The 72,089-nt window shown below is 43.0% G+C and overlaps 1 protein-coding gene across 1 annotated transcript; it reads right to left on the reverse strand.

The window, feature by feature from the left end:
* Positions 1-7,715: 7,715 nt before the first annotated feature.
* On the reverse strand, positions 7,716-44,150 carry APOB (apolipoprotein B). The gene is made up of 29 exons (XM_040427395.1): positions 44,003-44,150; positions 41,783-41,821; positions 39,541-39,656; positions 39,305-39,450; positions 38,148-38,292; positions 37,588-37,734; positions 37,360-37,484; positions 35,914-35,996; positions 35,228-35,447; positions 34,362-34,589; positions 33,408-33,525; positions 32,869-33,015; positions 32,486-32,697; positions 31,463-31,703; positions 29,975-30,154; positions 29,677-29,868; positions 28,722-28,889; positions 28,173-28,384; positions 27,556-27,738; positions 26,876-26,997; positions 26,420-26,630; positions 24,138-24,313; positions 23,799-23,998; positions 22,894-23,033; positions 22,321-22,691; positions 12,630-20,054; positions 12,399-12,513; positions 11,817-12,000; positions 7,716-9,758 (listed from the first exon to the last, which is right to left on the reverse strand). The coding sequence occupies exons 1-29, from the start codon at positions 44,058-44,060 to the stop codon at positions 7,953-7,955; spliced, it is 13,710 nt and encodes a 4,569-aa protein (XP_040283329.1). The 5' UTR covers positions 44,061-44,150; the 3' UTR covers positions 7,716-7,952.
* Between the last annotated feature and the right edge of the window lie 27,939 nt (positions 44,151-72,089).

Below are 72,089 nucleotides of genomic sequence, written 5' to 3' on the forward strand. Positions count from 1 at the left end.
ATAGCATCTTGCAGTTGATGGAGATTTGAGGGATGCACATCCAGGGCACGAAGCTCCCGTTCCACCACATCCCAAAGATGCTCTATTGGGTTGAGATCTGGTGACTGTGGGGGCCATTTTAGTACAGTGAACTCATTGTCATGTTCAAGAAACCAATTTTAAATGATTCGAGCTTTGTGACATGGTGCATTATCCTGCTGGAAGTAGCCATCAGAGGCTGGATACATGTTCTCATTCTGTTTACGCCAAATTCGGACTCTACCATTTGAATGTCTCAACAGAAATCTAGACTCATCAGACCAGGCAACATTTTTCCAGTCTTCAACAGTCCAATTTTGGTGAGCTTGTGCAAATTGTAGCCTCTTTTTTCTATTTGTAGTGGAGATGAGTGGTACCCGGTGGGGTCTTCTGCTGTTGTAGCCCATCCGCCTCAAGGTTGTGCGTGTTGTGGCTTCACAAATGCTTTGCTGCATACCTTGGTTGTAACGAGTGGTTATTTCAGTCAACGTTGCTCTTCTATCAGCTTGAATCAGTCGGCCCATTCTCCTCTGACCTCTAGCCTCCATAAGGCATTTTTGCCCAAAGGACTGCCGCATACTGGATGTTTTTCCCTTTTCACACCATTCTTTGTAAACCCTAGAAATGGTTGTGCGTGAAAATCCCAGTAACTGAGCAGATTGTGAAATACTCAGAATGGCCCGTCTGGCACCAACAACCATGCCACGCTCAAAATTGCTTAAATCACCTTTCTTTCCCATTCTGACATTCAGTTTGGAGTTCAGGAGATTGTCTTGACCAGGACCACACCCCTAAACGCATTGAAGCAACTGCCATGTGATTGGTTGACTAGATAATTGCATTAATGAGAAATAGAACAGGTGTTCCTAATAATTCTTTAGGTGAGTGTATATGTTTATGTTCTTATTATTAAGATGTTTTATTATTTATTTTATTAATAAATCGGCTGCTACAGCTTTACACCAAGAAGTAAGTCTCTGTTGGAGGGTGATTGGGGGAAAGTCGGGGGGCTGCCAGAAGAATCTTCCATCCTAATAAGGGTACTTTTACACTTGCGTTTTTCTTTTCCGGCATAGAATTCCGACCTAGGGGCTCTATACCGGAAAAGAACTGATCAGTTTTATCCCCATGCATTCTGAATGGAGAGCAATCCGTTAAGGATGCATCAGGATGTCTTCAGGTCAGTCTTTTTGACTTATCAGGACAAAGATAAAACCGCAGCATGCTACGACTTGCCTGAATGCCTTTTTCCATAGGAATGTATTAGTGCCGGATCCGGCATTCAAAATACCGGAATGCTGGATCCGTCCTTCCGTTCTGCGCATGTGCATACCGGTAAAACCGTGAAAAAAAAATCGAAACTGATCCGTTCTTGCAATGCATTTGTAAGACGGATCAGGATCCTGATCAGTCTTAAAATGCATTCAGTTGGCATACGTTTTGCCGGATCCGGCAGGCAGTTCCGGTGACAGAACTGCCTGCCAGATTCCTCTGCCGCAAGTGTGAAAGTAGCCTAAGTCAGAGTCATCAGAAGAAAATGTCTCCTGTGTCCTCAATACTAAATTCAGCGTCAGAAGTTTGCCAAAGGACATCTAAACAAGCCTGATGCCTTTTGGAAACAAGTCTTGTGGACACAGCAGATCACCTTTAACTTGCTTCACAGTAACAGTAATTTTGACCAGGGGTACCCAAATTTTTGCATGCCACTGTAACTGCCTACAACCTAGCTATAGCCTCCTCTACATGTGGTGGGAACAATATATGCCACAGACTTCCCATCATAGCTAAAAGACAGAAAGGCCCCTCCGTTCAGAGACTGTATTCCACTAAAGATACTGTGGATATACATAAATATATATACAGTATATATCCGGACACAGAGAAAGTGCATCCTTGTAGGTCTGGAAAGGAAAGAGTGTACAGCCTGGAAGGAGAGGAACTAGTCTCCCATATACAACCTTGGGAATTGCATATGTAAAGACTGCATCTAATGTACACAGTATACACAAACTGCTGCAGTAAAGGACAGCAAAGTTGCTGCAACTCACCTGACCTAATCTTTTCTCTCTGCACTACTATTGCACTGAAAAATGTTGGTGCCAGGACCACCAGAACCCAGCCTTGCACCTCAAAACTACCGCTATCAAGGGCACCTCAACTATCAGGAAGGAGGACTCCAAAACCAGAGTGTCCCCCAAAGGGAAGAAAAGGTGCACCCTTTCACTGTTCGCCAGCCCAGGTAGCTTCAGAACCATGAGCACAACTGCTACTATACCCATCTGGCCACCAATGCCCCTGCAGCCAGGTTGCTGCATGTTTTCCCTGCTGCTCTATCAAGACAGGGAAACGGGATCCCCATTGTTGGGATCGGTGAGAGTTCCAGTAGTTGAACCTCCACTGATCAATTAGAACTTGGCACAACCCCTTTAAGAACGAGTTACACAACCACTTTTAGAACTAATTATGAAATCCGGATGTTTGAGGATGTATAAAAAAACTGTCCCAAAGGTTAATACATTTCAGTGTAAGACAGTGGTGCGAAAATATCTAATCAGTGGAGGAATGCATCATGAATAACAGTAAAGGGGTTATCCGGAACATTAATACTGACAGCCTTTATCTCTGTTCCCTGCTCTACTTTAGGCATAACACGCTTGCGTATTCATGTATTCATTGTAACTGAAGCGTGATGGAGCAATGTTTTTTTACTTGGTACTACTATATACAGAATACCACTGTCAAGGGAATGGTTCTGATAATGGGTACATACCAGGGAACAATTATTTAGGCAGTTCCCAAATATATTTGCTTACAATCACCAAAGGCTGACCATTACTGTAAGGTGTGCCCGTACAGAGTCAGTCACGAGCAATTTGTGTGAGGAAAAAAATAAATAAAAAAGACAATTTTCACCTTAGAATTTAATAGTAAATCCAGACTCCACTGAGCCAAATAAAACGAAATAATAAGTTTTACAGCCCATTAAAAATTAATTTTTGAATGTCTGCAAAACCCATTTTGTAATATCCCATGGTTGTGAATCTACGCCTTGAGTCAGCTAATAAAAAATCTTCACATTTATAGTTTGTATACAGCTGTTTTTGCATTGCTTAGTAACCCCCAAAACATGTTTTATTTGTCTAGAAACATTACGGCAGGATGGAGTGCTGCCACATGTGCCACGGGTTCGAATAAATAAAGGGACTTGTTCCTCGGGGTTAAAAAAATCCTTCAGCTTTCTGAAGAATTCTATATTTCTTGACATCTGAAGACTGAGTGACCTTTGCTGTTATTACTGACATGCAAGTGAGTAATATACTGAAATTACAGTTAAAATTTTTCTTCAAATTGACTTTCCAAGCACAGAATTATCTTTGAGTTAATCATATTTTCTCACTCTTCCAAAAACACACACAAGGTCGATCATAAAAATGAAGAACACAATATCGTTATTGTTGAGATAACCTTCCTTCATTGAGGTGGTCTCATGTATCGTAAAAAGCTTGGGATTAATCACAGGCCAGACTAAACTGCTGTTTTTTTTTTTTGTTTTTTTTTATTAATAGGATTCATTGGTTTGCAAAATACTTTGATCTGAGGAATAACTGTATCTATAAAATACATTTGATTCGGGCAGTTTAAGGATCTAGTCAGTGGATGTTGACAAGATGAGAGAGTTTGAAGCTTCACTTCGTGATACTGGTACGTTCTAACATGATTCCGATTTTGGGACAGAAAGGTGTAACATGACCAATGGGCCTTCCTTGTTAAAGGGGTTCTCTGGGAATTAAGAAAATGAAAATATTACTTTATTATAAATATAATCCCAAATACCTTTCATTAGTTATAATGGATTGTTTTGTCTGGGGAGCAATCATTAGGAGAAATAAAATGTCTGCCATCCTGCACACAAAACCTGTCCTAATCACACAGGAGGACAAATTACTTCACAACTAGTGTTGAGCGCGAATATTCGAATAGCAAATTTTAATGGCGAATATCGGCACTTCGAGAATCCGTGAATATTTAGAATATAGCGCTATATATTCGTAAAATCAAATATTCGTGTTTTTTTTTTATTAACACAGTACACATCAGGTGATCATCCCTCCCTTCTTCTAGCTTGTGGGCCAATGAGAAGGCTTTGTCATAGCTTAGCAACATCCCTAGAAACCAATAGAAAAGTTGCCTACCCCTTACTATTGCCGAAAATTCGCAAGCACAAATATATTGGAGCACTCTATCTGCATATAAAGCTATTCTAATGTTATGCCGTGCCAACCATGTTCTCCAGTCTCGGGAAACTTATACCAGCTTGAAAAATGTAGCATAAGTGACCCACGCCTGTATTACGCGTGCATTACGCGAATATTACATTGCCGATTTTCGCAATCAAGAATATAATCTCGAATTCTCGAATTTGCGAATATATGATGAATATTCTACAAAATATTCACTAAATATCGCGAATTTGAATATTGCCCCTGCCGCTCATCACTATTCACAACACTGAGGTAAAGAGCTGCCTCATCCTCCTCTCTGGTTGTCAGAGATTATGATTCTGAATATAGTTTAATATAATCTACAGCTGAATCTCTGTAGGAATGGAGTTCATGAGGAGACATGAAGTACAGAGAGAATGGACAGGACAGACTGTGGTAATGTAAGGCTGTGGTAATGGAGACTGCATACAAGAGCTGCTGCTCATGAGCCACATCCTTACCCTCTTCTCTGTACTTCATGTCTCCTCATGAACTCTATTCATACATAGATTCAACTGAAAATCTTACTAGCTGTATTCAGGATCATAATCCCTGACAAGCAGAGCAAAGAGGAGGACGAGGCAGCTCTTTACCTCAGTCTTGTGAAGTAACTTGTCGTGCTGTGTGATTAGGACAGGTTTGTGTGTACTAATAGGACGGCGGCCATTTTATTTCTCCTAATGATTGCTCCCCAGACAAAAGAAGCCATTATAACCAATGAAAGGTATTTGGGAATATATTTATAGTAAAGTAATATTTAAGTATTTCAATTTTCTTAATTTCTGGAGAGCCCCTTTAATGTAGGGGGTGGCTGAGCAAAGTTGGGAACAGGTTGAAAAGCCTTTGATAGTGGACCACTCTGTTCAAGAGCCCCCTTAAAGCTTATTTTTCTCATGGCTGGTTTCATTGCTTGTAGTTTATCATTATTTGACCTGAACTTAAGATTTGACATACACAAGAATAAGAGCAGTCCATCTGAACAACATAAGCCATAGTATAAAGCATAGGGAAGGGATAGATCAGCAGCCAGAACATCTAATATGGCAAGAAGTGGATTTAATGCTACACAAGATGTAAGATGGCTCGATACATATAGAGAGTAGCGTGCTGTAGATGGAATTCTGCACTATTTGTGTTGCGCACCGTTCTAATACAATAGTGGGCCCTGGCGTGATACTTAAATAGAGAAGCAAGCTGTCCATACAGATGGTGCTGCTACATCCGTACCTTGGACTTCCACTAGGCAACCTTGGTGAGGTTGAGACTTAGGGGGTCATTTACTAACTGATATAGGACAGTTTTCTGGCGTATACATGTCGCAGATTGCGGCGTAAAAGTTATTTTTTTGCCGCAATCTGTGACTTTTCCCTGCCCACGTTCTAAAAAAGGGGCGTGGCATGGGTGGGGAAGGGGGAGGACCCGCAAGCAAGGAAGCTGGCGTAGGTTTAGACTCGCTGTGGATGCACAGAACTTATGTAGAGGCCAGCGCCTCTACATAACTTCGGTGGATCCACTGCCAGCGTAGAAGTCATTAAGATCAGAATTTTTAATGTTGGTCTTAATAAATGAACCCATTAGTGTAGAAAGATCTACCATGGTAAAAAATGCCCTGCTTTCACATAGAACAGAAGTAAACTAAGAGAATATTCACACTTTTGTTGGAGAAATTTCTGCAAATCAGTTCTATACATTTGCAATGGTTTGCAGTAGATGCATGGATTTCTTCAAGCCTTAATAAGATGATTGGAACTGCTGTATGCATTTGTACAACAAATGTGCCACGTGTTTTAAAACTCACTAATGATATAAGCCTCTTTTCCAGTGCATGGAACTGGCTTGACTGCACTCAACTCTAAGACGGGCAAGCTGGTGACATGAAGGTCACACGTTCACACTGCTGGTTAGGGTGCGGTGTGAGAAGGGGGGGTACATTGAGGGGGTACCATATCCACAAGAGAAAACGCACTACCTGGTACCAAAACTGGGTAGAGGCAAGTAGAGTAGAAGGGTTAGAGCTGGTACCATGCAGTGGAAAAGTGGCTTCAGAGAAGGAGTCCAACTAAATCTCTAGTGTAGCTTAAGACATTGTGATCTTCTCAAGACCTGTCAGAGATCTACCAGTAGATTCAGAGCTGTTGGTTGCCTACCAAAGTGTATGACAATATAGCTAAGATAAAGTTGCCAATCTTCCTGGTAATTTATGGCATATAGCGTAGCAATTGCTGTTGCTCCCCAGAGACTATAATAGAAAACACAGAACACATGCATGGCCAACATTCCCCATCATCTAAGAAAAACAGGACTTGCTCTCCCAATTAATGGGGGTCCCATATCCCACAGAGATAGATATGCAAAAAAAAAAACACAACGGCTATATGGACCTATAATTTGTATTCAATATCGTTTGGAGATGCTGGTCTAACCTTTTGCATTGTATTTTTAAAGGAGTGATTATTTATCCAAGGCTTTACATTAGAGCACATCATAACAGGATCCTACCTGCCCTAAGATCATTTTGTAGGCCCAAGCCCAGGTTGTCTGGTGGGTTCTTATCTGAAGAGTTCACCTTATCATCAGCAAATGAGCTCACTGAATTTGATGAAAATGTGTGCTAACAATGTTTTTGTTCAAGTACAAGTATAGTATAGCAGTAATGTAATTTAAAATAATTCATATGTTCAATGTTTGCATATGTCTTAGCATGTAACTATCAAAGTGATAGTGGTGTAACTATCACATTTCTAAATCACTTCATTTAAAAAATATGCCCGCATCCACCTGAAAAAAGCTGTAAAGGCATGTCAGAGCTAGGTGAGATCTGGAGTCTGACAAAACAATTGCTTCTACACTGCTTCTAAACTGCACTGGAGCATCTTGCTTTTATGTGTGATTTATCCATCCTTATCAGTTTCCTGAGCTTCCTAGAAGAAAACATAGACAGAAGTAAGGGAAGTCAGGTCCTGCAAACAGTACTGGCACATTCAAGAGAAGGGAGACACCCAAGGCTTGTGAGAGAAATGCATCTAGCTGTGCAGCTGAAACAGGGAATAATGTCACTGAAAGAGATTATAGGTAAGCAAACTTTTTTGAAAACTCAGGTACGCTTTAGGTCCAAACTATAGGTGCTGAAGCACCATAGAAACACTGTGGAGGTACTGCTGCCAGCAATGCTATGGGATACTGGTTTACTATTGACCAGGGTATCATAAGCATGAAGTTTATATGTTTTCTTGTGTCACATTTCCCATGGTTCAGTTGAGCAGTGGTAGCTCCAGTCATAAGAAAGCAGCCTTAGTGTGTGTCATTGCCTTCTACCACTAGTGAGGCCCAGGGTTCACACAGAGTAGCTGAGGCCTCTGTTGGAAACGTTTGAGAACCTAGGCATTATCCTATTGCTAAAATATTGTTTTATGGTTAAAGAAAAGTCATTGAAGGCAAATATGATGATTTAATTTAATGTTGTATTTAGCAAGGAAGATAAATTACGTAAAATAATGCCAGCTTATAACAAACAATCTTTATTAAACAGAACTTTTTAGAAATAAGGACAATTTCATGTTTCTTCATTTACTAAAAACAACAATAGCTTTAAAACATAATGAACACTGATTGTTGTTACTTTTCACCTGAGTAAAATCCTATATTTTGGGTGCTACAGTACATAATGTCCGTTCAATTTTTTCTCCAGTTTTTGATGTTTTCAATAATTTGCTGTGCAGTTAGTTTTCCATCTTCAACTTGTTTCTCAATGAGTTGCTGTACTTCTTCCCAGTGTTTAGAGCCTTTTTCTATACCTTCAAGAACCATGGAACGTGCAATTTCTATCCGCTTAGCTATGATATCCTTTCGTACTTGGGGAATTTCATCGAAAGATTTCCAATCAAAGGGATGTGGGATTTCTACTTTAAGCTCACCTTTACGTGTTGACATGTATGTTTTTACCTGTTCACTAGCAGAATTCTGTACATTTTGTAACATTTGAGTGAGGAATTCTATGAAGGCATTATATTTTTGGATGACCAGATCAATTAAACTGTTTGCATCAGCTAGAAACTTCTCATAGGAGCTCTGGAGTTGAGCATAAGCTTCATTGAGTTTTACATTTAGATTTTGAGAATGTTTAATTGCAGCTTGTTTGGCACTTCTTGACCAATCACTGACTTGTTCTTCGAATTTCATGGAAAGTTCTTTCACCTGCTTCCGTCCCTGGTCTTCGGCATTGGTCAGTAGAACCACAGTTTGCTCATAATATTCTCTCAACAGTTCTTTGATTTGGTTAGTAATCTCTGAGATATTGATGCCATATTGTGAAGGCAGTTCTTTCAATGAATCAATGATGACTTTAAAGAGCTGAAGAATTTTCTCTTCAATTTCATAATATTTCACAGACCATCCCACGATATTTGGGTCTAGGTATTCTTCTCTCAAGGCCTTGGCATAAACAAGTAACTGCTTTAATTTATCTATAAGCTCTTCATAGATCTTCTGGTAAACTTTAAGCAGCTGGTCCATGCTCTTTTTGATTTCTTTGACAAGATTATTAAGGTATTGCACATACTGTGAATTCATGGCATCATTATACATTTGTTGGGTTTGACGTTGTATGTCTTGATAATTTTTGGATTTCAAGGCTTCAATAAGTTTTTCAGATTTTTGTGAAATCTCCTGAACCAATCCTTTAAGTTGCTGTAAGTTTCTTTCAATGTTTAAGGACTGGAGATCATTAAATATCTTCTTTGCAATCTCTTGTAGCTCTTTCACAAAGTCTTTAACAGCAAGGATGACTTGTCTGGTCTCAATTTTAAAGTTTGTACCAGGGATATTAAAACTGACATCACTAATTGACTGGATGATGCTGTCAAGAATTTTTTGGATCTTCAGAATACATTGTTCCATAGTTTGTACTGCCCACTTCATACCCATGGCGAATTGTTCTTCACCGGTATATTTCTTGTTCTGGCCTGGTAGCTGAAATTTTGTACTCTTTAAAAATGTAATAGCTGCATCAATTACCTCTTTCATTGTACTTTGATAACTTCTGATTGCAGTTACAGATTGTTCATACAACTGTTCCCCATCATTTAGAAGGAAAGACATATCTGATGGGTCTTGGTACCATTGTTGAGCTTTGGAGACAACATTTGCATAATTTCCACTGGCACCCCTTGCAGCTGATTTAAGACGATATTCTAGGTAATCAACATGATAGGACGCACGTTTGTAAGCTGAAGACACTTCTGTCTGTAGACGTTCTTTCATCTGTAGGCCTGCATCTTTCATGTCCATGCCTAAGTGTTCCTTGTGGTATTTGTTGACACTGTTGTAGATGGCATCGGACATCTTGGGCAATCTTTCCTTGAAGCCATTAAGTAAATCCTGAACAGCCTCCTCACGCCAGTTCAGTTTGTTTTGAATCTTGTCTGAGTTTTTTAGTGATATCTCATTTTTCAGTAAAAGTACTTCTTTTTCAGGTGATGCCTATGGAAAGGGGAGAAAATTTGACAATCAGTATAGAATGTAACATCTGACTACATCTCCTAACTTCAGCTACTTTTTGCTTAATGGTCCACCTTTTGCTAAGGGTAAAGGGTTAGCTTCTTAAACAGGCTTACCAAGATCTTTATATCAATCATCTATCCTCAGGATAGGTCATCAATATCAGATAGGTGGGGGTCCGATTCCTGACACCCCCATGATCAGCTGTTTGAAGAGGCAAGTGGCGCTTATGTGAGTGCTGTGGCCTCTTCCTAGGCCAGTGACGTCACACTCATCAGTGGCATGGCCTAGGCGCAGCTCATTCCCTTTCAAGTGAAGGTGCTGTGTTTGTTAATCTGCAAGGAGGCAGCTCCAGTGAGCGCCACAGCCTCCTCGAACAGCTTATCGGGAGAGAGGGAACGTATTCTGAGGATAGGTCATCAAAATCTTGAAAAACCCCTTTAAGACAACTTTTTGTTTTGTGTCCTATTAGGGAATGTTAAAGTAATAGAGGATCTCAGTTCAGCATCCAATAAAGCCAAAAAACGGCTGCTGAATGTAAGGGTACTTTCACACTAGCGTTATTCTTTTCCGGCATTGAGTTCCGTCCTAGGGGCTCAATACCGGAAAAGAACTGATCAGTTTTATCCTAATGCATTCTGAATAGAGAGAAATCCGTTCAAGATGCATCAGGATGTCTTCAGTTCAGTCTTTTTGACTTTTCAGGACGGAGATAATACTGCAGCATGCTGTGGTTTTATCTCAGTCCAAAATTCCAGAACACTTGCCGAAATGCCGGATCCAGCATTTTTTCCCATTGAAATGCATTAATGCCGGATCCAGCTCAAAGTGTTTTGGCAAAACAGATCCGGCATTGCGGTCTGCGCATGCTCAGACTGCAAAAAATGTGAAAAAGAAAAATGCCGGATCCGTTTTTCCTGATGACACTGGAGAGACGCTTCCGGCATTTCAATGCATCTCTCATACGGATCAGGATCCTGATCCGTCTGACAAATGCTATCAGTTTGCATGCGTTTTGACGGATCCGTCGCCGGAACTGCCTGCCGGAATCCTCTGCCGCAAGTGTGAAAGTACCCTAATTGTGTAACATAAAATGTTACATTCCCTGTGTTGTCACACAGAAATTAAGCAGTAAGACATAGGCTCCACTAAACAGCACTGTCTTCAATAGTTATAATATTAATAAATATTATTAACAAATAGGCTAGCACTAGACCACCAGAGTACCAGAGGATACTTTGGTGGGCTCACGGTTGAACACAATAGCTGGCCCCAAAAATCCAGTAGAAGACTATTGTATTTTGAGCTAACTTTAAAGAGGACCTTTCACCGATTCTTACCCTATGAACTAACTATACAGACATGTAGAGCGGCGCCCGGGGATCTCACTGCACTTACTATTATCCCCGGGCGCCGCTCCGTTCTCCTGCTATGTCCTCCGGTATCTCCGCTCACTAAGTTATAGTAGGCGGAGATACCAGTCCCTAAGTTATGGTAGGCGGAGTCTGCCCTAGCGCTGGCCAATCGCAGCGCAGAGCTCACAGCCTGGGAGGTTATTTTCTCCCAGGCTGTGAGCTCTGCAATGCGATTGGCCAGCGCTAGGGCAGACTCCGCCTACCATAACTTAGGGAACGGAGATACCGGAGGACATAGCAGGAGAACGGAGCGGCGCCCGGGGATAATAGTAAGTGCAGAGAGATCCCTGGGCGCCGCTCCACATGTATGTATACTTAGTTCATAGGGTAAGAATCGGTGAAAGGTCCTCTTTAAGCTCATCACTTGCCACTATTTATTATGAAATAATTTACAAATTACCAATTAGATCTTATTAATGATATGTCATGTGTGTAAAATGATAACAGCAAGGTTCTCTGTTCAATTCAAATTGTATGTGTACATGCTCTTTATAGATAGATGGGGCTCCTGGGATCATCTCCTCTAGATGGGCCTCAGGAATTGCTATCTGACAGTGAATGTAAACAGAATATTCTACTAGAAATCTTACTTATACATTATAGTTTACTAAGATAAGATACTCACTGCAGGGCGACTGTACACTTTCAGTCTGATCGTCCTGGAATCTTTATCAAGGAGAAGACCCAAAGTACCAGTGGATGGAGTTGAGACAGATGAGGAGATACCATTTTCATCATGCTGCCAACGTATCTGGGCATTTGAGAATGTAGGGCTGGTAATGTCCACTTGGAAGTTGTGATATGGCAACCTGACAATGAAATGTTACATAGTGAAGGCTTATATATGAAATTGGTGTGTTATTATGTTTTTTAAACATCATCTATTACATACTGATATAGTATCTTCTTTCAACATTTGTAACAAGTCTATCAAGTTCAACCTTTGTCAATCATACAGCATTCATTGTTAGATTAATTATAACCCACAATGACCATTTGCTATTAGATAAGCATCTAGACCTGTTTTAAATACTGATAGAACCTCCCATTACTACATCTTGTGATAGGGCATTCCACAGTGTGACTACTCAAACTGTAAAGAACCCTTTCCTATAGTCATGTCTAAACATTCATTCCTCTACATGTTATGACTGTCCCCTGGTCCGTTGTAAACTCCTTGAAAAGAACAAATCACAAATATTTTTACCTTAGACCATTAAATGAAACTTCCTGCTTCCAGATTGCACTTAAATCCACATGTGCCAGACTTCCTTGTTCAATAAGATTCAGGCTTCTACCATTTAGTGAACCTGCTAGTGAAACTGAAAAGAAAAAAAGAACAATCATAATTCAATTTCTGAACAAAGTATACAATATTACCAAAACATAATATAATGTCAGAGAACAAGAAAATGCATAATAAAAATAGAAAACTCACCATCAAGATCAAACTCCAGAAACTGTAGTGTTGAACTGCTGGTGGCGTCAATGGTGCTAACTAAAGAATCTGGTTTGTTTTCCAGCTTGTTTGTCCATGTGAGATTGTAAACAGGGGAAGCAAACTGAATGGAGCCAGATATGGAACCAAAGGCTGGGATGTAAATTCCTGCAGGCATTCTCAATTTAATTGGTGGGATCAAAATGTTCTGTTCTGGGATCTCAATAGTTGGTAGGTCAATGTCTGCTAACTTGTTGAAGAGACTGTTGAAGTCCAAGTTGTAGAACTTTTTAGGAAGAGTGTATTTTGATAGCGTTACTTGATATTGTGGTGCAGAGAGTTCAACAAGGGGAATATTAGAGCCTTCTGCTGATGTGTACAAAATGTTGATGTCAGCTGCAGGGAACTGAATTTGTCGGAAAGATGAAGAAAATGGGTAAATGTCTTTGGGCAATGTCAGTCCAGGGAAGGTTATGGTGGAACTATCTCCAATTCTTTCAGATGGAATAGGGTAGAAGAATCCATTGTTACTTTTTGTGTAAATCAGAGCTGTCGATGCATTCAGGTATTGTTTTCTGTCAACATTAGTTGTAACATCAAGTTTCAAGACATCCCACAGGCTTCTGTCATACACTGGTAGTATAATTGACTTTAGAAAAGCCACATGGCCTTGTAATGATCCTCCAGCTTCAAGTCTTGCATCTGTCTGATCATTGGATAGCTTTACGTTGTGAGCCAGAATGAGAGACTCCAGAGTACCTTGTCCGTTTACGGTAAATTCTTGCTTATCAGTGTTAACATTTAATGTAATGCCTTGGTTTAATGATGCTGCTTCAATAAATGAATTGGGTTGGCTGATCTTTATTTGAAGGTCTGCTAGAAGACTCCAAAGGGCCAGTTCTAACGTGGCTTTGCTACTCTGCTGCCCCTTTGATGTAAAGAGTGGAGTGATTCTTAAATAATTTTCTTCTTTATGTTCCCAAATTGCATAGATTCTTGTGGTTGAGGCTTCAACAGCAAGATTTTCTGTAAAGTCCAGGTTTCCTATGCCATCAGCTCTGGAGCTGCCTATAAGCCTCATGGTAGATCTAAGGTTGTTTGCATTCATGTAGGTGTTTGCATCATTGGTCAATGTCCCATAAAACGTTTGGTGAGTTAGAATGGTTCCGGTTATATCTCCAATTATTCTTGACTCCATTGAAAAGTAAGTGGTAAGTCCTTCAAGATTTAATGTATGATCAACTTTACCCTTTGCTGTGTTTCCAAACAATACATCATTATAATCATAAGTGAGTGTGATCTTGGATGACACAGTAGACTTTGTCTTTGTGTTACCTGTCAGTTCTTGTTTTAATGTACTCTTTAACAGTGGGGTATCCAATTTTGCATTTGTTATCACAGATGCTTCCACGTTTCGTTTTCCAAATGATATAGAGCTTTCATGTTTTCCTTCAGCAAATACAGATTTCAATGCTAATGCTGTGGCCAATTTTAGACCTCTCTTCCTTGTAAGCCCTGTTGTTGCATCTATGTTGAACTGAAGAGCTTCGATAACTGATGTGGAGGCTACACTTACTCTTGCGGAGACATCAGCCTGATTGTATATTCCAGCACTGGTGGTAAGTGAAATCACATTTGACTTAAAGAAGAACTCATAAGTGATATTTCCCAGTGCTTGAATTACTATACCATTCTGTCCACTTGGAAGTTTAACCCTAGGAAGAGAAAGTCTACGTAAAGAGTTGGGCACATGCAGAACAGGCATTTCCAATGAAGGTATAACTAAGTTGTAAGATGGGATAGAGAACCCAACCATTGGCACAACAAAGCTTGGTGTGCTTATTTCTTTCGGAGCAAAGTAACCAAAGGCAGGGAGTTCAGCCGAGAAGGGAGAAATTTCAATGTTCACCAGCGGTATGGTATAACCAGGGATTCTAAATGTTCTTGGTGCTTTATTAACTTGATTGTCCACTTTGTACTTCTCAAACTTCACTTTGGCTTGATTGTAGGAGTCTACCAGGAGGTTCAATGCTTTATCTCTTCCATACTCAAAGTTTTTGTTAAGGGTCTTCATATTTGTATTGATTGTATCAAAAACTTCATCTAGCGGGAATGGTATCACATATGTATCTTTACTTTTATGATAGTGAAGTTTTACATCTAGATCAAAATTCTGACGAGTGGTTGTCAGCAAATTCTTCAGGCCACTTTTTTCCCACACAGAAAATTCGAGAACGTCAGGTGTCTTTAATGATGTGTATGGGACTTGAATTCCAGGGATAGAGACTGGGATTGTCAAGAAATCAAGGTTAGCTTCTCCGCTCATTGTGAATGCAGCCTCAATTTTCTCTTCATTATTACCCAGCAAAACTATATGAGCCACTTTGTACTGGTTGAATCTTCCATTTGCTTGCCATGACAATTGTTGAATGGTTGGGCTGAGGGTAAAGTCATAGTTGTTTAGGAAATCGATCCTACCTGTCAGTTTTAGAGGGAAGCTTACTTTTAGATTTCCATTGTTTGCAGTGGATAGTTTTATTTCAAAGGCTCTAGTCAAAAAGGCAAACTTGTTGCTTATTGTTCCAGTTGCCCGGCCCGATAGTTCTGCATTGTGAGTTGCTTCTAGTTCTACCTTCATCTCACTAATCTGAGCCTTTCCTTTCAGTGTAGCAATGCTGTTTCCAACATTAGGAGCATCAGCCTTAGACATGACATCAATATTTACGTAGTTCAGGAACATGGAATCATACTTGAGGCTTTGATCCAGTTTCAGATATTTGTCATTTATTTTGTTAGTGCCCAAAAGTTCAATGTTGCCACCTTTCAGATTGAACTTGACATCAGCCTGGTGGTTACCTTCATCAGTGAAGAGAGGGCAGGCCCATCTCCAGTTTCCTTTACCAGATGATATTAAGGAAATGCGTCCAATGTCCACTGTTGTGTCGACATCATTTTGCAGGTCAAGCTGACTTGAAAAGTCAAACTGTGGAATATTCAATCTATGAGAGTATTTTGTTGACACATCTGCTGTAATTTTCTTCTGCAATCGGACTATAACAGAGTTTTGAAGCTCAGCTGTATTCTTCTCAGTCCTCAAGTGAGCCTTTGTTTGGATCTGTGTCTGAATTTGACTTGCTGCAAAGATAACTTCACTTAAATGATCAAGTTTTACATGTCTGTTGGATAGTGACACAGTTTCTTTAAGAACAAGCTGTTCCATCAAAGGAGCTGAAATGCGTGCATCAGCTCCAAAGGTGAAAGCCAAAGCGTCAATCATTGAAGTTGCCTCGGTGGTTAGAGAAGCGACCATTTCTGGTGAATTCTCAGAGACTGTGGAATTTTTGACCTCAGCTAAAGTAGACATAGTGAAAAAAGGAGAAGCTACTTTGAATGAACCTGACAGCTTGCCAAATGTTGGAACAGAAACAGAGTGAGGAATCTTTGGAAGCTGGTATTCAGGAATCTTTATATCAGGGAACTGAAAATTTTCCAAGTTTAGTTTAGGGATTTTATACTCAGGTAGCTGCATGTCGGGGATGTAAATTTTAGAAATGGAAAATTCAGGTAGTCCCATGTCACTCATCGTTATATCTCTAAATAGAATGTCTGGGGATGGCAAGGTATAGTCACTTGAAATAATTTGATCAATTATCCTTACAACCTTGAGCCTTATTTCATTCAGATCAATTACGTAGGATCGCACTTTATAGCTGTTGAAAATTGTAAACTCCGGTGTAACAAATCTTGTTGGAATTTCAACGCCTCTTAGATTTCTGAAATTGATTTCCACAGACTGGATCTGTAAATCTGTGAATGGTACAATGAAGTATGGTGTCCTGAATGTTGCTTCTCTTAGTGCCCGCAGGCTAACTTCAAAGGCAGGAAACCTGATGAATCCTAAGTTGACTTCTGGAACAACAAACCCCTCTTCTACAAAAACTTTCAACCTATCAGCCCAATCCTGGATATCGTTCTCTTGAGCAAAGTCATTAATCTTTGCAGCCACGGTGTTCCACTGCTCTGTTATGAAAATAACTAAACGTCGGTAAGCCTGGCTCACCTGTTGTAGATATCGCTGGCATTCTTCTTTTATGTTCATAGCATATATTCTGTCTCTGGTGTCCTCAAGGTGTTCAATTACTCTGGTCTTCCATTCATTTAATACTGTTGAGGTCATGATGTCTTCGTACCACTTAGCAACAGCAGCAAACCTGGTCTCTCTTACTTGTTGAAGATATTCTGTGACCATTGCCCTCACATCATTCAAATATTGTCTTAAAGCTTCAGCTTTTTGTGGCAGCTCCAGAGCCCTCAATTTATTGTTTATTGCCTCTGTCAGTTCTTTGATCTTATTATTGAAGTCATCCACAAACTTGTCGTAATTAAAGGACCTCATCTTCTGAACTAAGATGTCTAAGTAATAGTTGATATCATCAATTAGCTTCTTAAAGTCGTAGTCTTTGACTTGCTTGACTGCTTCATCGATAAATGAAATCACCTTCTTACAGTGTTGTCTGACATCAATGCTATTTAGCATGTCTGTTGCCTTCTTGATGGTTTCTTTAACTCTTTGTTGGTTAAGGAACTCGATAAACTTTTCTATGAGCACTTCCAACTTCTTGTCAATGTCATACTTGGCCACAAAGTCTTGAAATTTGTCAACGACTGCATTGATTTTTTCACTGATTTGAAATTCCTCTAATTGAGTGACAACAAGGTTTTTAATTTGCTCTATAACAAATCTCATATTTTCAATCAGCACAGAGGTTTTGATCTGCTCAACATACTCAGAAATGTCAATGGACTGCAGGAGATGCTTCATGTTTTGAGCCATCTTATCAACATCAATTTCCTGTATGTAATACTGGATTTGGTATAAAAATCTCTGGATGCTAGCTTTGATTTGGTATTGTTTATCAAGATTTTGAATCCAAGCAGCTAAGCTTTGGTCCAAGTCATTAAACTGAACTACAAATTTCTCAATCATCTCAATGGTCTTTTCCCGTACTTTGTATTCATTGTCAAAGGCTTTCAGTTTCTCTACACATCTTTGAATCAGCAACTCAATGGATTTTTTTAGCTTCTCAAGGTCATAATTTTCTTTGATATATCTTTCCAGTTCAGTCAAAGATTTCTGTAAACGGAATTGTACTCGACGTAAGTAATCTTCAACTGCAGATTGAAGTTCCTCAGCTGTGATCTTAAAGCCCTTGGCCAATGATATAATTTTTTCTTTTGCAAGACTAGCTTTGCTTTCTATATCTAAACCGTTAACATATTCACTCATTCTTTGGCCAGCTGTATCCAATGCCCTTCTATATCTCTGGACATATTGGTCAATGTCAATGTCTTTCAGTGAATTCTGCAGGGCTTGTAGAGTCGTCAGTAGTGCACCTCTTACTCTCTCGAAATATAAAGACATGTTCTCAATGAACGGCAAGTGGATGATATGCATGTCTTTATTCTTGTCATATGTTATATGGCCAGAAATGCTAAATTCTTGAGGTGTACTGATGCTGTCTCTTAAGTTTAGAGAGTCGATTGGATTAAACTTGACAAAGGCCAGATGAACTTCTTTATCTAGTACAGAGAGGTCTGCTAGAGTTTGCCCACTAAGTTGAACTCCAATACTGTCAGCATTATTGAATGCACTGATATCTTGGTTGTACGTATTCTGGTCCAGGCGACTCTTAAGTTTCCATGAGCTCAACTGTTCAGAAGGAGTGAACAACAGGTTTATGCTGTAATCTAGGAGAGTTTCATGGGTGTTGCCTGTTCCTAGCATATGTGTTGTTGATCCCCTGTAATCATGAACTAAATTAAAGGAAAGGGGTTCTGCTTTTAATATGAATTTGCTGTAAAGCTGTCCTGTCTGTTGCCCAAAAATCATCAGTCTTCCATCTCCATTAGTTTGAGAGTCGATGGTAATGGTGAATGGCTGCATAACGGAGCGAATCCTGTTAGTAAACCGCATAACTTTTGAATCACAATTTGTGCTGCTGGTAAGTGAGACAGAGAGACCGGCAACATCCAGTGCAAATCTATGAGTATGGGCAGTTCCTTGAATATTTGCAATAGTGTCTGTGTTAACACTGGCTGCCATATTACCAGCTGAAAAGCCATAGGAGTGCCTTATTTCATCTTTGTTGTAAGCACCTCTTACATTGCCATTGACATTTACCTTGAAGGCTTCCAGCTGCACCTGTCCTTTGTTGGTAAACTCTAGAGCACCATATTGCAGTTCATTATTCAGTAGAGCTGTCATGGTATAGGGTTGCACTTGGAAGTCAAATTTGTGCTTGTGGAATTTGTCAGAGCTTAGCAAGTTTTCAAATTTGGAGGTAAACTGCAGAACATATCCTGCAATACTTAGGTCACTGCTGCTCTCCAGTTTTAGTTCATCATAGGAGCCCATTAAATTGTTAGAAAACTTCAGACCTTCTTTGCTCAACCTAAAGTTCAACAGATGTTTGCTGTCCACACCAAGAAGTGTAGCTTGATACACACTACCAAGAGACAGTTCATTCAAGGACCCTTTTCCATCAACAGTAACCTTGGCACTGTGTTGTCGATATCTTCCACTTGCCATGACCTTCATCACTGCTCCTGCTGATCCAATGCCGGCATTCAACTCGCTCTCCAACAATAATGGACTAAAGTTGACACTGGTGGTAGCACTAGTGGAAAGGCCATCTTGGTTGAGTCTCAAAGTGGCCTTGTGAACACCTCTACTTGCCTGGTTATTAAGAGTGACATCAGCATTTATTTCAAGACCAAGAGAGTTAAGAGAGCCAGACATAAGGGTATAGAATCGGTTGCGCTTGTAGTCAGCCTGATATTCTGATCGGATTGCAGCCATCTGTTTCGACAATGTGAGTTCAAATTTGTTCAGCCCAACTAGGTTGAAGTAGTTTCCATTTGTATTTGACTTCAGGGTCAACTGCTTGTTTCTGTAATCAACAGTCATAGTGTTAACAAGAGCTCCATCTTGCAAATCCGTGGTTGAACTCAACGTTACTACTTCGGACAGGAACATTCCTGACAATTTGTTTGTTGCCTTCAAGAAAGATGAATCAAACTTATAGTTGGATTCTATTTTTGTCTGGAAGCTTTCTGTGTTGAAGGTGGACACAAACATTAATTCACTGTTTGCAAAAAGGGAAGCTACACTCAGTCTAGTGTTGATATCAGACTGTGTCACTAGCATCTGGTTGTTGAGTGTTGATCTAGATGAGGAAACTGAAGAAGCTTCCAATCCCAATACACTTCTGGCCTGGTAAGAATAGGATCCTTTAAACAACTGGCTACTCCTTGGGTTAAATATTTCACTGAGCCTTATGCCTGCATCAAGAAGAGTGTGGCGTAATGATGCTTCATAGGACAAGGTCACGATGTCTCTTGGGTCATAGGATGCCTTAGCAGAACCTGGAGGAGTAAAAGTAAATAGATTAATAAAAAAAAAAATTAATACTTATATATACCTACAAAGGATGGAAAATCTATAAATAGTGAGCATGGATATTTTGTGTTTCACACTTAAAGTGGTTTTCCAGGACTCACTGAGGACCTATCCTTAGGGTCTGACTCCTGGTAACCCTGCTGCTCAACTGGTTTTTACTAGTTGAGGGACTGGAACAAGAAACCAAAGCTATATAGATTCATACCCTGTGTAGTCGCAATTTACTTGATCCTTACATGGCCACTACACATTGTACAGAGCTATATAGTTCCAGTGCATGGTTCTGCCACTGCAACTGATGAAAACAGCTGGAGGCGGGGTTCCAGAAGTCAGACCCCTGCCGATCTGATATTAATGGCTTAGTCCTGAAACTAAGTCCTGAAAAGTCACTTAAGAGAATCAGTAAGCAATGAGGCTCAAAACGTAAGAAACCTGAGGTAACTGGTCCATATATAACTGAGTAGGTCAGGAAGGGTACAGATGTAGCCGAGCTAAAGTAGATGGTTAATGTGTTAAGTAAACAAAGGCAAGTAAATGTTAATTGACTTTTTCAATCGATTTCAATGGCTTTTGTCATGACATAACACTGTGACAAGTTATATCAATTTTAGCTCAGCTACATCTGTAGATTGACATAAAAAAAGGATGGGCCCCTAGCCTGGGATTCTTCTATGAACTAGAACGGAGAGCTGCTCTGTGTGAATGGCTCCTATTCTGACGGACTTGAGCCATCCTTGTACTACAAGGATGACCATTCATCTGAATGGCACTCAATTAATACAACTGTCACGGCTGAGGATGAGGGAAGTCCTCAGCCGTGCGATGCCAGATGATGTTATGGCTGCTCGGCCAGGACAACAGGATTAGGGAGCAGGTCACCTCCTACAGCATCCCTAACCTGACCCTAACTCCAATCTGCATGGGCCGACCTTAAAGGTAGGAGGACTCATGCGTAGGAACCTAGGAGCCCTGACTTACCCTCCGTCCGGTCCCTGGGCTAAGGAGCAGGGTAAGACAACCCACTCCTCCTAGGCACGGAGGAGCAGGAGTCTCAATGGCCAAGCTGCTGGAAAAGGGGGAACATAAACAGCTCTATGGATATGGCAGGTGAACAAGGAGTTCCACCTACCTGCCACAGCCTTGCTGACTGGATCCCTGTGCTGGCAGGGTGCAGATCACAACGCATCCCCACACAGGGACCCAGATCCATAGCTGCACAAAATCACAAGGAAACATCAAATAGACATCACACATAACTAGACATAAACTTAAATGTGACATTATGGTTATGACCACAGGGGTGGCTCTCACTGGCAGGTAGTAAACACAGGAGGCTGCTTCAGCTAAGCATGGCTGAAGCAACCTGCAGACCTGGGCAAACTGTGAGGCTTTATAGGCCAAGAGGCCACACCCAACAATCAGACACACCCCGTGACTCAGACACACAGAAAGGGAGTTAACCCTTCCAATACCACAGAAGGGAAAACACAACTTAAAGGGGAAGTGTCAAAACGAAGGTCACACTGTGGCTGTTGCCGCAGGCAACGACATGGGTGGCTACCATGTCCTGGGAGTCAGCCCGAAGGCCGGGACACTGCCACCACATGTACACACTATACAAAACGTTGCTGCGAGCAGCCACAGTGAAGGGAAAGGTCCCAGTGCACACGTAACATAAAACCCCGTGCACACCATACATACATACACACACACACACCTAACAAAGCGGTAGCTAGGTGTAACCGCATGAAGATGCCGCAAGCTGCCTAGCACCAGCTCAGGCTGCTATCTGCGACAATCTCCAACCACATGTTGCCCGCAGCAACCACAAGTGAGGCAACACACAAGTAGCCCTCACCTGTGGTTGAACTACCAAAAACAAACCGCAGGCAACCGCATGCGGTTAAGGAGTCACGGTCATAGCCATGGCCGTGACAACAACATTTCTCCTGCCATGGCTTCCAAGAGCTGGAATAGGGACCTGTGATGATCCAGGAGCCACATTCTAAAAGGGAATGTCTCTGACCACACAAATCCTTTAAGGATATTAGACGTCATTGCAAAGTTTCATGACTTGTATCAAGGCACTCGACCTGTAGGCTTGGCTTTTTCTCTAGCCAAGGAAATCCTGCTTTCATAGTCATGCCCCCATGAGACTGATTCCTTTGGCAGTTTCCACTGATTTCAATGGCATTCACAGGCAAGAAATTAGATGTTAAAAAGAGGACTCACCATCAATGCTGTATGAACAAATGTCCACGATGGAGTCTGCTTTCATTTGGTAGCTTAATGCAAAGCTCTGGATATCGCTAGTAGTGTTCCCACCACTGTACGATACGGACCAGTTGTAGTAGTTGCTGATGATGTTAGACGATAGATCCAATACTCCGAGCAGTGGGACTTTTAGCTGGTAATACTCAGGAATGGTGAAGGCCGGAACTCTGAACTCGCGCGCTGGCATGTATAAGCCCACTGACTGCATTTCAAGTGATGGAACCCTCACTGATTTCGCAACCAGCTGGTGAGATGACTTTCCTGCGAAGGGTAGTGGGATATTGATGGTAGTGCTTTCCTTGTTAAATTTGTATGCGATCTTTCCATCACTGCAAAAAAAATTAACTGTGTAATTATAAATGGACTGCTATAAATGTTTGGAACGTACAACCATATATAGATGTAGCAAAGCTGAATTTGTCATCTAACTGCAACTTAAGAAAATGCAGTCATATGACGAACCACATATTGCTTTGAGATGGGTAGAATTAGAAACTTAGCTCTGCTACATGTGAGTGTAGCATCAATTACCTATTTAAGAACAGGTCATCAGGGAAAGCTGGGACACCCAGTTCCTCCCAGTCCAGATCTCTTAAGGCATACAACTTGTTGCTGAGAGTTTGCGCATATGGACTGCTTCTTGAAGCCGCCTGCAACCAGTTGTTGGTTGCCTGAAATGAAGAGATGTTTTATTTAGCTATAACATGATGAACTTCTCAAATATAAACTGTTCCACCCATACATTTGCCGCAAACTGAACACTGAGGTATCCAACAAGCCTCAGACAGGTCCACCAGAGGATCTTCAAGTGGGCCCAGTCTCTAATACCATAGTGGGCCTCAAAAAATACATTTGGAGTTGCCTTTGGAGCTATTCACTCTGATTCAAAATCTATTCGTCTTTATTGATGATATGGGGGTTAAGCCTCATAAATAATTTCCTCATGTGGATTCAAGGAACCCCAGTCTGACACTGCAAAAACAAAAGCAACTTTGCAAACACCTTTCAATACTTTTCTTGAGTCAAATAAATCTTATGCACCACTGTTCCCCGAGCAGAATTTAGAATTCTGCTAACGTTTTCATTCTGACCTCATTTTTCCCAGTGTTTTCGGCTGGATCAGTGTCTGCACAGAGCATGCTCACTAGGTTGGTGCTGCAGCCTAAGACATGTAGTATTTGTAGGCACTGTATAAAAGAGTCTTCCTCCAACCCCTGAGGCCAGGAACCCACAGGGAGAATATATTTAACCCTTTCTGTTTTCTGGACCAGGGATTTTAAGTGAATCTCTGTCTAGAAATGATGAGCCAGGGCCCCATTTTCTAGTCACGGTATGGAAAACTGGAAAATATTGAAAATCTCTGGGAAGAGCAGAAGATGCAACCATTAACGTGACCTTTATGCAGAGCACTTACTGGTATTTCAATAAGAACTTACCACTATGGACTGCGAAGCAATATGGCGGACAGTCATGTCGGTCTGAGCCACCTTATGATCTAGGACTTTGTTGGCATAGGTCTTTAGAGATTCGGGATAGCTGGCAAGGTCTGAGAATCTGATGTCTGGCAGTTTGGAGATGATCTTCTTCACGTTGCTGTTGGAGGTGGTGCTCCAGTCTAACTCTACCTTTTCATTGTCTGAAAACAAGAATATGTGCAGGTTTATCTCAACAGGATGAAGATTCGATAAATATCTAGAGAATCGTGTGTAATAGCCAGTAAACTTGTGATGCGCCTGTAGACCACGAGTCTACAAGTTTTGATAAAATGAACCTACCATAGGTAAATGCAAGGTTTTGTGAACCAGACAGGGCACAGATAGTGGCAGAAGACTTGAGCTGGAGGTTGAAATCGCTCAGTACTTTCTTGAGGATAGCATCTGCTTTGGCCTCCATATTTAGCTTTGGAATCAAAAGCTCTCCACTAAGGGCACCTTGAGTACGACCATCATAACTGTGAATGAAAAAAAAAATAAAGATAAGGAAGGTCAGTGGTGGCCAGTGCTGTAGAGGATGTGCTCGACTGTATGAAGAAACATCACCGGAGGGATTATTACGAGCACCACACTTCACTTCACATTCGCTACCTTCTGAGAAAGCCTATATTTTTATCGGTGTTCCACTGAGTTCCTAATTAATCAAATTGAAGGCCCTGGATGGGACCCTCGGGATAATTTCAACAAAATCCCAAACAGTCGACTGACCAAAAATAAATCCCTTTAGGGGTCCCAACCCAATATACAGTATGTACAAATTAAAACTACATCTTTATTTTGTCATCCTTAAAACCTTATAAATGTGAAAAAAAGGAAAATCATGTGTAAATAAAATCAGAGGACAGTGGAACAGGGTCACCAATGGTTATTGTTAATAGCTGGAGGGAGGGAGATATTTGTGCATGAACTTTCCTTTTTGTGTTCAAATAAACACTATTTTTATTTAGGTTGTGTGGTGTTGTTTTTATTCACCGTCACACCTCTTAGACTATATAGTGCTTTCTTTATACACCAGTTGTATGTGGTCTGAGATGTGTGCTACCAACGCTATTCTATAACCATGATAATTCTATTAAATGTCAGTGCTGCTCAGATAGACCACATTATCTGACAGTCTGTTATCATACAGCTTCATTAATCTTGTAAGCTGCATTCTCTTGTCAATTGCTTGCATATCAGGGGCTAGGGGAAGCGGCAGCTTTGGGGCCCTGACCCATCCAGGAGGAGGAGGACTAAAAGATTTGGTCAGGGCCCCCTCAACAGTATTACACAATGAAATTATATACAGTGACAGTATAGACGGTGTATAAAACGGATGGAACAGCTGCCGGGCCTGGTCTGAGAGAGCGATATTTACTAGCCACAGGAATGGGGGCGGCATTAAAGGAAAGGGTTGCGAAAAAATTACTGGGGGAGAGGGGCCCCATTCAAAAATTTGCTGTGGGGCCCAGTCATTTCTAGCTACGCCACTTTTGCATATTATAAACGCACACTGCTGAATACATACTCACACAAGCCTACATTGCTCAGTCCGTTACAATGTGGCTACCAGATCAAGCACACTGATACAGAGTATCTTCTATACACTAGGTGGCTATATTATGCCGTCTCACGGTCCCTGTATTGGATTGATTTTTTCCCCCTCCAGTTATTCACAATAACCATTGGTGACCCTGTTCCACTGTCCTCTGAACGTTTTATTTACAAGTGATATTTCCTTTTTTTCACGTTTTAAGGATGTCACAATAAAGATGTAGATTTAATTTGTACATATATTGGGTTGGGACCCCCAAAGGGATTTCTTTTTGGTCAGTCGACCGTTTGGGATTCCACTGAGTTCCTGGCACAAAGGAAAGATCTGACCAGATCTGGATATTTTTCTTCAAAGGGGGGGGCAGGACATTTTAGAAATCCAGTTCCAAATACCTTATAAGACCTGAATCACACCTACTCAGTTCTTGAGGCCAGTGTGATTCCTTCTTGAGGAAGGACTCCTACTTCTCCTTCCTGCTAGATCCACTTCTGACGTTGGCTTTGCATCATGAACAGAATGCGTGTGTCCATCCTAAAGCTGGATCAGGCATGTTCGTCGTCGACATTCCCTATTCTTTTGTTCTCGGGGAGATAAGCTGCCACCAGAGGTCTCTGGCAGCCAGTTCCTCCCCTCTTCCTAGTGAGAACCCATGCCTACTAGGTGTGCTTTCCACCTCCACAAAAGATAGAATGTGTCTGAACCTTGTTGGCAAAATTCAGACTGCCGACCCATGTAAGTCATTGGGTCTGCAACAAAAATGCACAAATCACACAGACTGCAAAACGCTTACCGTCATGTACATGGGGCCCTCACCGATCCCATGTACCCCAGTTTGAATGGAGCAGCAGTCACGCATGCATGTTTCTGCCCCTCCATTCAGCTCCATAGAGTTATCTCCAGTAGTTCCAGAGAGTTGAATGGGGAGCGAGGTAATATTCTGGTGCTTTTTGCCTCCTAAATATCCCCAGTGTGTCTGTTTATATAGGACTGCAGGTTTTGTTATGTCCATAAGTGATCCCTGGTGACCTACCTGACCTTTCCAGTGAAGGTGACTTCTGAGACCTGTTGGTTGTTGACTTCAGCAACCAGAGTGAACGTTCTCTTGTCATCATTGTATTCATCAGTGAGTCTCACACTGCCACCAAGGTTGATGTTGGCTTTTGGGATTTCCAAGCTACTAGCCAGAGTAACCTGGTCGATGTTCTGAGTGGCGGTCAGCCTCGTCCATGCTACCTTCAAGTCTGTAAAACAACATTTATCAACCAATGGTGGTAATGAGATTACCAGGAACAGCGCCCCTTTTTTGCCAGTGGCCTGGAATTGCAGTTCAGCTCTATTCACTTAAAAGAGGATACGCTGCAATACCAGACACAGCCAAAAGACAAGGGTGGCGCTGTTTCTGGAAAAAATATGAAAATGGATATTTTATTATGCACAGCTCATTTAGAAATATATATAAAAAAAATATATTCAGAAATGTAATTACCATCTGCTTGGAGGGCGATTTGAACAGTGTTCGTCACGTCATCTCCTTCCCTGTTGTTGCTGTAACTGGCAGTCAGGGAATATTCTTGCACTTCTCCCGTTGGCTGAATCTCCAGTTCATACCTTGCAAAAATAAGCAAAAAAAAGGTTATTTTTTTAATCTTTTCCCCTCCCACAAAAGAAAAAAAATACAGGTACTAGTGGTATACCAAATACAGAAGCCCCCCACACCACTGCTATTGTGGGCTGACAGCGACCCGAACTGTGACCTGCGCTTCCCTTTAGGATAACATTCTGTTTACCTGCAGATGCCACTAGGAGGAGCTCACTATACAGATTTATACAGCTCCCAATAACTTCCATACCAGCTGTATACATCCATATCCAGTGAGCTCCCCCTAGTGGTGGCTTCAGGTGCTCAGGAATTTTGCACACAACTACATGGTTGTGTGAAGTAAATCAGAGGATTTGGAGCTCTGTCTAGGAAACACAGAGCTTCCGACCCTATACATTTTTTTTGCTTTTCACACTTTCAAATTCATGAAAACTGAACTAATAGCATCACTGGGGACATAGACCGACGTGATTGTGCTGTCAGCGCTGATTATTATGCTGATTCTATACATAAAATGCATAAATCACATCTGATTATGTGCAAATTTAAGTGCAAATATCAATCACCTGGCCTCTCCAGTGAGTGGGAAGTATGGAGCACTGTCTATAGAGCTGGCATTAGAATATCCGATGTTTATGCAGTAGTTCACCCCGGTGAAAAGAGGCCTGCAAGTCATCTGCTCCTCTCTGTTCTCAACGATGGAAGGCATGACCTCAGTCTTGGATGCAAAGACCAAATTGACTTTGTGGCTAAGTAAGGACGAAGAACAAATTGTTATTTACAGCATTGTCATAATATCTATCTATCTATCTATCTATCTATTATCTATCTATCTATCTATCTCATATCTATCTCATATCTATCTCATATCTACGTAACTCATATCTATCTATCATCTATCTATCTATCTATTATCTATCTATCTATTATCTATCTATCTATCTCTCTATCTATCTATTATCTATCTATCTATCTATCTATTATCTATCTATTATCTATCTATCTATCTATCTATCTATCTATCTATCTATCTATCTCATATCTATCTATCTATCTATCTATCTATCATATCTATCCATTATCTATCTATCTATCTATCTATCTATCCATCCATCTATCTAATCTCTATCTATCCATCCATCCACTTATCTACATAATATCTATTCATCTATCTGGTACTTACTTGATGCTGAAGAGTTTTGTTGGTGTAGTGGGTGCAGGCATTGAGAACTTGAACTGTCCGTCTTTGACAGAGATCCGTGCCTGGACCCCGCATTCGTGGTAGATGTTGGTGTTCATCTGAACTGCGTGCTTGGAAAACTCAGGAATCTGAATTCCCATTTGAGTAACAAACTCTACTGCAACTGCAGGTTTCAGGGAAAATTCGGCCTTTGCCTGTGGAGAAAATACAAGCCAAACATAACATAGGGTACGTCTGATTTAGAAAATGCATCTTCAACTATGAATTCTGATCTAATTGAAGAAAGCAGCTACAAAGAGTGTCTCTGGCTCTGGAGGACCCAAATTGTCCATGTATTACATCATTAGCATAGAAATGTGTAATGCTTCATTTCTCCTGTGTTGGAGCTGCAGGAAATTGGAACATTGTTGGATCTCCAACAGATTACAGCTGATCACTGCAGGTCCCAGAAGCAGGATAACCGTTGACCGGCCTATCGTCATAGGTCCTTTCTACTGTCCAAAGTGGACAACCCAAAAAATCTGTACTTACGTTCCTGTTTCCAAATTTCATTCCAGCCTTTGTACCCGGAGCAATTATTCCAGACAAAGAGACTTGGAGCTGAAGACCTGATCCAGTTGGAAGGGAGAATTTATTGTCCATGAAGATGTAGTGGATGAAGAGGTCACTGTCAGCCCCGCTGGAGAACATCTGTGCCATCTGAAATAATCCATATCAGTGATGAATACGGATGATGAACGAGCACTCTGGTCCGTACTTTATTCTTATTATATCTCTCCATGGTCACAGATACATATGGATATTTTTCATTGACATGATCATAAAACTAAATGCGTGATGCCCATCCTGCCTTTGAATAGTCAACAATGTACAGTGATAGATAAGACTGCGGTTCCGTATCTGCCATCTGCTGGTCATAATATAGTACTGCAAGCATCATTTTCCATAACTGCAGTTACTATATATATACACATTTGCACCAATATCTGGTACATTTTACTCCAAAAATATCGTCATTTCTGCCAGGATCTAGAACCAGTTGTGGCATACACATCCGTTTGGCCAGGATTTAGACACACTTATGAAGTGTGGCTAAAATAATGCCTGTTTCCACTTGAAATTACATCTAGGCCTAGAGATTAGACTAGCCTTTACAGCCTGTTATATTGTCTACTACTGCATTAACCATTCTGCTGGCTTCAGAGCTGAAATCTCTTATGTGATTTTCCTTTGTCTACGTCTTTAAAGAGCTTTTTCTAATGTGAAAAACGAAATGTTCCACGGCATTGCTGGAGGTGCTCAACTACGCTGTTAGAGGGTTTTCTGTCAACAAGCTTGCTGACTGTTTCCACTGAAGACCGAAATTGTGGATACCTGTCCTTAAAGTGGTGTTCAGGTGGATATATCCTATAAGGTGTGCTTCTAATTTTAAGAAGGACCCCCTTAGATATGGACAAGAGATCACATCTTCTTGTTAGATGCCTACCTTTGCAGGGAGATTCTGTGTAGATTGGAAGCTCTTCAGCAAAACATTTCCCAGAGTCTTTAAGTCGCCAAACTTAAAGTAACCCAGTTCTTTCCCGAGGATGGCCAGGTAAGCCTTAGCCTCTGGAGCATCACTAGATCTCACTTCCTTTATCAGCTTTTCCATGCTGTAGAGGAAGGCCTTCTTCAGATCCTGTAGGACATGGAGACACATAAGGGTCCGTGTTGGAATATATACATTGTGCATCTCTCTACGGTCAATCATCACATCATATTGTGTCCTGCGACCACATATTTACCTGGTTCTGCTGCTGGTCCTTTCTGGAGACACCGAACCACTTGTACAAAACTTCGGTGACCTTGTCAGGAACTTTTCCATCCATCCAATACATGGCCTTGGTGGCGCAGTCTGGGAAAAATCCATCCTTACCGAACAGGGCATCAAGCGTTGGTTCAAAACCTTTACCTTCTACCCCGATCTGTGGAAAACAAGGAAATCTGTATGATCAGAGAGCAGATACCGTGAGCGGACCTACGTCTTGAAGGTTTCTAGATGGTCACCTCTTGGGTCAGACGCCCCTGGACCTGTTGGATCTACTGATACAATCTGAATATTGTCATCTGGAAATAATTTCCAGAGTTGAGTTTGTCACTTAAACAAGGACAATTGCTGTCCAAACATCTATTAGAGCATGTGGATGTTTTAGAAGATCAACTCTAAAGTTGCTTCCCAACATTTACGTCCTTGTTGGAGACACTTTTAACCTGGAGAACACCCATAAAGCCCCAAATTGCCCATGTTCATGCACATTTACATAAGCCCCACCCATTTTGCCCCTGTTGGGATGTATGCTGATTGGGGCCATCTATGCATTGTAATGGGAATGATCAGGGGAGGAATCCTCCCTCTGCCAAAACACTTTTCTGGGGGTCTCATGAGCTGGATCCGTGCACATTTCTGCTCCCATGTATTAAAAGGGCTGTATGTGATGAGACAACCCCTTTAACACAACCTACTGTGTTGTGACATCACAACATGTTATCGCCAATTCCATGACAAATTTAGCTCTGCTACATCTGAATCTCTTCACCAGCTATCAGCTTGTATCACATGGTTGTTATATGGCCTGGGTAATACCGCAGTCTCTGCACCGCCTACGGTTAGGCCTTTTTCACACGACCGTAAGGCTTTTTCAGTGTTTTGCGGTCCGTTTTTTACGGATCCGTTGTTCCGTTTTTTGTTTCCGTTGTGTTTCCGTTTATTTTCCGTTTTTTTCGTATGCCATATACAGTATACAGTAATTACATAGAAAAAATTGGGCTGGGCATAACATTTTCAATAGATGGTTCCGCAAAAATGGAACGGATACGGAAGGCATACAGATTTTTTTTGCGGACCCATTGACTTGAATGGAGCCACGGAACGTGATTTGCGGGCAATAATAGGACATGTTCTATCTTTCAACGGAACGGAAAAACGGAAACGGAATGCATATGGAGTACATTCAGTTTTTTTTGCGGAACCATTGAAATGAATAGTTCCGTATACGGAACGCAAAAAACAGCCCGTAAACGGGGAAAAAAAACGGTCGTGTGAAAGAGGCCTTAGGCTCCTTCTTTCAGCACTGCTACATCTTATCATGATATAAATTATCAGGAGTTGTGTTAAATGACAAAATTGCCTCAACTACATCTACACCGATGGTTGGTGTAACAGATGGGATTCCAGAGGTTGCATTACCTTCCAGAACCCAGCTCTGCTACATGCATACAGCGAGTCTCCTTACCTCAAACATATCCACGGACTGTCCGAACACGTTCAGGGTGGTCTCCAGCATGACCTCTCTGGGCATGTAGCCGGTAAAATCGTAAATGATGCTTCCTTCCACTGTAGCCCCTAAATTCTCCGCTGACCCGGGAATGTCCACAGTTTTGGAGATTTGGTAATTCTTGGACACTTTGGTGAAGTCGCTGACGATTGCGGGGACACCGCTTGACTTGAGGGCTTCGTCTAGTTTGCCTTTCAGCCTACGAATGAAAGTGATCGGTGAATCGGGAGCCTAGGACACCAGCAGATGACCTGGAATCCTGTTACAGAGCTCCAAACCCCCAGCTTCCCTTCACACAGAGTTAAAGGGGTATTCCTGCGCTTCATTTATTTATTTCCTATCCACTGGAAATGTCATGAATGTCTGATTGCTGGGGCCCTTGCTGATCGCTAGGGTGGGGCTCTCCGGCCCTACATTCCCTATATACAGTCTGTTGGGGGAGGAGCTTGAGAGGATCGGTGGATGAGCATGCTCCCTGCCGCTGCATTCAATGTACATGAGACTGATGAGAAAAGCTGAGCGCTATATTCCACCAGTCCAGTAGAGTCTGAATGGAGCGGCAGCAGGCATGCTCGACCAATGCTCCAGTCAGACTTGGAAGGGGGTCTCTAGTGATTGGTGGGGGTGGCAATCGGACACTTATCACCTACCCTGTGAATCGATGATAGATATCAATTGTGGGAATACCTCTTTAAATGAAAAAAAAATCTGGATTCCTGCAATCACCACTAGGGGGAGCTCCCTGCATAATTAAACTCAATGGGAGCTATATACACTGGTTTTTACTGAGCTCCCCCTAGTGGTGACGCAGGCAGCCACAATTTTATAATTCTAGGACCATGAGAAGGAAAAGCATGGGATTTGGAGCTCTGTATAATGAAATGTTAAGTAATAATCAGCACAGAAGATTTATTTTAAACATGTTATTATGAGATAGATGAGGTAAATGACATGTCTCGCTGCTCTCTCTGCTGTACTTACTCCTGCATTTCCGGTGCCTGGGAGTTCTGAATGTTCACAAGGTGAGAGGCAACAAAGTTCTTCACTTGCTCGTTGTCATCCTTATTGAGGGAGCGAACGACCCTGCGAAGGTCGGACTGTGAAGGGTTCTTCATCAGGATGAGGTAGGCTGCCAGCCTCTTTTGGACTGGAGAGTTTCCATCTTGGAAGACTTGGACGAGCGCGCTCCGAGCCTGTGTTAGAAACGATGAACAATACGACTCAGCAGGGGGCGACGATGAGCACAGAGAATGCTCCTCCTGGGCTAGTGAGAACCTGTACACAGGGGAAATCCTCCCCACGTCTAGCTCAGTGGGAAATAACCCTTAGGACTTATGGGTAGATCATTGACGGAAGTAACTCACCTCGTCCGTGATGGACATTTTGCGTAGAGCCTGAATAGCTGCCTTCTGCACATCGTATGACGGCGCCTGGCTCCTGACACATTTCAAAATGGATGACTTGATCTGTGGATTGGCCGCTTCCAAAACATTGCCCATAATTCCAATTGCCTGAGGATTAAAAAAAACAAAACAGTATGAGATATGTACAATGGCCATTAAAGGATAGGTCATAAATATCAGATCGGTGGGGGTCCTAACTCCTGGTACCCCAGGAAGCTGCAGCCTTTTCCTCGGCTTTCACCTCCATTGCTCACACGGCCTTTCTGCATATCAGTTCCATTCAAGTGGATGGGACTGAGCTGCAATACCACGCACAGCCACTATACAATGTGCGGCGCTGTGCTTGGTAATGTGTAAAAAGACGGAGGCACTCAGATGAGCTTCAAACAGCCGATCAGTGAGGGCGCTGGGAGTCGGGCCCCCACCCATCAGATATTGACGACCTCTCCTAATTCCCAGAAAACCCCTTTAAGACTTCACAATGTTATTACAGCCCATACCTTAAGAGTCAGGAAGGTTTTGTCTTGGTCTCCGGTACATTCATTGTCAATGAGGGAGGACATGAAGTCGGCCGTATCCCGTAACTCCGGAGTGATGGTCATTCTGTCTTCATAGAAGCTGGTGACATTAGACATGGGGAGGGTTAGAGGCCAATTCCTGATGTATATCATCTCATATATCATTTTATATTCGGCGCTAATGGAGTTTGCTTCCAGGTCAAAGTTCAATGAAGCGGTAAAGGGGTATTACAAATACAATTATCACATAGCCACAGGATGTGTTCCCCTGATATGGGGGGACAAGGGCTCTGTCCTGTGATCCCTATGTTGGAAGCAAAATGGCTTGTGGTGCCATATTCAGGAGGAAACCTATTGGAGAGGTTGAATTCTATGACATTTTATTCTAATATTAGCAATAAACTTCGTTTAACTACATGGCTTTTATTTTTATATTACAGTGTTGTGCAATATCTATTGTCACCACAAGATGTCACTGTTGCACTTCTTCTCTGTACCAGTTCCTAGTAACTTAAATGCGCTAATACATTGTAGCGAAGTGTCAGGACAAGAGAGAATGATGCTGCTGACAGAGGATTGTCTGCACTGGAGGCAACTGTTGCAAACCCTTAGCTGTTAGAAGCCACAACATTTTTTATTTTTTTTGTTTTATTGGCTAAATTAAAGGGGCAGTCCTTTAACATGATCTCTACTACTCTGGTTCCTTAGACCCCTGGCAAACAGCTATTTTTTGCCAGGGGATGATTTCCTCTCTCTGTCTTATAGAGTTGGGGACCCTTCCTCTATACATGATACATATGGACAGGGGTCATCCTCATGGAACGGCCCCTTTAATAGTATATACGGCAGGTATTATGAAGCCGGTCTACACTATACAAATAAGGATTTATGTTCCCATTTATATCATTGACGTCTATTTTCCGCTTTGCTCCTTACTTGTTGACAGCGTGGCTCAAGGCGTAAAACGAAGCTCTGCTTTGCATGTACTGGGCCATGTTCAGAAGCTCGCGAAGACGCTTGGTGCACGGCGACGGCAAAAGTCCAAGTGCGTAGGTGACGGTGTCGCTCAGTACAGGTGACACACCTCCGGAGCGCAGCACCTGAAGGATAGCTCCAAAACATTCAGGGGTCCCACACTGGGTCAGGGCTTGCAGTATGATAGGGCTGGAAAAAAAAAAAAAATAATAAAAAATATAATGAATATAAGAATTACGTAAAGAATACAAATCCATTATAATGATGATAACGTTCTGATACACGATCTTCTATCCTTCAGTGTGATTCTATAGGAATGTAGTGCAATGCTGACATCTAGTGGCCATAAGTGGAACTTCCATACTGACTGGCTGCAATTTTCCGGATAAGGCCACTAGAGAGGGTGATATGGACTATGTAGAAAACAATAGAGAGCAGACAGTTGTCTTCTCTGCAATTAGTAGGAAGCAATGCATCTAGGCAACCTTCCTTGGGTTGTGCTGTATGGAATAAGCCCCCCTGTGTAGGAAACCCCAAATATTTGTAGCTCATGCGACATCACAGTCCCTTTTGGTAAGAAGGGTCAAGAAAAATAAGCTGATCCCAGGGTATGGCCTTCCTATCAATCAGCTGTAATCTGTGGCAAAACCTGGCAGCAGGTGTTCAGTATCCCTACAGCGCTCCTACAGGCCATGTGAAGCATTACACTTTTTTTGACTAAATGAACTGAATGGACATGCTGGGTAGTTCTCTGATGGATGGACGCAGGACTCCACCGTACGACATGAGAATTTCTCATTTCTAATCCGAACAATCCCTCAAAGTACCTTGACAGCTGCATCAGTCTTGGGACGAGGGGCCCAAGGGTCTCGTTGTTCAGGGTCTGCAGTGCGCTGACGAGTTTGCGGAACGTGTTTGCTCTCTGCTGGTTCAGCTCGGAGGATGATGATGCTTTTTGAAGCTCCATAAGGTTTTCCAAGACAGCATCTTCACTGGAAGAAGAAGACTCTGCAGCCTCCAGGGCCAGGCCTTTTACAAGCTTGGAATCTACAAAGAATACGGGGACATGTGATGAATATGTATGGAATGTCTAAGGGCTCACGCACGCAAACTTATTTTTTGGCCCTGTCCGTTCTGGGTTTTTTTGTGGCCCGTATGCAAAACCTTTCATTTTAATGCGGCCGCAAAAAAAAAAAACATGTGCATTTCGTATCTGTATGTCCATTCCGCAAAAGAATAAAACATGTCCTATTCTTGTCCGTTTTGCAGACAAGGATAAGCATTGTTACAATGGATATTACGGGCGTCACACGGATGTCATCCGTTGTTTTTGCGGAATCGTACGGTTACATACGGACATGTGCATGAGCCTTAACTATGTACCTGATTACTGATATTCTATCACCAGTATACAATTACATAAAATCTCCAGACAGTGATTATGTGGTTCGCCACCTGCTGGACGATTTAGGAATGACAAGTTTAGCAATAATACATGAAAACCGGTTCTTACCAGCAAACTCTCTGTTGTTGGTCTTTGAGGAGTCTTCCAGCTTCAAGGTCTGGGTCACTTTTGCCATCATGCCATACTGATTCCTACAATAAATGGAAAACAATATATGAATTATAAATGTGCTAATAGTCATCTGTACTCCTATTAGTTAGTGCAGGGACAAGCTGGCCGTGCGTGACAAAGGGATTCATAGAGCGCCCAAGAGAGAATCCCTGTATGTGGTGTCCCTAGCCTCATGCACTGGCCCCTCGGGCCCTGAACTAGGCACAGTGGCTCCGATTTACTAATCCTGTAGATGGCGTAAGCTTAGACCGGCTGTCTAGACCTGCACCCGATCTATCACAGGGGCTCAGGCTGGATGATGAATGTGGTGCGGGGAGAGACACTTTACTCTATACCGGCTATTGGTTGGCTTACTTTTAGATTTTTAACGCCAGAATTGTGGTGCAAGTTTGGTGCAAAATGGCGCATCTTTCACGCCCCCTTTCACATGTCTGTTTGCATTCCCCATGTAATAACAATTCTGGAGCAACTACTCTTATGACTCTTATTAACCTTTATTATTCCTGCTAGAAGTTATGAATGAATAGCTAGCAGTGTGCAATGAAGGTCCAGATGGGTGTTACCAGTTGGGCGTGCACGTCTTACACTATTCAATCAGTGCTGCCAGTATCAGAATGTGCAGGCACCCACAACTGGTAACACCCATCTGTACCCTTACTGCACCCTGATAGTAATTCATCCATAACTTCAAGCAGGAATAATAAAGGAATGGCACAACACAGAGCCATAAGAATAGAGGCTCCAGAATTGTTATTACACGAGGAATGCAAGTAGTTACTAAAACAGACAAGTCAGGAGAGGGGAAAGGTCCTCAAAGTCATCTTCACCTCACCAAACCCCTGCTGCTCCCATTCTGATGCTTCATGGTTTCTTATGGATTCCTTTACTATTTCACACCATGCGAAGCCTTCTTTTTAAATAAAAAATTTAATTCCTAAAACCCTTATTTATAGGTGCTGTGGAAAGGGTTCTTCCTGCAGCATAGGCTCACCAAACCCCTGCTGCTCCCATTCTGATGCTTCATGGTTTCTTATGGATTCCTTTACTATTTCACACCATGCGAAGCCTTCTTTTTAAATAAAAAAATTAAATTCCTAACATCCTTATTTATAGGTGCTGTGGAAAGGGGCTTCCTGCAGCATAGGCTCTAACTATCCATAAGGGATGCAGTGAATCTGGCCTGAGGCCCCTCTATACAGGAGCCCTATAGCAGCGACAAGGGCTGCATCTATGGTATGTATACCCCTTTTTCTGGGTGGAGGGTAAGTGGCTCATTCAGTTTTTAGGTGCAGCTTCAGAGAAAAAAGTTACGGTACGGTGTTGTGTATAGAGTCATTTAGGGTTAACCCTTTGCAAAACTTTCTTTGCATTCATTACACTTACTTATGTGAGAAGGGAAGGAAGAGATGAGTTTCCGTGCAGGATGCTTCCGTCACATGTCTTCTTTTTGTTTCCAGGGTGTACTGACAAGACTGGCTGCTGCTGACCAGCGTGGACAATGGGATATTCTGCGGGAAGAACATATGTAGTCATATAAACAGTAAAGCAACGAGCTTCAGGTATCTACCTCTGTCAGACAGAGCTGCCCCCCATCTTCTAAAGTGTACACACCAGTCCTTTAAAGAGGGCGACAGGGCTGACGTAGTCTCTGTTTGGTGTGAACTGGTCGCATGTCTTCAGGTTTGTGCTGACGGTAACTTCGGAGCCTCCTTTCTTTCCTACGCTGATTTCACTTTTACATTTTCCATACACAGTATCCTATAATAAAAGCGAGAGAAAGAAGAAAGAAATAACATAGAAAGGTGTGGAAATTGTATTCAAGCTGCAATACGGGAAACAGACCATGGGTTTGGGTGGCGCTGTTTTTGGAAAAAGAGCCAGTCTATTTTCTAATCTCAGACTGATTTCACGGTGAGTGAAGAACGGTCAGCGCTGGAAGCCTGTACTTGGTAGAGATCCCTCAGCCTGGGTCTGCTGACAGGTCTCAAACTTAAGTAGACAAGCCATTTAATATAATATATGAGCGCAGCTACATTTAACAGTGGTGGTCTTCAACTTGTGGCTCTCCAGCTGTTTCAGAACTACAACTCCCAGCATCCCTTGACAGCCTTAACACCCAAAGTGCCACAGGTTGTGGTCTTCTGTTCTAAAGTCATGCCAGGTGTTCTTACCATGCCGCCGGTCTCCTGTGTGTCATCTGGTACCAGAAGAGCTGAGATGATGCCTCTCTTAATATTCAGGGTATTTACAGGTTCCTCCTCTTTAGGATACAAAATGACCTGTTTCCCGTCCTGAACGCTGAAGTTGACTTCATACCTGGAGGGGAGGACATGTGGTGACATCATAAACATACAGTAAAATACAGTGCTATCAACAGTGGAAAAGATGGGGCTTTGTCCTGATCCCTAAGGTGTCTCATCAACCCCTTGTCTGGACACGATAAAAGCTGTTCAATTATGAAGACTACCAGATGGAAAATATGATGATCTATGGCCACAGCCATTCAGATCTGATCCTTCTGTCTACAGTTCCCGTGTTGACCCTCGTTAAAGGGGTTACAGCACCTTTTATAATATTGGCTTTCAATATTGCCGACGATGCTGAAGGACTTTTATCACTGATGTGTGGCCTGCTATGGAGTATCATTTCTCAGGGATATCTCCTTTATTTCATTGAACTTACTTCTGCGACTTGCAGTACCGCTTTTAACCACTACTGACGAAAACGGTTTCCCATAGAAACTAGTGCAATAGCGCCCCCTTTTATATTCAAAGGCACCTGTTATAATATTGGCCTTCTATGTATAAATTTTACGGCAGGACTCTTATCGCTGATGTGTGGCCTGCCATTTTCTACCATTTGTCAGGGATCTCTTCTTTACATTGTACCACTTTTAATCACTACTGACCAAAATTGCTTTCACCAGTGCTCCCATTTATATTCAAAGGCATCTGTTATAATATTGGCCTTCTTTATATATAAATCTTGCGGCAGACTCTAAAACTGACATGGTGGCTCGCCATAGTCTACCATTTCTCAGGAATCTCTCCTTTACATTTTTCATCTGGCACATGCAGTACCACTTTTGACCACTACAGACAAAAACTGTTTTCCATAGAAACCAGTGCAACAGCACCCCCATTTACAGTAAATTCAAGCTGCCATCCTACTTCCATAAAAATATTGATCTTCAATTCACAATAATTTCAGACAGGAGATTGTTTTATAAGTGGAAGCTCCTTCATTTTAACATGTCCCAGTAGCTCTATAATAGTCTTAGTTTCTAATAATAGTAGCCATGGTTCCTTAAAAGCTCCTTCTCACTTACTTGGACATAGCAGTGGAGAAGTCTTCAGAGTTCTTCGCCTTCTTGTAGAGGGCTTTGCCTTCGGAGCTTACTCCGTACACCTCTCGCAGGGTGCACTGCTTTATCCTCAGGATGAAGTTACATGGTTGCGGCACTTCTAGCTCTACCTATGATACAAGATGTGAGAATATTTAGAAAAAAGCTTCATAAATGGACCAATACCCTTATCTATGTGTGGTCCACTCCTGTCCGCTTACCTTGCAGTTAAACTTGGTCCCACTCTGTGAATCGGCTGTACCGCTCACCCCACTGGATGAAGTAGTCTCATAATTATATGTATATTTCCTAAGATGTCTGAATTTGATTGCATCTCCTGAAAAAAATATAAAATCAAACCTAGAGGGTAAATATGGAGACTCAAAGTATATGACCTGCACATTAAAGCGGTATTCCCATCTCATAAAGGGATGGCATATCAGTACGAACGGTCATCACTTTATGATTAGTAGAGGTTTGACCTCTGGGACCTCTTACGATCCTGAAAATGAAGGAGCTGTGGCCCCTCTACACTCTTTCCCTGCACAGTGGACCCTAGTCCTCTGAGGTGCAGGACAGCTTCATCCAAGTGAATGGGGCTGGTTGAAGGTCCTTGCGCAGCCAGATGACCTTGCGCCATTGTGCAAGGAGAAGGAGTAATGGGGCACAATGCTGAATCACTGCTGTGGTCCCTTACTTTTTAGGACCGGTGTAGGTCTGTGATGGCTAACCTTCGGCACTCCACCCGTGGTAAAACTACAACTCCCAAGATGCACACTTGCTTGGCTGCTCTCAGAACTCCACAGAAATGAATGGAGCATGCTGGGAGTTGTAGTTTCACCACAGCTGGAGTGCCGGAGGTTAGCCATCACTGCTGTAGGTCTTGGAAGAAGTACCTCCAATTTATGAGATAGGAATATCCCTTTTAAATGTCTCTAAAACTGTTTTGAACTAACTCTTGCCCTCTGCCAAACCATACCCCAACCCCAAATCTACTTTTACCCAGAGCCAAATAGTTACATCAATAAATTCACAATGAGAGACACATATATAAGTCAGCAGGGTGAGGCCATTTTATGTTTGCCACCCTATGCCCGGGCCTACTGATTTGCCTGACCTATCCTCATCGGCCACATTTTTCAAAACTCTATTCAGTTATTTTATCAGTGATATCAGTTTCTGGAAAGATGGGTGACAAACCAACAAGACTGAGATTAAAGACCCCCCTGGGTTTGCGCTCAACATTCTTAGGTACCAAAATGGAAAAATCTGCCTAGTCGTATATTGACGGCTTCCTACTTCCATCTTACTGCATAACTAAGTGGATTTGCTTTCAGGAGCCGGGGAAAGCTGAGTGACCACTGTGATGGGACCTGTGATGATGGCAATATTGTTTGTCACCTGCTTTTCCATACAGTGAACAAGGCTGTATAGATCAGGGTACCCCACTGGGGTCTTTGATGATGGCCATATTGGTTGTCACCAGCCGTACCAAAGAGAATGACTTAAAGATGCTGTCTGCTTTTTGTTAGACAGGTCCCTTGGCAATAAGCTGATCATAGAGATTATATCCCGATGATGCTGGGTCCCTTCAGTGAGCAGCTGTAATTTGTGGGGAGTCTGACAGTAAGTGTTCAATTTCCCTGCAGCGCCTCTACAGGGGAAATGAAGTATTACACAGCTCTCATTGAAATAGTTGGGCTGTCTGTATAATGCATAGTCGCACTAAAGAGAGAGATGCTCCTTACAGCCACTCTCTGCTCTGGCTGATATTCATTTGTCATTCTCTAAGAGGACATTTCAGGCCAACTCCTTATCAAGTATGAAATAAATACTCTATAAATTTACACATCGAAAAACAAGTTTGAGAAGCCATAAAGAGGATGTCAAATATCTATATACGGCACAGAGATCCGATCAATCTTCTCTCGTAAACTGTGACCAGAAGATGAACCACGATTGGGAAATCAGATGTGAATCTTTCCTTGCAATATGTCTGGTGAACACTAGAGGGCACTATTTGCTCACAATCCGCTGATGCAGCAGCGGTCATTTCCTAATGAACAGCAGTTTATCTCACACTTTGTCCTATATAGAACAACAGGTATCTCTTCCAGGGAGTCGCAATGGCCTCCAGCCTTCAATACAAAGGTTAAACACACAGTACACGTCTCATGAATCCTGGGAAGATTATCTGCAATAAATAATTATCCACACTGATAGGGCAGGTATGAAGTCACCGCTGCCTGCTGTTTACCAGGCGGACTAGGACTTAGGTACCAGAGTCCATTCCAAAAGCAGATGGAAATTTTGTCACAAGACTGCAAATCAACTCGCCTGCTTTAACCCTTATGACTCCTGTAGTAAAACCTGCTGGCTTTTAGTATTTATTTGCCCAAGTGCAGAATTTTTGCTTTAATTGATTGTATTACAATATATACAATAAAGAAAACATAAACTTACTCGAACAGCTAGGATTCTGGCTTTCCGTCCCATCTTCCTCTGCAAATGTAAAGAAAAAATTCTTAGCTTTTAAAAAAAAAATAACATATCAAAAGTGCTGCCTAGAGAGTTTAGTCGGTCTGTGCTCAGCTGATCGCTGTGTTCTAAGAAGCTACAAACATACTAATGAGTCTATATAAAAAACGTAAAAAACGTAAACTGGAATGCCTTTACAGCAGCCTTCAGACACGTTCTGCAGTTTTCTATATAGAAATGTCTCTGTCTATAAAACCAAAGAAAAAAGCAGCACTGTGTGAACGGGCAGGAGCAAGCCTCCAGACCTCAGCCATGAGTCCACGCCATAAAAAAAAAAAAAGCAAAAATCAGCAGCACTGTAAAGGGATAATGTCAAGCTGGCTGAATAAAGTTTCCATCTCTTCTTCAGTTTATCCAATCCCAGTGCTGTTGATTTTGTTTTTCTATTATATCTCATAAATATATATATGTATGGGTATATAAATATATCTAGAGATCTAGATAATGTGTTCAGCTTATTATCATTAATGTCAATACTATTAATAATAATAATAATAATAATAATAATAATAGTAGTAGCAATAAGAAAAAATAAAGTGAACAATTGTACACACAGGTTTTCTATAGTCAAGTTCCAACATCAATCTCATATCAATCACATCTAATAATGATTATTTATATAGCGCCACCATATTCCGCAGCGCTTTACAATTTACAAGAGGGTTCATGTACAAAACAAAAGACGTCACAGCTAATATACAACTGAAAAACTAGGAGAGAGGGCCCCGCTCACAAGAGCTTGCACATCAGTCCATATACATACAAATCTATCTATCCATATTACACTATAATATTATTCTTAATTTCCTAGATTGTAAGCTCTTGTGAGCAGGCCCTCACTCCTAGTGTTTCAATTGTATATTACCCTGTAATTGCAATGCAATGTCTATGTTGATTCGTACACAAACCCTCTGAATTGTAAAGTGCTGTGGAATATGCTGGCGCTATAGAAATAAAAATTATCATTATTATTATTAATATTGTTTTTGCAAGTTAAAATATTTCCTTTTGAAGTACATTATAAAAACATTGAAAAATTGTAATTATTATAACTAATAACTTTAATATTAGTGCTAATATTTATTATTATCACTAATATTATTATTAGCAATAATAATTACTGTCATTACCATTACTTGACATTATTTCACACAGGTTTTTATCGTCTTCTTCAAGCACTTATTTATATTAACATAATTAGAAAAACAATAAAAATATCTTCACTTTCTTTAACTTACCAAAAACAACTTTATATATATATATATATATATATATATATACAAATTATACACATTATAAAGTATTACTGTTTTTAATAAAAGGTTTAACCTAGCTTTTTTTTTTCTTTTAATACATACATCAATTATTATATGATGTAGATACATAGAATATATTTAATAGGAGCGTATGATCCATAATTACATTTTTCATGCAATATTTTATACCATATTATTGCAATTCATGTATTTATTTTTAGCTATTACAAATACATCAATATAGTTAATATAAAAATAATATAAATAATAATAATAAAAAACATGGTTTAATACTTTATTAAAACAATACACATGACTATACTGAGGAAGCTGAAACAAGTGTCGGGGTCTTTAGGAGGTGCCACTGGCCGGGTCTGTATTGTGTATATGTTATGAATCATGGTTTTTTACCTAGGTGGGGGAGCCACATGGTTTGATTTTGGATTTATTTATGCTTGTTTTTCCATCCCACCTTCTCCATTACTTGCAGTGCTATAACTTGATGCCCCGACGTATCGTGTGCACTCTCTATGTGGTTGTGTCTGTCTTTGCCAATTTGTGCATCTATTTATTTGTTTTATCGATTTCAATAAAGATACATTTTTGGATATACATTTTTGTATTATATCTGTGTATATGCTGAGTGTCTGGGTTTGTCCCATCTAGGAGCTACTGAATATAGTGATGTTTGCTGCCTGTTTTATTTCCATTATTTTGTACCGTAGACTCTTTTATGTAATACTTCACCAGCTTCGGTGTCTCGGGAAGCAGCACTCCTCAATCATCCTTGTTATAGCCTACGCCTTTCCAATTAGTCTCAGATCTTACAAATGGACATCTATAGAATTGCCTTAAAATGAATACTTCCTCAAGTAGGTCCATTACTTACGGGCTAAGATGCAACTGCTGGCGAACAGCACAAGGAGCAAGAGCGTCCTACTGTCCATGATGAGCTATTACAGCTCTCAGGAGCTCTTATCTCCCTCGTATGCCAATCCTGGCTTCTTGTCTTGTGTCCCAGGGAGAGAATGAGCTTATTGCCTTGGACATGAATTTATATAGGCAGGAAAACCAGCTGAGTTATTGTGTTTGGGAGTTCAGAGTAAATTGCAAAAGGTCCAAAGGGTAAAGTTTTGCCTGGGAGATTAGTGTGATGACCTGGGCCTAGAGCTGGGAAAACAGCAGTAAGAGTGATCATGACAGGAGCACCAGAGAGACTATATATACTATATGCACTATATGTATTACATATACATAGTGCTTTATACACTCCTATCACATTTATACAACTCCTGGCAGGTAAAGTGAATAACACTGATTGTTGCCCTACAATGACACCTGTCACGACGTGGGATATATTAGGAAGCAAGTGAACAGTCCGTTCTTGAAGTTGGTGTGCTAGAAAAATAGGCAAGTGTAAGGATCTGAGTGACTCTGACAAGGGCCAAATTGTGATGTGTGGATGACTTGGTCAGAGTATCTCCACAATGGGTGTTCCTGGTATGAAATGGTTAGTATTTTAGATATATTAATAAAAATGTTATGCACCAATACCCACTGTTCCCATTGCTTAGAGAGTGCCCCACTGTTATTTATTCATGAAATGGCTAGTACCTACCAAAAGTGGTCCAAGGAAGGACAACCATTGAACGGTGTCATAGACGCCCAAGGCTCATTGATGAACATGGACTAGCCCGTCTGGTCCGATCCCCCAGAGAACTACTGTAGCACAAATTGATGGAAAATTTAAAGGGATTGTGCAGCGATTTATATTAATGACCTATACTCAGGATAGGTCATCAATATCTGATCGGCGGGGGTCCGACACCTGGCACCCCCGGCAATTGAAGAGGAGGCGGTGCTCCATGCAAGTGCTTGTAATTATACCACACCGCCGATCCACAGAAGACGATGCATAGTCTAATGACCAGGAAGCGGCACTTGCATGTAGCGCTGCCTCCTTGTCAAACAGCTGATCGGAGGGGGTGCCAGGTGTCGGACTCCCGCCGATCAGATATTGATGACTTATCCTGAGGATAGATCATCAGTATAAATTGGTACAAAACCCCTTTAATGCTGGCAGAAAGGTGTCAGCTGTATAACTGTAGACTCAGGGGCGTAACTAGAAGTGACTGGGCCCCACAGCAAATATTTGTAAGGACCCCCCCCAGCGCGCTTCGCACCTCCCTCCTCCTGTGTAAACCCCACTCCTTTGGCACAGTGTAGCGGTATACTGTATATTGTGTGGCACAGTGGATGTTATATGTGTATAACATAAAAATATTTCATATGAAAACTTACAATTACTTGGCTTGGCCCTTGGGGATCTCGGACACCACTTCCACACTTGGCCGGGGGCTCGGCTGAGCTGATGTTGTGTTTTATCCTAATGAGAAAGATTTCATAATAAGGATTTGGAGAAGGGGCAGAGGGATAGCAGAGCAGGGGGAGGCTGGTGCTGCTACTAGGGGGTCATACCATGGGGGAGTAATAAAGCCCACTATAATGCCCCCCCCCCAGTAGTAATAATTCTCTTGTTAATGTGACAGTGCAAAAATACCCCCTTGTAATGCCCCCAGTTGAGCTAATGTCCCCATAGTGCCCCCATAATGTCCCAGTATAAAATACCCCTATATAGTGCTCCCAGTAAATTCCCCCATAGTGCTCCTCTCCCCCCTTCCTGCTAGTGCCCCCCATAATGTACCAGTATAAAATGCCCCATATATAGTGCCCCAGTAGATGCCCCTTAGTGTCTGGCCTCTGATAGGCTGCCGGCCTAGTGTCCCCCATAATGCCCCCCAATAATGTGCCAGTAAGTGTCCCCATAGATGCCCCCCCATCATGTGCCAGTATCAAGTGCCTCTCTCCCCCCCCCACATGTCCCAGTATCATAGTGCCATCTCCCCCCCCCCATGTCCCAGTATCATAGTGCCATCTCCCCCCCCCAAAAAAAGTGCCAGTATCAAGTGCCTCTCCCCCCATGTGCCAGTATCATATCATAGTGCCAAACCCACCCATGTGCCAGTATCAAGTGCCAACCCCCCCCCCCCCCACATGCCAGTATCAAGTGCCTCTCTCCCCCCCATGTCCCAGTATCATAGTGCCATCTCCCCCCCCCCACAAAAAAGTGCCAGTATCAAGTGCCTCTCTCCCTCCCCCCCATGTGCCAGTATCAGGTGCCAACCCCTCCCCCCCATGTGCCAGTATCAGGTGCCTCTCCCCCCCCAGGTGCCAGTATCAGGTGCCAACCCCCCTCCCCCCCATGTGCCAGTATCAGGTGCCTCTCTCCCCCCCATGTGCCAGTATCAGGTGCCTCTCCCCCCCAAGGTGCCAGTATCAGGTGCCAATCCCCCTCCCCCCCATGTGCCAGTATCAGGTGCCTCTCCCCCCCCATGTGCCAGTATCAGGTGCCTCTCTCCCCCACCATGTGCCAGTATCAGGTGCCTCTCCCCCCCATGTGCCAGTATCAGGTGCAAACCCCCCCCAGGTGCCAGTATCAGGTGCCAACCCCTCTCCCCCCCATGTGCCAGTATCAGGTGCCTCTCTCCCCCCCCATGTGCCAGTATCAGGTGCCAACCCCCCCCAGGTGCCAGTATCAGGTGCCAACCCCCCTCCCCCCATGTGCCAGTATCAAGTAACAGTCGGGTATTAAAAAAAAAAAAAAAAACACTTCTACTTACCTCCATGTCAGCCTCTTTCTGTGTCCCGCCCTGTATGTCCATATATGCAGTCAGTGCTTGTATTTCAGAAAAGTTTCTGCTGGGATTTGAACCCACGACCTTCTGTATCAGAGGCAAAGCACCTAACCACAAGACCATAAGAGATGCCTTGCTGCTGACTATACACATGACAGCTGCTCATATATAGAGATATAGCAGAGCTGAGTGTGCTGGGACAGCTGTCATATAGAGATATAGCAGTGCTGGGTGTGTTGGGGCAGCTGTCATGTGTATAGATGTACACTTAGCCAGCTATAACAGTAGAAGTCTCATATTTTTTTCAATCAGTTGTAATGTAGCCTTTATGGCTGTGAGGGTAAATGCTTTGCCTCTGATACACTCAGACATTGGAGGTTGTGGGTTCGAATCCCAGACACATCAGGTGTCAGGGAACCATGAACCAGACGTACAACAAGAGATAAGTGAAAATAGAAGGCTTTATTGAAAATAAAGCTGTAAAGCAAAAGTCCAAACGGATGGTGAAACCGAGCAGAGTCTTTGCGAAGCCAGAGGTCAGGAACCAGAAGGGTAGTCAGACGAAGCCAGGATCAGGAACCAGCAGGGTAGTCAGACGAAGCCAGGATCAGGAACCAGCAGGGTAGTCAGACGAAGCCAGGATCAGGAACCAGCAGGGTAGTCAGACGAAGCCAGGATCAGGAACCAGAAGCAGCAGCAGCAGCAGTCTTAGAAGCATGTGAACACAAGAGGACCAAGCAAGGAACTGAAGCCACAGACCTCCTATATATATGAGCTAGGCATCCAGCTCCTCCCAGGGGAAGGAGGAGCCGCAGGGTGGAAGGCTACAAGAAACCCAGGACCCAAGATGGCCGCCAGCACATGTCAAACGAAGGAGAGCAGCAAGCAGGTAAGACCATGACAGTACCTCCCCCTCAAGGGCCCCTCCTCCGCGGAGCACAAAACGGTTTCTGAGGGAAGCGTGCGTGGAAGGCTCGGAGCAAGGCAGGAGCATGGACATCTGCGGAGGGAACCCAGGAACGCTCCTCTGGACCATAACCACGCCAATGGACCAAAAACTGCAACCGACCGCGGACCAGGCGTGAGTCCAGGATATTGCTCACCTCATATTCCTCACGATTGCCCACTTGGACCGGACGAGGCCGAGGAACCGAGGAAGTGAAACGATTACAAACCAGTGGCTTCAACAGGGAGACATGAAACACGTTGGAGATCCGCATGCCAGGAGGAAGCGCAAGGGCATAGGCTACCGGGTTTACCCTGCGAAGCACTCGGAAGGGACCAACAAAGCGAGGCGCCAGCTTGGGAGTGGGCACTCGAAGGTTGAGGTTGCGGGTGGACAACCATACACGGTCTCCGACCTGGTAGGAAGGAGCAGGCGCTCGTCTGCGATCAGCCTGGAATCTCTGGCGCTGCGCAGAGACCTCAAGGGACTTCTGGATCTGTACCCAAGAAGCACGTAGGACGGAAAGGTGATCCTCCACAGCCGGAATATCCTGGGGAGAGAATACCTCCGGTAACACGGCAGGTTGGAACCCATAATTGGCCATGAAGGGAGACGTCCCAGAGGAAGAGTTCACCGCCGTGTTCCTGGCAAACTCAGCCCAAGGCAGGAGGTCAACCCAATTGTCTTGGTGATCGGAGACATAGCAACGAAGGAATTGCTCCAAGGCCTGATTGGATCGTTCTGCGGCCCCATTGGACTGAGGGTGGTAGGCCGAGGAGAAGGAGAGATGAATCCCCAACTGGGAGCAAAAGGCGCGCCAGAACCTGGACACAAACTGACTCCCCCGATCCGACACAATCTCCTTAGGCAAACCGTGCAACCGGAAGACCTCCCTGGCAAAAATCGTGGCCAAATCTTGTGCAGAGGGTAACTTCTTGAGAGGAACACAGTGGCACATTTTGGAAAACCGATCCACAATCATGAGAATGACCGTATGGCCTCGGGATGCAGGGAGGTCCACAATGAAATCCATCCCCAGGTGTGACCATGGGCGCTCCCCGGTGGCTATGGGTTGCAGAAGGCCCAACGGAAGGTGCCGAGGGGACTTACTCTGGGCACAAACGGAGCATGCCGCTACATATGCGGCGATGTCGGAACGTAGGGAAGGCCACCAGAACAGACGTGAAACAGCCCAGGACAGCTGATTCTTTCCAGGATGCCCCGCGGTCTTGGAGTTATGGTAGGTTCGCAACAACCGAGTACGCAACTCCTCAGGCACAAAACATCTGCCGTTGGGTCTCCCAGAGGGAGCACCAGATTGAGCCGCCAAAATCTGCTCACCCAGGGGAGAGGTCAGGCTGGTGCGAATGGCGGCCAGGATCTGATTCGGAGGTATGACCGAAGTCGGAATCGACTCCTCCCTGGACAGCTCGGAGTACTGCCGTGATAAGGCATCCGCCCTGATGTTCTTGGAACCGGGTAGGTAGGAGACCACGTAATTAAAACGTGACAAGAACAGAGCCCATCTGGCCTGACGTGGTGTCAATCTCTTGGCCTCAGAAAGGTAGGTCAGATTCTTGTGGTCCGTCAGGATGAGAACCGGAACCAGCGAACCCTCGAGCAAGTGCCTCCATTCTTTAAGGGCCTGCACGATGGCCAATAACTCCCTGTCACCAATCTGATAGTTGCACTCCGCGGAAGACAGTTTCCGGGAGTAAAACCCACAAGGAAGCAGAGGACCCTCTGGTGTTCTACGCTGAGACAGAAGGGCGCCTACTCCCGTCTCAGACGCGTCCACCTCGAGGACAAAGGGCAACCCAGGGTTGGGATGCGACAGAATCGGAGCCGACACAAAGGCGGACTTTAGGGCCTCAAAAGCTCGGATGGCCTCGAGCGGCCAGACCTGGGAATTACTGCCCTTCCTGGTCAGATCCGTGAGAGGCTTGGCCAGCATGGAAAAGTCCCTGATGAACTTCCGATAATAATTGGCGAAGCCCAAAAAGCGCTGCAGGGAACGAAGACCACTGGGCTGGGGCCACTGTAAGACAGCCGAAACCTTCTCAGGATCCATGGAGAACCCCTCAGCGGAAATGATGTAACCTAAGAAGGTTACCCGGGATCGGTGAAATTCGCATTTCTCAAGCTTACCGAACAGCTTGTTCTCTCGTAACCGTTGCAACACTCGTCTGACATCCAGAATGTGGGCCTCCATGGATTCAGAATATACCAAGATGTCATCCAAATAGACTACCACACACTGCTGCAACAGGTCACGGAAAACATCGTTGATGAATTCCTGAAAGACTGCGGGCGCATTGCACAACCCAAAGGGCATAACCAAGGATTCGTAATGACCGGTCCTGGTGTTAAACGCGGTCTTCCACTCATCGCCCGCCTTGATCCTTACCAGGTTATATGCCGCCCTCAGGTCGAGTTTGGTAAAGACCGTGGCCCCTTTAAGGCGATCGAACAGCTCGGAAATCAAGGGTATCGGGTAAGCGTTCTTGATCGTGATGCGATTGAGACCCCTGTAATCGATGCAAGGCCTCAACTCACCGCCCTTCTTTTTCACAAAGAAAAATCCAGCCCCTGCCGGGGACGAAGATTTGCGAATGTGTCCGCGTGAAAGCGCCTCCCTCACGTACTCCTCCATGGCCTCATTCTCCGCTACCGACAGTGGATAGACTTTGCCACGAGGAGGAACGGCACCAGATTGTAACTCTATGGCACAATCGTATGGGCGGTGCGGAGGTAGGGCAACCGCGCGCACCTTATCGAATACATCCCGGTACTCCTCGTATTCAGGAGGCAACAGAGAGTCCGAGGAAGTACACAGCAACTTGACAGACCCATGGATGCAACTAGCCCCACACTGCGGTGACCACGAGAGGATCTCGACCGATCTCCAATCGAAAGTCGGATTATGTTTCTGGAGCCAGGGGTACCCCAAGACCACCGAGTAGTGTGGAGACGAAATAACCTGGAGGCAGACCGACTCTCTGTGAACGGCACCAATGGCTATCCCCACTGGAAGGGTCTCATGAGTCACGTGTGGCGGCAGAAGGGGTCTGCCGTCTATCGCCTCAAGAGCCAGTGGGGAACCTCGAGCCTGCAGAGGAATGGAATTGGCGGCAGCGAACACACTATCAATGAACAAACCACCAGCACCAGAGTCCACCAACGCCTGGGTCGTCACCGAGCCCCCGACCCAGGAGAGGACAACAGTGATCAGTGGTTTGTCAACACGGGAAACCGGGGACGAGGAGACTCCACCCAAGATCTGCCCCCGACAGGATCTCAGGGTACGAGCGTTTCCCGGACGGTTCGGACATGCCAACCGAAAATGCCCACCGAGACCACAGTACATGCATCGGCCCTCGCGTCTCCGGAGTGCCCTCTCCCCCTCGGACAGGCGAGCAAACCCCAGCTGCATGGGTTCACCCCCAGACAAGTCATCCCCAGGAGGCGTGGGAGGAGAGGGAGGCACGGGTGGGACAGCAAACGTAGGCACCAATCTGTTAGAAGACCTCCGCAGGTTCTCCTTAAAGGAAGGTCTCTCCCTGAGTCTGGTGTCAATCAAAATCAGGAAAGAAATAAGAGACTCGAGCTCAACTGGTAGGTCCTTAGCTGCAACCTCATCCTTCAAGGCATCCGAGAGACCATGAGAGAAAGCAGCGACCAGAGCCTCATTATTCCAGCCCACCTCTGCTGCCAGGGTACGAAACTCAATGGCGTATTCAGCTACGGATCGTGAACCCTGTCTGATGGACATAAGGAGCTTCGCAGCAGAGGCAGCACGAGCCGGCACATCGAATACCTTCCGAAGAGAAGCAACAAAACCGGAAAACTCGGCAACCACCGGATTGTTGTTCTCCCATAAAGGGCTGGCCCAGGCCAAGGCCTTGTCCGAGAGCAGCGAGATCAAGAAGCCCACCTTTGATCTCTCAGTAGGAAAGGCATGTGGCAGCAACTCGAAATAAATGCCCACCTGGTTAAGGAAACCTCGGCACTGAGTTGGCTCTCCCCCAAAGCGCTGTGGAAGAGGGGCAGAACCGGTCATACCCCGAAACACCACAGGCGCAACAACAGGTGTCGGGGTAGACTCTGGCGCAACAACCGGAGCGGCAGTAGGAGCGAGCCCAGGAGCGACAACCGACCCATCGGCAACGGGAGCGAAATGAGCCGTGCGTTCAAGCAGGGTTTGCAACGCCACAGCGAACCGACCCAACAGGTGATCCTGCTGATCAAGTCTGGCAACCAGCGTGGGTAGCGAGGATGGCCCTGTACCGTCAGAATTCATGGCTTGGTCCTAATGTCAGGGAACCATGAACCAGACGTACAACAAGAGATAAGTGAAAATAGAAGGCTTTATTGAAAATAAAGCTGTAAAGCAAAAGTCCAAACGGATGGTGAAACCGAGCAGAGTCTTTGCGAAGCCAGAGGTCAGGAACCAGAAGGGTAGTCAGACGAAGCCAGGATCAGGAACCAGCAGGGTAGTCAGACGAAGCCAGGATCAGGAACCAGCAGGGTAGTCAGACGAAGCCAGGATCAGGAACCAGCAGGGTAGTCAGACGAAGCCAGGATCAGGAACCAGAAGCAGCAGCAGCAGCAGTCTTAGAAGCATGTGAACACAAGAGGACCAAGCAAGGAACTGAAGCCACAGACCTCCTATATATATGAGCTAGGCATCCAGCTCCTCCCAGGGGAAGGAGGAGCCGCAGGGTGGAAGGCTACAAGAAACCCAGGACCCAAGATGGCCGCCAGCACATGTCAAACGAAGGAGAGCAGCAAGCAGGTAAGACCATGACATCAGGAGACTTTAGGAGACAGTAAGATTAGATCACATTAGCGCTGCTGTGAAGGGGATGAACATTAAGACAAGAATCGATATTTAACTAACTTGAAAATTAACTGTCACACACGCTGCCGGGGCGCCGGGCCCCGAAGCAGCTGCTTCCCCGGTAGTTACGCCACTGTGTAGACTTAAAGTGTGCTCACGCCGACCCCTGTCCACTGCAGAAAACACTTAGAATTGGCACGAGAGTATAAAATGGAAGAATGTGACCTGGTCTGATGAATCACGTTTTCCTGATGGGGGGGGGGCATGTGCGTCACTTAACTGGAGAAGAGCTAGAACCAGGATGTACTATTTTAAGAAGACAAGACAGCGTAGGTAGTGTGATGTAAAATATAAGAAAAAGAACTGGATCGCACATCCTCAATACTATGCTTTTATCTAACTGCTTCTCAGCATAATTAACATCGCTTCTCAGTTGGAGTTCCTGAGAGTATGTGATGGGGTGAGTTCCACACCTGTTCACATTGTGCAGTACTGCATGGCGGCCATTGTTGCTGTCCCGTGGGTTGGTGGGGCCCAGTGCCATGGTGGCTTTGTCGGACAGCGGGGGCGCTGTTTGACTGCTTGGTCCCGCTGCCTGTCGAGGTGGTGCTGCGGTGTCGGCGGTTGCCGTGCAGTGCTGCGCCAAATTTAGAATAGGGTCCCATTCGAAGAGGCAACCTTGTCGCGGTGAGTGGGCCTATGCTTTTTGATCAAATTGTATACTAATGCCTCATGTTAGCATGCAGCATAGGGATAGGTATACGAAAAACTCCAACTGAGAAGCAATATTTATTATGCTGAGAAGCAGTTAGATAAAAGCATAGAATTGAGGATGTGCGATCCAGTTCTGTTTCTTATATTTTACATTACTGTAGGTAGTGTGATGCTCTGGGCAATGTTCGGCTAGGAAAATTTGAGTTCTGGCATTCATGTGGATGTGACCAATACCACCTACTTAGACAATGTTCAAACAAGCACCCCCTTCATGTCAACCGTGCCCCCTAATGTCAGTGGCCTCTACAAGCAGGATAATGTCCCAGCCACACTGCAAACATTGCTCAGGACTGGAGTGAGGAACATGATAAAGAGTTCAGGGTGATGACTTCCAAATTACCCAGATCTTGATCTCATAGAGCATCTGTGAGATGTACTAAAAAAAATACTGATCCGTGAAGGCCCCACATTGTAACTTAAAGGACTTGGTGGCAGATACCAACGGACATCTTCACATATCTTGTGGAGTCCATGCCAAGATGCGTCACAGCTGTTTTGTCGACACAGGGGGATCTACACATTATTTTAAATGGTTAAATATTATGGGTAAATTGATTTAGGGTTGGATTACAGTTGGTGGAGAATTCTGGGGGGAAAATAAATCAGTGGAAAACAAGAGTAACATATAAAGTATGGTATTCCTGAGATTTCTAAAGTGTTTATTTCAGGGCAAAATGAGGAGATTACAGAAGGAAGTGCTATATTTACTGTTCCTTTATTGAGAGCCCATCCTATGTTTGATTGTGGGTGTTACAATTCTTGTGACCCCTACCAATCAGCGGAATGAAGGGGCCTGTGGCCTGATACACTGGGGAGAGCTGTACAATATACCGATATGTAGGTCCAGGCAAAGGGGGGGCAGACATGAAATTATATCACTCTAAGAACTTAAAGGGAACCAGTCACCATGATTTTGGACTATTATCTTACGTAATACATGAGTAGATAAGGAGTCCAAATCTTTGTTTTTTTATTTTCCTACTACACCCCATTAATCATCAAAGCTGTGCTAAAATAAACAGTCTGGAATGCTGTACCATGCCAATGTAATGGACAGGACTCATTTGCCATGTATTACAGTGGAGCTCTAAACTGTACTTTAGAGAGATTCCCTTTAAAGGAATTTTCTGGGCCTATCTTTAGCATAGGGCATTAAAGCTTGAATGGAGAGGTTTCCACCCTTGGGACTCCCGCCAATCAGCCTGTTGACAGGGCCGTGGCGGGCTAGCAAGTGCAGTAGCCCCATTATTGTTTACACGGTGGCGTGTCCATAAGGGTCACTGTGACTGGTACAGCAGCTCAGTGAAGATATCCTGAAGAGGTTGTCCAATTAAGACAATCTCTATCTATGTGGCCTACATGGTTGTCCAAATTGCTCAGTTAGTCGCATCATCATCAATAGTGTATAAGCAAATACTGTTATTTCCCTTTTCAGTGCTGTCCTACTGGAATCTGCAGCGCCTTTTCTCAGCCCAGGGGAGGGTCAGCATGCTAGTTCGCTTGTATCTAACCCTAGGGAACCCAGCACAAAGTCCATGTTCTCCACCCATATGGGGTTCCATATCTGTTAATGTTCTATAGAAATGAATATGAGATAATTGAGTAACCAAGGGCACTTACTCAGATGTAATTTCAACAGTAGATTAACCACACACATGCGACTGGCTGTCCACTAAGAACTGAAACCATTCACCCATCCTTCTTGGCACTATTTAGGATATCGATGGTTCGCACCCCACTGGTCACAGTTTTATGCCGTATTCAGCTGATAACAAGACTATGCTTCAGTAACACAACTACATGGGTTAGAACATCAGAAATGTTTGTTACGCTGGATCAATAGTTCATTTAAAAATTTAACTTCTGGACATCACGTTCTACTATTTATGGTAGCGGAATATTTTTGAGATTTTTGGACTGTGTGGTGTGCCTCCACATTTGTTCTTAGAAATGGATATCAGTGTTTGAAGAGTATTGTGGATTTTGTTGCTTGTGGACTATATGGTCCCTATTTAATCACTCAAGCCAATTAAAGAGTTTTTTTGAGTGTAATATATTGATGACCATCAACAGGATAGGTCATCAATATCTGAACGGTGAGGATCCAACTCCAGGCACCCCTGCCAATCAGCTGTTTGAAGAGGTTTTGGCAATGATGAGGCTGCAACTGTTCATTGCTCACATGGCCTAGAAGCAACTCATTCCCATTCAAGTGAATGGGCCTGGGCTGAAATACCAAGCACAGCCACAATGCACTGAATGGCGCTGTGGGAAGGTTAAGGCAATCCTCCTCAAACAGCTGATTGGTGGTGGTGGCAGATTTTGGACCCCCACGATCAGATACTGATGACCTACCCTGAAGATAGGTCATCAATATCTTACTCCCGGAAAACCTTTTAATAACATACACGTCACTATACAATCCTATAATGGAAAACAATGGAATAACAAAATGTCCAAATAATTGAAAATATGCATTTGATAATTCAGATAATTCTTTAAAAGCAAAAGTAATTTTCACATCTCTTATAGATATCAAGTGCGTTTTAATAGTCTGTCTAATTATTTGCAAGTGCTGCAAACATCACAGGGTTGAACTCAGCAACAGTGTGGGGTGCCTTGCCAAAGCGGTCATCTCAGGACAGGATACAAAACTCATATGATTGGAGAACATTAAATCCTAAGCACCCTCTATGACAAGCTCCATCCCTCCATTGCAGTCTTCTGCTTACTAAAAGGGAACCTGTTCACTTTCACAAATGCAATCCACTCTGCAATCTACAGTAACCTGTGCATAGAAATATGGCCAGACAGCCTCCTTTGGACCCTAGGTTTTCTGCTCAAACAAAGTATGGGCCACAAACGTGTCACAGGTAGGTGCAATCAAAGGGACTCCCCTGCAATCTTTCCCTTTGCCGGGATCAGCATTATTGATCATGGCATTCAAAGGGTTAACAGCGGAGATCAGCCTTGACTGTTTCTTCGGGACTGTACCTGTGTACACGTATGCTCATCATGATGCTCCAACTGCCTTCTCATAATGCCTCATCAAAGTGTTCGTAGCCAGGACTGGAGCTATCTTCTTCGTTGGACACCATGTAGACAAATGTTCTACTGCGCTATTTCATAAAGCTCATTTAACCATCTGTGTAGGTCAAGTAAAGAGACAAGCTAATAAGCTTTGATATATGGTACTGTTAACTGGGATAAATATGCCAGCAAAGATTTCAGAAATAGGGAGGAAATGAAACACAAAGGGCAGATTTAACAATGATTTTAAGCTATGGTAGTGGCGTAGAATAAAGTACAAAATGATGGCACACACCATATTTGCAAGGCAAATAAAAGGCAAGAAAAAGAAAAGGAACTTAGCAGGAGGTTGCATGGCCTTCCAACACCCATCAGACTTACGATAATTTACACCAGAAACCGTGGCAAAAGTTAAAATCTGTATCAGCTGCTGTAGATTTAGGTTTCTGGTGCACTAACTGGTCGAAGACACGCCAAATTTATTAAGAGGGTTGTGTTCCTTCATACATTTTGAGTAGAGATGAGCAAAATTTTAAAAAATTTGATTCGGCTTGTATGCCGAATTTTTTTCAAAAAAATTGCCGCCCTCCCCATCATTGAACCCCTCAGATGCCGCGTTCAATAACCGCTTTATGACACAACCATATTTCACCTTAAGGACCAGGCAATTTTTTGCAAATCTGACCAGTGTCACTTTATGTGGTGATAACTTTAAAACGCTTTGACTTATCCAGGCCATTCTGAGACTATTTTTTCATCACATAATGTACTTCACGACACTGGTAAAATGGAGTAAAAAAAAATTCATTTTTATTTATAAAAAAATACCAAATTTGCCAAAAATTTAGAAAAATTGGCAAATTTCCAAGTTTCAATTTCTCTACTTCTATAATACATAGTAATACCTACAAAAATAGTTATTACTTTACATTCCCCATATGTCTACTTCATGTTTGGATCATTTTGGGAATGACATTTTATTTTTTGGGGATGTTACAGGGTTTAGAAGTTTAGAAGCAAATCTTAAAATTTTTCAGAAATTTTCAAAAACCCACTTTTCAAGGACCAGTTCAGATCTGAAGTCACTTTGTGAGGCTTACATAATAGAAACCACCCAAAAATGACCCCATTCTAGAAACTACACCCCTCAAGGTATTAAAAACGGATTAAAACCCTTTAGGTGTTCCACAAGAATTAATATAAAATAGAGACACAATTTAAAAATTTCACTTTTTTGACAGATTTTTCATTTTAATAATTTTTTTTCCAGTTACAAAGGGTTAACAGCCAAACCAAACTCAATATTTATGGTTCTGATTCTGTAGTTTACAGAAACACCCCATATGTGGTCGTAAACCGCTGTACAGGCACACGGCAGGGAGCAGAAGGAAAGGAATGCCATTCGGTTGTCACGGCCTTTGGTTTGCGCTGTGACACTGTTGCCACACTTGCGGTTGCCCGCGGCAATGTGTTGCTGTGAGAGCATGCCATGGCAGTGACTCGGCCTTCTGGGTGATTGCCGTGACATGGCTGCCACGCATGCTGTTGCTGGTGGTTACGTGGTTTAGTTTGCTTGTATGTGCACTTCCCCTTTTAGTTTTTGCCTTCCTCTGTCTGGTGCTGTTAAGGTTAACTCCCTGACTGGGTGTGGTCACCAGGGTTTTTTCCCCTGTGGCTCCCTGGCTGGAGTCAGTTGTACTTCAGCTGTCGTTGGTGCTGGAGCTCTGTTTCAGTCCAGGGTGTTCCATCTGTCCAATGAGGGCCATCCTTGTGGTCATCAATGTTATCCCGGTGTATGATATTTATGGCTCTGATTCTGTAGTTTACAGCAACACCCCATATGTGGTCGTAAACCACTGTACGGGCACACGGCAGGGCGCAGAAGGAAGGGAATTTGGAAGGCAGATTTTGCTGGACTGGTTTTTTGACACCATGTCCCATTTGAAGCCCCCCTGTGCACCCCTAGAGTAGAAACTCCAAAAAAGTGACCCCATTTTAGAAACTACGGGATAGCGTGGCAGTTTTGTTGGTACTAGTTTAGGGTACATATGATTTTTGGTTGCTCTATATTACACTTTTTGTGAGGCAAGGTAACAAGAAATAGCTGTTTTGGCACCGTTTTTATTTTTTGTTATTTACAACATTCATCTGACAGGTTAGATCATGTGGTATTTTTATAGAACAGGTTGTCACGGACGCGGCAATACCTAATATGTATACTTTTTTTTATTTATGTAAGTTTTACACAATGATTTAATTTTTGAAACAAAAAAAATCATGTTTTAGTGTTTCCATAGTCTGAGAGCCATAGTTTTTTCAGTTTTTGGGCGATTATCTTGGTTAGGGTATGATTTTTGCGGGATGAAATGACGGTTTGATTGGCACTATTTTGGGGTGCGTATGACTTTTTGATCGCTAGCTATTACACTTTTTGTGATGTAAGGTGACAAAAAATGGCTTTTTTTACACTGTTTTTATTTTTTTACGGTATTCACCTGAGGGGTTAGGTCATGTGATATTTTTATAGAGCAGGTTATTACGGACGCGGCAATACCTAATATGTATACCTTTTTTTATTTTTGTAAGTTTTACACAATGATTTCATTTTTGAAACAAAAAAATCATGTTTTAGTGTTTCCATAGTCTGAGAGCCATAGTTTTTTAAGTTTTTGGGCGATTATCTTGGGTAGGGTATGATTTTTGCGGGATGAGATGACGATCTGATTGGCACTATTTTGGGGTGCATATGACTTTTTGATCGCTTGCTATTACACTTTTTGTGATGTAAGGTGACAAAAAATGGTTTATTTAGCACAGTTTTTATTTTTAATTTTTTATGGTATTCACCTGAAGGGTTAGGTCATGTGATATTTTTATAAAGCCGGTCGATACGGATGCGGCGATACCTAATATGTAAACTTTTTTTATTTATGTAAGTTTTACACAATAATATCATTAACCACCTCCGGACCGCCTAACGCAGGATCGCGTTCCGGAGGTGGCAGCCCTGCGCAGAGTCACGCATATATGCGTCATCTCGCGATGGGCGAGATTTCCTGTGAACGCGCGCACACAGGCGCGCGCGCTCACAGGAACGGAAGGTAAGAGAGTTGATCTCCAGCCTGCCAGCGGCGATCGTTCGCTGGCAGGCTGGAGATGTGTTTTTTTTAACCCCTAACAGGTATATTAGACGCTGTTTTGATAACAGCGTCTAATATACCTGCTACCTGGTCCTCTGGTGGTCCCCTTTGTTTGGATCGACCACCAGAGGACACAGGTAGCTCAGTAAAGTCCCACCAAGCACCACTACACTACACTACACCCCCCCCCCGTCACTTATTAACCCCTTATTAGCCCCTGATCACCCCTGATCACCCCATATAGACTCCCTGATCACCCCCCTGTCATTGATCACCCCCCTGTCATTGATTACCCCCCTGTAAAGCTCCATTCAGATGTCCGCATGATTTTTACGGATCCACTGATAGATGGATCGGATCCGCAAAACGCATCCGGACGTCTGAATGAAGCCTTACAGGGGCGTGATCAATGACTGTGGTTATCACCCCATATAGACTCCCTGATCACCCCCCCTGTCATTGATTACACCCCTGTCATTGATCAACCCCCTGTAAAGCTCCATTCAGATGTCCGCATGATTTTTACGGATGCACTGATAGATGGATCCGATCCGCAAAACGCATCCGGACGTCTGAATGAAGCCTTACAGGGGCGTGATCAATGACTGTGGTGATCACCCCATATAGACTCCCTGATCACCCCCCTGTAAAGCTCCATTCAGATGTCCGCATGATTTTTACGGATGCACTGATAGATGGATCCGATCCGCAAAACGCATCCGGACGTCTGAATGAAGCCTTACAGGGGCGTGATCAATGACTGTGGTGATCACCCCATATAGACTCCCTGATCACCCCCCTGTCATTGATCACCCCCCTGTAAAGCTCCATTCAGATGTCCGCATGATTTTTACGGATGCACTGATAGATGGATCCGATCCGCAAAACGCATCCGGACGTCTGAATGAAGCCTTACAGGGGCATGATCAATGACTGTGGTGATCACCCCATATAGACTCCCTGATCACCCCCCTGTCATTGATCACCCCCCTGTAAAGCTCCATTCAGATGTCCGCATGATTTTTACGGATCCACTGATAGATGGATCGGATCCGCAAAACGCATCCGGACGTCTGAATGAAGCCTTACAGGGGAGTGATCAATGACTGTGGTGATCACCCCATATAGACTCCCTGATCACCCCCCTGTCATTGATTACCCCCCTGTAAAGCTCCATTCAGATGTCCGCATGATTTTTACGGATGCACTGATAGATGGATCGGATCCGCAAAACGCATCCGGACGTCTGAATGAAGCCTTACAGGGGCGTGATCAATGACTGTGGTGATCACCCCATATAGACTCCCTGATCACCCCCCTGTCATTGATCAACCCCCCTGTCATTGATCACCCCCCCTGTCATTGATCACCCCCCTGTCATTGATCACCCCTCTGTAAGGCTCCATTCAGATATTTTTTTGGCCCAAGTTAGCAGAATTTTTTTTTTTTTTCTTACAAAGTCTCATATTCCACTAACTTGTGTCAAAAAATAAAATCTCACATGAACTCACCATACCCCTCACGGAATCCAAATGCGTAAAATTTTTTAGACATTTATATTCCAGACTTCTTCTCACGCTTTAGGGCCCCTAGAATGCCAGGGCAGTATAAATACCCCACATGTGACCCCATTTCGGAAAGAAGACACCCCCAGGTATTCCGTGAGGGGCATATTGAGTCCATGAAAGATTGAAATTTTTGTCCCAAGTTAGCGGAACGGGAGACTTTGTGAGAAAAAAATTAAAAATATCAATTTCCGCTAACTTGTGCCAAAAAAAAAAATTTTCTATGAACTCGCCATGCCCCTCATTGAATACCTTGGGGTGTCTTCTTTCCAAAATGGGGTCACATGTGGGGTATTTATACTGCTCTGGCATTCTAGGGGCCCCAAAGCGTGAGAAGAAGTCTGGTATCCAAATGTCTAAAAATGCCCTCCTAAAAGGAATTTGGGCACCTTTGCGCATCTAGGCTGCAAAAAAGTGTCACACATCTGGTATCGCCGTACTCAGGAGAAGTTGGGGAATGTGTTTTGGGGTGTCATTTTACATATACCCATGCTGGGTGAGAGAAATATCTTGGTCAAATGCCAACTTTGTATAAAAAAATGGGAAAAGTTGTCTTTTGCCAAGATATTTCTCTCACCCAGCATGGGTATATGTAAAATGACACCCCAAAACACATTCCCCAACTTCTCCTGAATACGGCGATACCACATGTGTGACACTTTTTTGCAGCCTAGGTGGGCAAAGGGGCCCATATTCCAAAGAGCACCTTTAGGATTTCACAGGTCATTTACCTACTTACCACACATTAGGGCCCCTGGAAAATGCCAGGGCAGTATAACTACCCCACAAGTGACCCCATTTTGGAAAGAAGACACCCCAAGGTATTCCGTGAGGGGCATGGCGAGTTCCTAGAATTTTTTTTTTTTTGTCACAAGTTAGTGGAAAATGATGATTTTTTTTTTTTTTTTTTTCATACAAAGTCTCATATTCCACTAACTTGTGACAAAAAATAAAAAGTTCCATGAACTCACTATGCCCATCAGCGAATACCTTGGGGTCTCTTCTTTCCAAAATGGGGTCACTTGTGGGGTAGTTATACTGCCCTGGCATTCTAGGGGCCCAAATGTGTGGTAAGGAGTTTGAAATCAAATTCTGTAAAAAATGACCTGTGAAATCCGAAAGGTGCTCTTTTGAATATGGGCCCCTTTGCCCACCTAGGCTGCAAAAAAGTGTCACACATCTGGTATCTCCGTAATCGGGAGAAGTTGGGGAATGTGTTTTGGGGTGTCATTTTACATATACCCATGCTGGGTGAGAGAAATATCTTGGCAAAAGACAACTTTTCCCATTTTTTTATACAAAGTTGGCATTTGACCAAGATATTTATCTCACCCAGCATGGGTATATGTAAAAAGACACCCCAAAACACATTCCTCAACTTCTCCTGAATACAGAGATACCAGATGTGTGACACTTTTTTGCAGCCTAGGTGGGCAAAGGGGCCCACATTCCAAAGAGCACCTTTCGGATTTCACAGGTCATTTACCTACTTACCACACATTTGGGCCCCTAGAATGCCAGGGCAGTATAACTACCCCACAAGTGACCCCATTTTGGAAAGAAGAGACCCCAAGGTATTCGCTGATGGGCATAGTGAGTTCATGGAAGTTTTTATTTTTTGTCACAAGTTTGTGGAATATGAGACTTTGTATGAAAAAAAAAAATAAAAAAAAAAATCATCATTTTCCACTAACTTGTGACAAAAAATAAAAAATTCTAGGAACTCGCCATGCCCCTCACGGAATACCTTGGGGTGTCTTCTTTCCAAAATGGGGTCACTTGTGGGGTAGTTATACTGCCCTGGTATTCTAGGGGCCCAAATGTGTGGTAAGGAGTTTGAAATCAAATTCAGGAAAAAATGAGGAGTGAAATCCGAAAGGTGCTCTTTGGAATATGGGCCCCTTTGCCCACCTAGGCTGCAAAAAAGTGTCACACATCTGGTATCCCCGTACTCAGGAGAAGTTGAGGAATGTGTTTTGGGGTGTCTTTTTACATATACCCATGCTGGGTGAGATAAATATCTTGGTCAAATGACAACTTTGTATAAAAAAATGGGAAAAGTTGTCTTTTGCCAAGATATTTCTCTCACCCAGCATGGGTATATATAAAATGACACCCCAAAACACATTCCCCACCTTCTCCTGAGTACGGAGATACCAGATGTGTGACACTTTTTTGCAGCCTAGGTGGGCAAAGGGGCCCATATTCCAAAGAGCACCTTTCGGATTTCACTGGTCATTTTTTACAGAATTTGATTTCAAACTCCTTACCACACATTTGGGCCCCTAGAATGCCAGGGCAGTATAACTTCCCCACAAGTGACCCCATTTTGGAAAGAAGAGACCCCAAGGTATTCGCTGATGGGCATAGTGAGTTCATAGAACTTTTTATTTTTTGTCACAAGTTAGTGGAATATGAGACTTTGTAAGAAAAAAAAAAAAAAAAAAAAAAAATCATAATTTTCCGCTAACTTGTGACAAAAAATAAAAAGTTCTATGAACTCACTATGCCCATCAGTGAATACCTTAGTGTGTGTACTTTCAGAAATGGGGTCATTTGTGGGGTGTTTGTACTGTCTGGGCATTATAGAACCTCAGGAAACATGACAGGTGCTCAGAAAATCAGAGCTGCTTCAAAAAGCGGAAATTCACATTTTTGTACCATAGTTTGTAAACGCTATAACTTTTACCCAAACCATTTTTTTTTTACCCAAACATTTTTTTTTTATCAAAGACATGTAGAACTATAAATTTAGAGCAAAATTTCTATATGGATGTCGTTTTTTTTGCAAAATTTTACAACTGAAAGTGAAAAATGTCATTTTTTTGCAAAAAAATCGTTAAATTTCGATTAATAACAAAAAAAGTAAAAATGTCAGCAGCAATGAAATACCACCAAATGAAAGCTCTATTAGTGAGAAGAAAAGGAGGTAAAATTCATTTGGGTGGTAAGTTGCATGACCGAGCAATAAATGGTGAAAGTAGTGTAGGTCAGAAGTGTAAAAAGTGGCCTGGTCTTTCAGGGTGTTTAAGCACTGGGGGCTGAGGTGGTTAAAAAAAAAATAATAATCATGTTTTAGTGTCTCCATATTCTGAGAGCCATAGTTTTTTCAGTTTTTGGGCGATTATCTTAGGTAGGGTCTCATTTTTTACAGGATGAGATGACAGTTTGATTGTCCCTATTTTGGGGTAAATATGACTTTTTGATCGCTTGCTAATACACTTTTTGTGATGTAAGGTGACAAAAAATAGTTTATTTAGCACAGTTTTTATTTTTTATTTTTTACGTTGTTCATCTGAGGGGTTAGGTCATGGGATATTTTTATAGAGCCGGTCGATACTGACGTGGCAATACCTAATATGTATGCTTTTATTTATTTATGTAAGTTTTACACAATAACAGCTTTTTTAAAACAAAAAAAATGATGTTTTAGTGTCTCCATATTCTGAGCCATAGTTTTTATTTTTTTGGGCGATTGTCTCAGGTAGGAGCTCATGTTTTGCGGGATGAGGTGACGGTTAGATTAGTACTATTTGGGTGGGCAAACGCCTTTTTGATTGCTTGCTGTTGTACTTTTTGTGATGTAAGGTGACAAAAAAAATTGTTTATTTAGCACAGTTTTTATTTTTTACGGTGTTCATCTGAGGGGTTAGGTCATGTGAAATGTTTATACATCCGGTCGATACGGACGCGGCGATAGCTAATATGTACATAATACATAATTCCCCCCCCCCCCTATTTTTTACCAATTTTTTTTAACTTTATTTGGGGAAAATGACGTTTTTGTTTATTTTTACTTGAAACTTTTAATTTTTTGGTGGGGAAACTTTATTTTTTCTACTTTTTCTTTACTTTATTTTTTGTCCCACTTTGGGACTTCAACTTTTGGGGGTCTCATCCTTTACAATGCATTCCAATACTTCTGTATTGGAATGCATTGGCTGTATGAGTAATACAGTGAGTATTACTCATACAGCTTCTGGCCTGTGAGATCCAGGGGGCTGGATCTCACAGGCTCGTCACCGGAATTCAGCGCAGATGTCTCAGGAAGGCATTGCGCTGCCTTCCATGCCATCGGGTCCCCCCTACAGCCCCACGGGGACCCGATGGCATCACCGCCCGCCGCCGCCGCACCATAAAAAGCCGCAAACCGCAGGTCTAAATTGACACGGGACCCCCCCGCGCATTTAGCCAAGGTGCCTGCTCAATAATTTGATCGGGACATCAGGGCGTACCGGTACTCCCTATGTCCTAAACAGGTTAAAGATCAAGGCATTTGAGATTTATATGAAGGCCTTTGAGGGTTTAATCATTTAAAAAAATTAAAATTAAAACAAAATTAAATTGTACTTACCTTATCCATTTTAGTGCGATGAGGCCCCTGCGGCCATCTTGCTTGAACATCCAGCAAGAAATGTTGCGCGGTACATGATGTCATACATGACCGTGCACAAGATTTTGCGTGGGATCTACAAGCAAGATGGCCGAGGTGGCCTCTTCGCGCTCAAATGGATGATGTATGATTTTTATTTTTCAATATTTCAGGGAAAATGAATTCGTTATCATAAAATTGGGTTTTGCAGCGAATCAAATTTTTCCTGAAATTCGGATCAAAGTCCACTTTGAATACTTCAATTAGTTCAAGCATTTTATAATTTTCTATTTTTGGGAAGTTTTACTAGTCTTAGTAAAACTGCCTCAAAATATATTAGAAAATTGCAAAGTCTCATTATACAGTGTTAAGTGTAATCTGCGTAAAATATCTGAAACTATGTCAGGATAAAGCCTTGGCCCTAAAGGAGTTGTTGGGATTAATACTCATACAAAAAGCCGTTAAGCACCGCTATCCACATCTAAACACATCTATGGAGGGGTACAGCATTATAAAGTACCAGTTAGTACGAACAAACAACCATAAACGACCTATCAATACTGTGCAACATTACCCCTACTGTAACTAATGATCATAAACAATATATCAATCATACCAATTAAGGAACAATTGCTAAAACGTCTCAATGGCACTAGACTCGTCAATACAACATTATATTCATGATGACTTAATACTCCTCTATCTGTATGTAATTAGAGGTATATTCCAACGCGGTTCAGACTCCTGACAATATGACCATTAATAGAGCTGAGGATACAATTGGATCATGATTGTGGTAATGAATAAAAATTCCATAAATAGTCTAGTGCCTTGATTATAGATAAGATAAATTATAGGTAGAGTTTATTGAACAATATAAAGTTGTGAATGGCGCCCGTAGAGAAGCCCTGGCCAGCAGTGGAACCACGTTGCTACCACCAGTCCTCTGAACAATGACGTCATTGGGTTCCGTATGGTTGCTGGTGATCTTCCAATGTGTATTGGAAACTTCCCAGTACTCGTACCTAAATAGTCTTCCGAGGGGCAAGGCGATAGCTGACTGCGCCACTTTAGTCAACTGCTTACTCCACCACATTGTATGAAAAATAAGTCTTGCGTTTTTACTAAAACATAAAACTATAAAAAGTACAAAAATACAATGTCCACTGTATAATATATTGCTTATTCCTGGACTTTTCATGTTTCAGGTGCTGGATTCTGCATCCTTATTCACAGCATAATCTGGCATAGGTTGCTTAAAGGAGCTCTCTGGAAATGATTTAAAGTGGCCACAAGCAATCTGTCTTAGAATGTGAGCAGGATTGTTTGCTTCCAATTGCAGAGCTGCCTAGGGGGGTGAGGTGGCCGCGCCTTACTACACACTACACTCTGACACTTGCATATACTACACATTGTTGAGCGTTCCTGTTAGGCTGCTCAGTCATGATGGCATATCATAGGAGGCAGGATCACATCATTACCATATATTGTAGAGCAGTGTAGTGAGGCGCTGCCTCCTCATCCTCCTAGACAGCTCTGCAAGTGGAGGCAACCAGTCTATACTTACATTCTAGGGCAGGTTGCTGGCAGCCATTTTAAATCACTCCTGAAGAACCCCTCTAATCTTGGCAACAGTAGATGTAGCATCCTTATATACAGTAAGTGAAAATAACAAAAGATTTGAAATGGTGAAATACTTTTTGAGACAGGATGGAGAGTATTGTGAAGAACAGGCAAATTTTATCAATTTTATTTTACTTTATCAGAGAGTACAATATACAGCAGTGGGGTACAGCAATGGGGACCATATTCACCCCAGGGTATGCCAATTTATAGAGAGGGGTGAAAACGTGAGACCGTCCTTCCTCTGGGTGTACCTGGGGCTAATCTGGTCCTGTGGAAAAGATTTATGAACAATGTTATTTTATATTTGGAAAGGGAGTGAGGAATCTTTATCTTCGTTTGTGGAGGACCTGAATAAAAACTCTCTTTTTCTCCTACTAAAAGCTATTGAAAAAATTTGACTTAAATAGCTTTATGCATATGACAGGTTGCCATTTGCCTATCTGGCTTATTAATATTCCTAAAGGACAGTTTACGAGGGCTCGATGAAATTGTACTCTGGTTCGAAGAATACATATGTGAGGTGGAAAGACTGCAGAAGGAGTTCTATAATAGAGGATAAGAAAAACTAGACATAATGCAAGTATCTAGGAAGGAACTATTGCAAAAGTAAAGGATGAAGGAAGTACAGGAAGGGGATAAAATACAAGAGCAGTCAGGGATAATAATAAAAAAAATCAAAATCCCCATTACTCTCAGAGATTTATACAAATGGTATCAAAATATTGGCCTCTCCTCAAACAGGATTTGAAAAGAGCTTTTTTATCATACAAGTAAAAACTATAGGAAATCTAGTGGCCCTGACAGTAATTAAAAGTATAATTCAGAATAGTAAGTGTAGTACAGAAAACTTCTATTGTTTTTTTATTTTTTTATCCAGGAGATCAGGTAAAGTACACAATTCAGGACATTACCTATAAAACACGAGGGGTGCTATTAAATGCCCCTGTAATATGGTTTATATACTCAGGATAGGTCATCAGTATCAAATCAGCATATGTCTGACTCCCAACAACCCCATCGATCAGCTGTTCAAAGAGTGATGAGACGAAAGTCAATAGACTGGGCTCTGATGGGTGCAAATAGGTCTGGAAGAAACAAGAGAAAATGGAGCTAATGGATCGAGAAATTGAAGGAACTGGCAAGTTCATTGGAGGAAGCCTGATGATATGAGGTTGTTTCACAGCCAAAGACATTGGATACTTGACCAGGATCGATGGTGATCCCAAAGCTGAGCTATATGTGAGTATCCTACAAGACGAGTTACTTCGTACACTCAAGTACTATGGGTATGAAAAGGACGACATATAGTGTTCCAGCAGGACAATGACCCGAAGCATACATCGAGATTGGCGAATAAATGGTTCAATGACAATGAAGTAGAGGTGCTGGATTGGCCCCCACAGTCCCCAGACCTCAGCCAAATCAAACAATTGTGGGTAGAGTTGAAGAATAAGCTGTACTCATACCCAAGTGAGTAGACCAGTATGCACCAACATTAGGAACGCGTAAGAGAGACCTGGGTACAGATTTCAGTCAAGACATGATTGAATTTGACCAATAGCATGGACACAGGATTCAGGCAGTGTTGAAAGCCAAAGGTGGATTTACAAAATACTAACAAAATAATAAAAATTTAAATGTGGAATTACGTCGATCACAGACATTTAACCTCTGAGATGCCATGGTAACATGTGACCACAGCATCTGGGAAGTCAAAAACGGTAGCACGTGTTCCCAGTTGTGCACCAGCTCCCCTAGCAGGGATTGGGGGAGTCAGAGTGTGTGTGTGGCCGCCTTTGTATTCCTGAGTGACGCAAGGCTATTGCACATTAATTCCTATGTAGCCCCTGAGGGGAGGGATGGCAGCCTTAGTCCTGGGGGGAAAATCCAATCAAGTGGCCCATTTTTAGCCCTGCCAATTATTAAAAGCCTCTCCTACATATAATAGGCCACTGCCAACAAACACTGTACAGCTGAAATTCTATTGTTGAGGCCTGTCTCTACACATCATAGGGAGAGGGGAGGACCTGTCCTGGCTGCACTGTCTGCTTCACATTATAGGAAGCTCCTCCGCTCTCCTCCCTCCCCAGATCCTGCTCAAGGCTTGTGGTTCCCCCCACCATCTGCCACCCGCCCGTGGCCTGCTGCCCCCTTTGGCCGTCCTCACCCAGCTCTGAATCCTCCTTCTGCAAATGGCAGGGGGAGGAGCCGGAGCATCTCCTCTCCTACATAGCGCCACATACCTCTTACATCCAGTGATATCATCTTTGCTGTAGACGTTCTCTTTCTTTATCTTCTCCATTCAGACCAGATCGCCATGATGATTTTTCAGCCATCTCCCGTCTCTACAGAGATTGACAAACAGACATTAGTTTCCCACATTTTCATCATCTTCACATCTTCTGAACACCCTTTCCTGCCACCCCCAATACTATACTGCAGAAACAGTTCCCCTGGAAATACTACTACCACACAGATAGTGCCCCCTTCAACAATTATTAGCACACAGTGCTCTAAAAAATAACTGTACCCAGACACTAATAGTATAAAGATAATGTCCCCCAAAAATAATTGTGCTAAGCTGATACTATGCCAGGGTGCCCCCCAAAATAACAGTGCTCCCCAAAATCCCACCAATAGAAATAATTCTCTGCCAGAGCACACTTAGTAGTAATAATGCCCCTATAGTGCCCATACTAGTAATTATGTTGCTCATAGCCCCCCAGTAGTAGTAAAGCTCCGCATAATACCCCCTAGTAGTAATAATTCTCCTTATAATATGACAGTACATGAAATACCCCCGCTTAGTGCCCGCAGTTGAGCTAAGGTCCCCATAATGTATGCCAGTATAAAATACCCCTATATAGTTCCCCAGTAAATGCCCTCATAGTGCTCCTCTCCCCCTTCCCCATAGTGTCCCCCATAATATGCCAGTAAGAAAAAGCCCCTTCTTAGTGCCCCCAGCAGATGTCCCTAAAGTGCTCCTCTCCCCCATAATGTGCCAGTAAAAAATGCCTTCTTACTGCCACCATATGCCCCAATAGTGCTCCAGTCCCCCATAGTGCCTCCCATAATGTGCCAGTAAAAAATGCCCCCTTAGTGCCACCAGATGCCATAGTGCCCCCCATAATGTGCCAAAAAAAAATACCCTTTAGAGCCCCCACTTCCCCATAGTGCACCTAAATAATGCCCCTAAAGTGACACCAGATGCCCTATAGTGCCGCTCTCCCCTATAGTTCCCCCCATAATGTGCCAATAATAAAAAAAAGAGCTCCCAGATACCACCATAGTGCTCCTTTCCCCCATAATGTGCCAGTAAGAAATGCCCCCATAGTGCCCCCCCAAAATGGGCAAGAAATAAATGCCCCCAGAATGCCACCCCCAAAAAAATGGGTCTGGAAGAAATGCCCCCCCATAGTGCCAGCTCCCCCCCATAGTGCCAGCCCCCCCATGGTACCAGCTCCCCCCATAGCACCAGCCCCCCCCATACTGCCACCCCCCCCATAGTGCCAGCCCCCCATAGTGCCAGCTCCCCCCCATAGTGCCAGCTCCCCCCGCAAAGAAAACAAAAACAAAACACTAATACTTACCTCCATCAGCAGCGATGCGATGCAGGCCTCCTCTGGCCTGTGTCCCGTGCTGTGTGCTGCCCGGCTCAGGCGGCGCAATGATAATGACGTCATTGCGCCGCCTGAGCCGGCCTCTGATAGGCTGCAGGCATTAGTGCCTGCGGCCTATCAGAAGAACAGGGAGGGAGACGCTTCTCTCTCGCCTGCCCCACAGCACAGGCATCTGTATCGCTTTTCTGAGCACGGCGATACAGAAGAATATGGAGATGAGCGCTTCCACAATGGAAACGCTCATCTCCTACTGCCTGCCGCCACCACCGACTCAATTACATCCAGGGCCGCGCCGCCTGTGGTGATCGGCGGTGCGACCCTGAGGAATAAAAAAAATAAAAATAAATAAATATTTGTTAAAGACGGCCCAGCGGAAGTTTTTTTAGGGCGGCCTGAGGGGCAATTGCCTACCTGCCCCAGTCCGCCCCTGAGCCCCTGCCTAGGGGAACTATTTAAAAAAGTTTGAAAAAAAAAGAAGTTTGAAAAAATATAACAAAATAAAAAATCCAATCACCCCCCTTTCCCCAATATTTTTCCCATACGGCGAATGGTGAAATGGAAAAAAAAATCAAAATGGATGATTTGCCGTTTTTTTGTCGCTTTACATCCCACAATTTTTTTTTATAAAAAGTGATCAAAAAGTCATACACCCCTCAAAATGATGAATCAATGAAAAATACAGATCATTGCACAAAAATGAGTCCCCACACAGCTCTATAGACTGAATTAAACCTTGCGCTATATATATAGTACATTAAGGAATATGGCAATAATTAATGTGGTTCATGAATATGTCACCACTGAGACATTTTAGCAATTGTTCCCTAATTGTTGGTAAAAACACGGCGCTCTAGAAACAAGCCCAGTCATGACCGCCATAGAAACACTCATTAAGGGGTTAAAACATCTAACTTTTTTTTTTTTTAAATCCCGAACAAGCTCAAGTTTTGTCCAACCTTTCGTGAAACTTTGAAAACTCAAACAAAGGCTGAATTAATCAAAGTGCAATTCAGCAATCTCAGCAAATAAGAACCAACGATAAAGCTCAGAATATGATGATGAGTGCAAGGATGATAATTTCCTATCTGCCAGATTTATCTGAGTCATTAAGCTGACTGTCTACTGTACTTAGTGTATTTGCACAAACGCATGTAATTGCTTTGACCCATGCTATATCATTTTGCTAAAGGTGTTTTGTGTTCAAGCAAAGAGTCAACAGAAAATTTTACTTGAGGAATGAGTCACGGCATCAGAATCCGGAAAACAATGTGTCACTACAGACAAGGAAACCGTTACTGCAAATATGTTCATATAATTACATATCTGATGGCCCACACCGACCCCATTCTCTGCTGCTCCGATGTCCGG

The sequence above is a fragment of the Bufo bufo genome, chromosome 4 (genome assembly GCF_905171765.1).
Source record: "Bufo bufo chromosome 4, aBufBuf1.1, whole genome shotgun sequence".
Taxonomy (NCBI): Eukaryota; Metazoa; Chordata; class Amphibia; order Anura; family Bufonidae; genus Bufo; species Bufo bufo.

Excerpts from the sequence above, each read along its gene's own strand:
- APOB (XM_040427395.1), bottom strand. The coding sequence starts at position 44,060 with ATGGACAGTAGGACGCTCTTGCTCCTTGTGCTGTTCGCCAGCAGTTGC. Across the intron at positions 37,735-38,147 it reads CACAGGAGACCGGCGGCATG|GATACTGTGTATGGAAAATG; the intron begins GTAAGAACACCT and ends CTTTTATTATAG. Across the intron at positions 28,890-29,676 it reads CACAGAATCTCCCTGCAAAG|ATGGCACAGATGTTCTCCAG; the intron begins GTAGGCATCTAA and ends GGATTATTTCAG.